The sequence below is a fragment of the Plecotus auritus genome, assembly GCF_963455305.1.
Source record: "Plecotus auritus genome assembly, chromosome: 9".
In the NCBI taxonomy this organism is placed as follows: domain Eukaryota; kingdom Metazoa; phylum Chordata; class Mammalia; order Chiroptera; family Vespertilionidae; genus Plecotus; species Plecotus auritus.
The window spans coordinates 153,872,138-153,938,033 of record NC_137783.1 but is presented as its reverse complement, the minus strand read 5'-3'; the positions used below and the strand labels follow the sequence as shown (position 1 = coordinate 153,938,033).

The window sequence follows — 65,896 nt, the reverse complement described above, 5'->3', positions numbered from 1 at the left end:
CCTCCCTCTGCCTCTGCCCTTCCGTCACCTTTGATTCTTCTCCTGCCAGCCTTCTCTTGGCAGCCTGCTCCAGGCGAAGGGCTCTGCTACTCCGGCCCCAGCATTTGACATCCCGAAGGCTTGGAAATGAGCAGGGCACCAGGGAGGGGTCTGATTTGTCCACCTCAGGTGTTGTGTCCAGCCCTGGACCAGTCATGTGGCAGGCATGGGGCACTATGATTGGCCCCACTTGGTCACAGGGCCCCTGCGCTGGATGGTGATTGACAGTTTCCTCCAGAACCACTGGCTGGAGCTGGGTGGAGCGGTCCCCAGAAGAGCAGAGGATGCTGTAGGACTCAGGGGTCGCCAACCTTTCGGCTTCAGGGACCACCAGTGGCCCGGACCGTAGGATGGCGACGGCGGCTGTGGGTGACAGAAGAATTTGTGGCTGCCCCTCCAACTCCGCCACCCCTCACAGCCGTGTTTTAGAAGAAGGTTGAATGCTATGAGAGCATTCTAATAGGACATTAGGAGAAAAGGACAGAATCCGAAACAGCAGGGTTACAAGTTCACAAAGCGCCTGGAAGACAGGGCCGCGCAGCAAAGCCAAGCAGAGCCCAGGGCTGTCTGGTCCGGGTTCAAGTCCCAGCTCTGACGCGTACATACCAGGCGCATAGTAGGGCCTCAATAAGTACAGTCCTGTGACCGGTCCTGTGACCTTAGGTCAGCTCACTCTGGACATCTGTTTTCTATTCTGTAATTCAGAGCTAAGAATATCTCCTCCCTCATTAGTCATCAGGGAAACGCAAATGAAGTCCACAATGAGCTCTCCCTCCACACCTGGGAGTGGCCTCCCGCAGACACAAACGCCAGCACGGGTCGGTGAGACGTGGAGCCCGTGCCGTTAGTGTGCGTGTCACGTGGTGCGGCCACTGTAGGAGACAATATGGCGATACCTCGGAAAGTGAAACACAGAATGTTTATAAGACCCCAGGCAACGCCACTTCTGGATTTTTATCCCAAAGAATTAAAATCAGGATCTGGAAGACAGCCGCACCGCGGAGCCGTTACCGCGTTGTTCACAACAGCCAACACGTGGAGACAAGCAAGCGCCCATCCACCGACGTGTGGGTGAAGGACCCGCGCACAGACGTCGATGGAGCAGTGCTCGGCCATGAGGAGGAGAGCCCCTGCCATCGGCAGCAGGCTGGGACCCGCGGGCTTACGCTAAGGGCGGTGAGCCAGTCCAGAGGTCTAACCCTATGAGCCCAGGTCCCTGAGGCGCCTTCCATCGTCAGGCTCACAGAAGCAGAGCGGGCCATGGTGGCTGTCAGGGTGAGGGGAAGGGGGGGGCTGCTATCCAACAGGTAGATTGCAGTAATGCGGGTTATGCAAGGTGAATGCGTCTAGGGGTCTGTTATGGAACACTGTGCCTATAGGTAACAATACTCCATTGTGCAGCTGAGTTTTGTTGAGTCCTGCCCAGTGTGGCTCCGTGGTCAGAGTGATGGCCTGCACGCTGACGGGTCACAGGTTCAATTCCCAGTCAGGAGGATGTCCCTGAGTTGAAGGTTCAATGCTGACCCCGGTCCAACATGTGCAGAAGGTAACCAATCGATGTTTCTCTCACATCAATGATTCTCGGACTCGCCCCCTCCCTTCCTCCCCCACTTCCACTCTCTCTAAAAATCAATGGAAAAAACATCCTCTGATGAGAATTAGAAAATTTATATTAAGAGGGTAGATCTCATGTTAAATGTTCTTACTGCGATAAAAAACAATCTATACTAATGAAAGAGAAATATGCAAATTGACTCTACATCCACGCTTACCATCAGCCAATCAGGAGTGAGTATGCAAATTAACTTAACAAATATGGTGGGTTAATCTGCATACGTAGGCATGGAGCAGAGGGCAGGACAGGGCGCCTGCTATGAGGGGAAGGGCGGAGAGCGGGGGCAGAGAAAGCTACAGGAGCAGCGCTCCAGCCGTGAGCGAGGACTTGCAGGCTCCCGGGTGGCCAGGAGTGAAGCCACGGGAAAGAAGGCCTATTCTCACAGGAATCTTCGTGCAACGGGCCTCTAGTTAATTAATAACAACAGTATCTTCTCTTGTAGTTGGGGCAAGGGCAGGGTTGGAAATGAAGGTTGGCTATTAATGTGTATGGCTTTGCTTTTTGGGGTATCAAAAATGTTCTCAAATTAAATCATGGGATGGCCGTACAGCTCCATGAATATCCTAAATCATACCGAACTACATGCCTGAAATGGTGGCTTTTATGAGGTGGGAAACACACCTCAATCAGGCTGTACCAATACTACACCTAAGAGAATGACAGGAAAAGCCAGTCCCACCTTCTCGGTCTGTGGGGAAGATTCCAGGCGTTAACCTACAGAAAGCCTTTGGGCAGTGTGTGTCCCTCCGCAGCATGAACTACTGCTAACGTCACACACACGGCAGAGAAAGACAACGTGTGTATGACAACAGTCAGACCCAGGAGCAGCACATGGGCGATCGCTCCTCTCATCTGATGCTTTTATTATTATTTTTCAGTGCCAGCTTTTAAGATCAGGAAAACGCCAAGCATCGTTCGCTAAAGGACAGAGGTGTCTGCCCAGGTGGGTGGCTAAGCGGCTGAGCACCCACCTAGGAACCCGGAGGTCATGGTTCGATTCCCCGTCAGGGCACATGCCTGGGTTGTGGGCTTGGCACCACTGGGGGGCGCGCAGGAGGCAGCCGATCAGTGATTCTCTCTCATCATTGTTGTGTCTATCTCTCTCTCCCTTCCTCTCTGAAATCAATTTAAACAACAACAAAAAAGTGTCACTAAAAGAACGGACAGTTTTCATGGACAAGACTCCCTTATCGGTTACCCTGGCAACTCCCATCCCCTCCTCCCGGCTCTCTCCTGGGCATCACTTCCTGGCCCTCCACCCCCAAGGAGCAGCGTGGTCCAGAGAGGGAATCTGTCGGGCAGACCTGGCTTCACCTCTCAGGCACTCAGTGGCCATATGACCTCATGGGAATTTAACACCCCCAGCCTCCGTTTGCTCATCTGTAAATTGGGGACATTCTCAACCCCATGGGGCTCCCATGCAAAGCACATGGGAACATGCATTCGGTGTCTGGGGCTCCTCAAATGAGTCATGGTCTGTGTCCGGGGACCAGCGTGGCCAGGGCAGACCGCACCGAGGAGGGGGCAGTGCAGAAGGACAGCTGAATATGAAGAAGGGCCAGCCGTGCAGAGCGCTGGGAGAAGAACATTCCAGACGGGCAACAGCGATTGCAAAGGCCCACGGTAACCAAGCCCAGGAAATGGCTACTTCTCCAGTCGTCCTTCCACCCCGGACGCACCGGGCATCAGGCCGCAGGCACCCTCACGGTGACCTCATCAGACACTTGGCGAGTGAGTTACCAGCAATGTGTCACCCCCTCCCAGAACAGCAGCTCCGTGCTGCGTGCAGCCTGAGGGCAGAGCAGGGCTCTCAACACAAGTAGTTCTCCTGGGCCGGCGCGCCGATAAGCTGGAGGCGCAGCCCCACCACGCCCGAGGCACAGTGACAGCGCACTGATGACTGGCCTCTTGCTCGCGCTCCTGGCGAAAGCCCGGCACCCGCAGGACCAGGGTGCTGTGCCCTCTCCCCGAGGGGTCCTGGGGCCCAGGAGTGGACGTTCCCGGGCAGAACCTGGTTCCTCTCTTCCTTCCCAACAGGTGGCCACGGGCATCAGCAGGAGCGCCTGACCCTGAGGCCGGACCTCAACCTGCCGTTAGCTGGGACCCAGGAGTTGCCCAGCCTTACCCAAGGTGTCCCAGCCCGCTCGCTCTCTCGCTCTCTCTAAAATCAAATATTTATTTCGGAGCAGGAGAAAGAGACAAACATCAATGATGAGAGAGAATCATTGACTGGCTGCCTCCGTGTTCCCTGATCGGGGATTGAACCGTGACCTCCTGGTTCATAGGTCTGCGCTCAGCCTGTCTCCAGATCAGGAGACTTGACTTGTTCCACACTGAGTGTCAGTGACGGCCAGACACCCGGTGGCCGGACCCTGACCGCCTGGCGCTGCCGCCCTGGAACGGGATGGGGTGGCAGACAGGTGCCGTGTAACTGCCATCATGAGCTGGAGAGCCCTGGGCCTGCCCCGTGGACAGCTGCACGTGATCCGGTGGGCTCGACAGGGTCTTCATACGGAGGGGCTATCAGTGGAGGGGGAGCTCTTCAATAGAAACCCGCACTGGGCCCGGCGTGGTGGCCCAGTGGTTGACCGTCGACCTGTGGACCAGGAGGTCACGGTCCGATTCCTGGTCAGGGCACATGCCCGGGGCGCACAGGCAGCAGCCAATTGATGACTCTCTCGCATCACTGATGTTTCTCTCTCTCTCTCTCTCTCTCTCCCCCTTCCTCTCTCAAATCAATAAAAGTATTTATTAAGCCAGTCAATGAAAGAAAAATACCAAATAATCTCACTCATTTGTGGATAATAAAAAACATTATAAACTGATGAACAAAAAGATAGATACAGAGGCAGTAAAGCATCAAACAGACTGTCAAATTACAGCGGGAAGGTTAGGGAGAGGTGGGGGAAATAAGAGATCAACCGAAGGACTTATATGCATGCATACTAGAGTAACCAACGGATGCAAAACATTGGGAGTTGAGGGCATGTATGGGAGTGGGGTGGGGGGGGCAATGGTAAGGTATGTACACATATAATACCTTAATAAAAATATCTTTAAAAATAAAAAAAAAATATTTATTAAAAGCAAAACCAAACCATGAAACCCGAGCTGGGTGAGGGATCGCCTCTCCTTACGGCGTGGATGCCAACACCAGGGCTCCGGTCCTGGGCCTGCAGGAAGGCGAGAGCCATGAGGCACGGTTTTCATGCTCCACTGACCTGCCGACCCCCTCCATGTCCAGCACAGGGTGCCCCAGCACAGGGTGCCAGAGGCGCGGTGGCACGGGGCACCGAGCTCCATCCTGCCCAGGCCTCTTCCCCACCCCGGGCCGGGGCCTGGCCGGCGGCCTTCTCTGTTACTCGGCTCTGCACCCCCTTCCCTTCCAAGGACCCGCGGCTCACTGCTTGGCGGCTGCTGCCCAGGCCTGTGCCTCCCCCTGCGGCAAAGCAGAGGCAGCCATTTCCCTCAGCGTTTCCTCATTCCTCCCACCTCCAGGCCCTGACGTGGCTCCCCACTTCTCCAGCTGGACCACGGCCCAGCCCTGGGGGTGGCGGGTCCGGTTCAGGAGGAGCGGGAAACGGGCAGGTGAGGCTCGCAGACTGGCCCTGGAGGCCGCCTCGTCCTCCGCTTGGGCCCCTCGGGGCATCGATACAGACAGACGCTCCAAATGACAGTGTTTAAGCCTCTTGTACCTTCCAACATAAGAGCTTTCAAAACAGAGTGTCACGAGGCTTTGTTTCATCATTCAGCATCAAACGGACAACGTTCTTCCTCTCCGCCCAGGCTGCCAGCGCCGGAGGCCGGGAGCCCCGCTGCCAGGGGCCGAGCTGGGTGTCAGCTGTGTCTCACATTGTGGGGGGCAGGGGCAGGCACCCTCGTGACCTCACCTCAACCGAGTCACCTCCCAGGGGCCCCGTCACCTGTTGCATCCTTTTGGGAGTGAGGCTCCAACATGACTTGGAGGGGGGACACCGTGCGATGCACAGCAGCTATGCACATCCCTTCTCTCTAACCCTCACTTCCAGGCCTTTACCCTTTCTTCGTTTTGCTGTGATAGTATCAGCAGAGGGCATCACTCCACAGAATACACAGGTGTCCGTCCAAGATGTAAGCTCATGCTTTGAATAGTGATAAAGGCAGTGTTTATTAAAGTGCATTTCATTTTCACAACGGAGCTGCCACCTGGTAACGCGTGTATACGTTTTGGGGGGGCACTCTGTATAGACCCACAATGCTCTTTTACCCCAAACAAAGTTAACAACTCCAGTCTCACCTAAGATCTAGTCTGTGCTGAAATCTTCCTGACTCTCTCAAAAAATGTCTTTGAACAGCTTATTTATTCAAATCAGGATCTAGAAAATGGACACACGTGTTGAAATGGCTGTTGTTTCTGAATATTTATAATAAGTAACAGCCCCCCCCCTTTTTGATGGCCTTTACTTGTTTGAAAGGTGGAGGGGGGTGGGGTTGTTGACCTGAAGAATGTCTCAAGGAATGGTTTTAAATGATTGCTTCCTTGTACCTTTATCTGTGTCAGCGATTTCAACCGGCGCAACAAGAACGTGTAAAATGTGAACCCCCCAATAAAGCACAGAACCTGACTAATACCATCATTTCGGGAGCACGGACGCCTTTTCCTAGATGGTCAGGTTACAAAATTACAGCAGCCAACAAAGCAGCCGTCGTTGTGGGCGAGTCAAAATCGTACCTATTTTTTATGTCAGATCAGCAAATGCATGTTTTCGGTGTTCCGCGGTGTGTTGGGAAGCAGTGTACGCGCCATGAGGACAGAGGGGCCGACCCCGCTGAGCTGTGGGGTTCCAGAAAACGGGCCGTGAGGCCAGGACGCGCGATGGAACCGTTTCTTTGGACTGCCTCTCGGTGGGGCCACACGTTTCCCGACGCAGGCGTCCAGAGGCACGGCCTCCCTGGCTGCGGCCCGACAGGTGCTGGGCGTGGGCTGCGGGTCCCGGTGCGGCCCGTTCACCCATTCACGACGAACTGCTAACCTGGGCTTTGGCTGCCAACCTGGGCTTAGCCCCCCGCTCCCCTAGGGGTGCAGGATGGGATCTCCCAAGGCTGCTGTGCCCTATAACCTCAAGTCCCCTGGCCCGGCGCCAGGGCAGGGGGCGTGGACTGAGGTTCTCCACACAAACCAGGGCGGGGGGTGTGCCTTGAGGTCACCTGACAAGCCCCGCCGGGTGGGGGACACAGCCTGAGGTTCCCTGTCAAGCTGCATGGGGGCTGGAGAGGGCATAGCCTCAGGTCCCCTGGCCTGGCACTGGGGCGGTGGGTGTGACTTGAGGTCCCCCAGCCTGATGTCAGGGTGAGAGGCTCGGCCTGAGGTCCCGTGAAGCCCTGCCAGGTGGGGGTGCGACCTGATGTCCCCTTTTTAGCCCCACAGGGGAGGGGGAGGGCGTAGCCTCAGATCCCTGGTGATTGCTCCTTAAGGCTCCTGATGGGAACTTGGCCTCAGCTGTGGGTGCAGCCATCTTTGTGACGGAGTGATGGTCACTTAGCATATTCCCTCTTTATTAGATAGGGTTATTTGATAGGATTAGCATGCTCTACCTCCGAGGGAGCACATGTCTCCCCACTCCTGTGAAGGTCATGTGGTTTGGGTTTGTCCTCCAGCCATTCCCCAAGGAAGAGATTACGATACAGATCTCTGTATTCCGAACTTTTTCTGAGTCTTTGCCCCGCCCGGCCGCCCAATCCGGAATGCTGATGGGAATCAAGATCTTATCAGGAGGTTTGTAGCGCTGATGGGAATCAAGATCTTATCGGGAGGATTGCAGTGTTTTATCGGGGCCATCAGCAGCCCTCCCAGTGGATCGTGAGCGAAGGTCAGAGCGTATATATCGGCAGCGCTGGCCCATCCCCGCACGCTCCAAACCTGAGCCTTCTAGAGGACTCGACGTGGGGAAGAACGCACGATGAGGTGGATCGTGTTCCTCAGCCTCCTGGCCCTCTCTGAGTGCCTGGTCACGTGAGTATGGGGACAGCTCCCTCCCGGCCTCTCTCTCATTGTCCCCTTATCCTTCGACCGCCCAGGGGTGGACAAGGGAACATGGTGATTCATCCGCGTCTCGCTGTATTTTTTTATTTTTATTTTTGTTAATCCTCACCGGAGGTATTTTCCCATTGAATTTTAGGGAGGGTGGAAGGGAAGGGAAGAGACAGAGAGAAACATCGATGTGAGAGACACACATTGATTGGTTGTCTCCTGCACGAGCCCTGACCAGGGCCTGGGCCAGGGAGGAGCCTGCAACCGAGGTACATGCCCTTGACCGGACTGGAACCCGGGACCCTACGGTCAGCAGGTGGACGCTCTATCCACTGAGCAACACTGACAGGGCCACTTCTCCATGCATTGATGAGTAGCTAGCCACGTGCACTGTGGGGCCAGGGGTCCAGGGACAGGTCTGCGGGTTCCACAACGCCAGGCTGCCATGTGGATGGTGCCCCCAGGATTGCTATGACACCACCTGAGCCGCTGTGTGGGTGGTCCCGTTGGGGACAGCATTTCTCTCCCATTTGCTGCTCACTCTCCTCCCCGCTCTCCCTCCTCTCCGTGTGCGCGTGTCTCTACCTGTATCTCTCTCTTCTATCTCTCGGTCTCTTCCGATGTCTCTGTAGGCGGAATTCCGTGGGTTTTTCATTCAGTTTAGATTCTTGCCTGCTCCCCTGTCCTCTGGTTTCCCTAATGTCTTCCCCATCTCCCGGCTCCCTCGCCCACCTCCAGCCTCCCCTCTGCCTGACCCTGGAGAAGGGCCCGGAGGGGTCCCCCGGGGCCCAGTTTTGCCTTAATGAGCAGGTGGCCACAGCCAGGTCACGAACCCCTGCCTTTCAGGTTCCTCCCTTTAAAAGTGGGTGATCACCACTGCGCTCCCTCCAGGGCTTCTTGGACAGGGAGCCGGTCAGATGACAATGGCGACAGCACTGGCTGTTCCCTCGGTCAGGGGCCTTCGGTCCATCCTCTCCCTCAAAGCCCCAGACACCCCGTGGGAGGCCTGTCCTCACCCCACTTCTTTACGATGGGGAAACGGAGGCTCCGCACGGGCATGTGGCTTCCCCGGGGCTGCAACAGGCCCTGCGCTCAGACCTGGGCCCACTGTCCGGCCTTTGCCTGCGTTTGCTGGGCGGCCTGCCCCGCATAAGATGGCCTGTGAACACCCTCGGGGAAGACGCGGTGCGGCTCCAACGCCAGGCTTGGCGGCCACACTGAGCCTCAGGGTGGGGAGCTGCTGTCTTATCTGTTGTCTTTCCCGGAAGCATCCCTCTGACGAAGGTCAAGTCCATGCGGGAGAGCCTGCACGAGAAGGACCTGCTGAAAGGCTACCTCCAGCGGCACCCCTACAGCCACGCCTACAAGTTCCTGAGCAGGGAGGGCGTCACTTTCGAACCCATGAGGAACTACCTGGACGTGAGTGTGGCGGGGCGCAGCCCGCAGCCTTCCCGAGGTGCTGGCCGAGCACTGGGGGTCTCCCAGGGGTGGGGGCCAGGAGGGGGGGCAGGGCTCCTGCAGGCAGCAAAGCTGGAGAGTAGGGGTCCCACCCCGGGGAGAACCACTCCCCCCTCGGCTCTTGGTCTGTGCTGACCGAGTCCAGCGCTGGTCAGGCGGCAGGCAGACATCCATCTGGGGCCAAGGACACGTCGCTGGGCCCTGCGGACCAGGTGCGGGTTGGGCAGATTCTGTTCCTTCTGAACAAGACGCACCGCTGCCTCCGCGGGGACTGCAGTTTGACACCCCAGGCAGAGGACGCTCAGCCTCCGCAGCCCCGAGAACGCCCCCAGCAAAGCGTCCCTGAGCCCCTGCAGTGTGGGAGGTAGAAAACGCCAGCAGTGTGGTTATGGCTGCCGACCACAGAGGGTCTGGCCTATTCTGCAAGAAGATAAACGCCAAATGAAAGGGCCGCCTGTGATAGTGACATCACCGGCGCTGAGCTGGGAGACAGTGGCCTGGGTGACCTGGGAGGGCTTCCCGGAGGAGGGAGCAGGCCAGCTGGGCCGTGAAGGCTGCGAGGATTTAGAGAGCGGCAGGGAAAGAGGGAAACTTTCAAATGAAGGCACCGCCTGAGCCGTGGCTGTGTGGTGGGGTGGTGGGAAAGCATTTCCAGGAGACAGGGATGCCCTAACCGCCCTCCCCGCCCGGCAGCTGTACTACGTTGGCACCATCAGCATTGGAACGCCCCCTCAGAAGTTCAAGGTCATGTTTGACACGGGCTCGGCTGACTTGTGGGTGCCCTCCATCTTCTGCTCCAGTCCCGCCTGTGGTGAGTGCCCGCACCCTCGCGGCCAACACCCCGGCCCCCGGCCCTGCCCAGGCTCTGGCAGTTGAAGAACACTCACTCTGAATCCGCAGTGACACACAAAACCTTCAAACCTTGGTGGTCGTCAACCTTCCAGAGCACATACCTGCAAATCGACATGCAGTACGGGTCCGGCAACGTGACAGGGTTACTGGGCTTCGACGACGTGCGGGTGAGTGGGAGCGGGGCTGCGGCCGGGCGGGGCCTGGCGACCTCTGCTCACTGCTCACGGCACCAGATCCAGGGTCAGCTGGACGCACCGTCTCCCCCAGAGTCCCCCAGCGGCTGGCCGTCTGCCTTGGGGAGACAGCGCCGTGCAGACAAGCCCCCGATTGGCCAGGCCAGCGAGCGGTCATGGCACGAGAGGCGGGCATTTCCAGCTCTTGCCCGTGGTGAGCTCGAGGCTGGTTTTGCTGGGAGCAGGAGAGGTGAGGGCCAATCCATTTTTATTTGTTTTTTAAATATACATTTTTATTAATTTCAGAGAGGAAGGGAGAGGGAGGGAGAATCACATCCATGATGAGAGAGAATCACTGACCGGCTAACTGCTGCAGGCCCCACTGGGGATCAGCCCACAACCCTGGCATGTGCCCTTGACCGGAATCGAACCGTGACCTCCTGGTTCGTAGGTCCTCGCTCAGCCACTGAGCCCCGCCAGCCGGGGGAAAACCCACTGTTACATTCCCAGATGGTGCCAGGCACGGTGCTGGGCACGTCCTGGTAACAATGGGTCCAATCCTGCAACACCCCCAGGGGGAGGCGCTACTGCTACCTGCATGCAGAGCAGGGACCCGAGGGAGAGGGGAGGGCCTGCCCACGGCCCACACCGGGAGCAGCACAGCGGGGGTGCGAGTCAGGGCTCGGCAGCTGTGGGGGATTTTCCGGGAGAGGGGAGAACGGATGGGGGTGTCGGGGCCTGCCGAGGGCTCCAGACACCAGGGCAGGGAAGCAGGGCCACGGGTGCAGGACGGCCTGAGTAAAAGCTCTTACTTTGGGGGCCTCTGAGAATCTAAGAAAAACTGGGCTTCCTGCCCAAAGTGCCTCACACACACACACACACACACACACACGCACGCACCCACATACATACAAATACATACACACGTGCACACATATACACACATACACAGGCACACATACACACACACACGTGTTTCCAAGGAAGCCTTTGTTTTCGTTGATCGCAGAGAGGAAGGGAGAGGAGAGGGAGAGAGAGAAACATCCATGATGAGGGAGAATCATTGATCAGCTGCCTCCTACACGCCCCTTACTGGGATCCAGCCCACAGCCCGTGAGTGGAATCGAACCCGGGACCCTTCAGTCCGCAGGCCAACACTGTATCCACTGAGCAAAGTGGGGAGGAACCCAGGCAGTCAGTCTTTTCACAAGAACTCGGCGGCCCTGTGTACGCCTGGGGTGCAGAACCCACAGGGAATCGCAGCGAATTCACTCAGTTTCTGCCACCAGATCCCGGGAACGCCAAACACTACACGCTCCGGCTCTCTGCTCATTGGGGCCTGCAAGGGGGAGCCGCTTGGCCCGCTCCCCAGTCGCCCCGCCGTGCAGGGGGAAGGGGGTGTTTTACTGCCTGGGGTGCTGCTAGCAGGAAGGAGGGCGAAGGTTGGGCTCCTCAGCAATGCACGGTGCGTGCTGCTCTGGCACCTCCAGTGCAGCCGCACCTCAGCTGATGCCTGGGGTGCTGGTGGCATCACTCCCCCTTCCCCCCCTGCCCCAGCCCCTGCTCAGCTTCCCAACCTTCGCATGAGACCACCCTCTCCCCCACAGATCGGGGACCTTGTGTGCAAATCCCAGGGATTTACCCTGAGCTTATGGGAGTCCAGCGTGTCCTTGGAATACGCGGTCTTCGACGGCATCCTGGGCCTGGGCTACCCCGACATTGCCTTCATGAACACCACCCCGGTCTTCGACAGCATGTGGAACCAAAGCCTCATATCTGAGAACCTCTTCGCCTTCTACCTGAGCAGGTAAGCCTGGCTGGGCACGCCCCTCCCCGGATGCCTTCAGGCGCCTCAGAAACGGTAGATGACCGCCCCCCGCTTCCTGAGGGCACTCTAGTCCAGGGTCAGCAAATAGTGGCCCCCGTCCACATGTGGCCGCCACCTGCTTTTATGAATGAAGTTTTACTGGAACACAGCCCTGCTCCTTCAGTCCCATCCTGTCTGCGGCTGCTTCTGTGATACAATGGAAGGGTCCGGGACCCTTCAGTCCGCAGGCCAATGCTGTGTACACTGAGCCAAACCAGCTAGGGCACAATCTAGCATTTTTTAAAGTTTGCCGACCCCTGTACTTCTAGTCCCTCCTTGGAAGAACGGGGAAACTGAGGAACTGAGGCTCAGAGAGGAGCTTTGCACAATATTACCCAGACACACACTGGTCGTGGTGGGACTCGAACTCGGCAGCGGGGCCGTCCCCTGTGGCGGGTGGTCAAGCCATCAGCAGGTCTCCAGTCCTGGGCCGGCACTGGAAAGGCTACCCTCCCTGACGGGCTGAGGGTGTAGAGCGGGTGGAGGGAGCACACAGGCCGGAGGGACCCGGCGGGCAGACCGTGTGCAGGATGCGGAGTGTGGGTGAGGCTGTGGGCTCTGTGGGGCCTGAGCTCCAGCCTCTGCAGCATGTGCTGAGCCTCTGGGGTGTTTGTACCGAGTCAAGGAGGTGAGCCGTTTAACAAATATCCATTGAGCTCCTACTATGCGCTGGGTACTGCTCTGTGCACTTGACACAGACAGCTGAGAGGGAAGAGAGGCCCACACGGAGCCAGAAAGTAGATAAGAGGAAACATCTCACATTCGGGTGGAGACTGGCTGTGGGAAAGCGGTAAAAAGCGGTGACAGAACCACAGAGGTGGGAGCGTGGTGTCCGACGGGCAGGGCTGGGACCTCTCTGCACGAGGCCTGGTGATGGGGGAGGAGGCCCAGGGGCAATAGAGGACCAGCAGGGCAGTGTGCCTGGAGCGGGGAGGGAGGGAGGGAAGGTAGGCCGAGGGCAGGCAGGGGCACGGCCGCCCAGGGCTTTGTTTTAGGTGGGAGTGGAGGCCTCTGGCAGCGGTCTAGGCAGGGAGCAGACCTGATCCCACCAATGTTTCTGAAAGCTCCCCCAGGTGCTGGCTGGAGAATGATGGATCAGAGAGGAGGCAGGGAGGCCAGGGACGAGGCTGCTCAGCCTCTTTGGAGAGAGAGAGCAGGAGCTGGACCAGGGAGGTGGGAAAGGGGGGAGCCGTGGAGGAGTCAGGACTCAGGGAGAAGGGAAAGGCCACGGGATGTGCTGACCGCTTCGACGCAGCCGGAGGGGGAGGTGGGCAGGGGTGTTTCCTTCCCCTCAGCCAGGTTTTCCCGAGCCCGGGACCGGAGGCTGCACCTCAAAACCAGTGCAAAACGAAAATGTGGGGCCTCTTGTTCAAAAAATTACGAGAGGTTTCAGGACGGGGAAGCAGGCCGTGGGGCCCCAGTGAGCGTGCGCGCCGTGTGTGGCATGTCCCAGGCCTGTGTGCCAGCCTGGGGGAGCCTGAGTGTCTGCCTGGGCCCCTGAGCCTCCGGCCGCGCCTCGAGGGCTTGAGTTGGGGGGGGGGGCGGGGACCTGACCGGCTTCAGAGAGGTCGGTGGCCAAAGCGCAGCCAGAATCTCAAGTTCAAACCTTGGCTTTGCTCCCCAGTAGCCAGGAGACTGACTTGGGCTGTGCTCACCCCCCTGCCCAGTTCCTATCAGTCTAGTGGAGGTCCCAGCAGTGCCTGCTCCGAGGGGCCCTGTGCTGTGTGGCTGGGTGGCCGCTGGTCAGTGCACCCCTCGCTCACTGAGGTGCAGAAACGCCACCCACCGTCCTCCCCTCAGAAGAGCACCTCCCCCACCTCCACCCCCAGCAACAAGAAGAACGGCAGCGTGGTGATGTTTGGCGGCGTGGACCACTCCTACTACCGGGGCGAGCTCCAGTGGGTGCCGGTGAGCGAGCAGGGCTACTGGCAGGTCACTGTGGACAGGTAAGCCCCCCCATGCCCTGTTGAGGGCCACGCCAGTGACAGCCGCACCTGCACATGCACACGCACATGCAGACACAGACACACGGACTCATACAGACACCGAGTAACGCACAGGCACGCTCACCAACATGGGCTCATAATCGCCCTGACCAGGGTCCTGACCAGAGAAACGGATCGGCCGCGTCACGGAGCAGCAGGAGAGGGACAGACCCGGGACCGAGCCGTCAGGGCGGTGGCTGGGGCAGCGAGGGGGGGCTGCACCCCCCAGACCGGGGCATGCGCAGTGAGAAGGGGTCAAGGAGAATTCCACCTTCTGAACAGGGACATCCCAGGTCGCCGGACCAGAGGGGTTCCCAGCACTCGGGGCGCCAGCGTGAAAACGGGAGCTGGGCAAGCGGGAGGCCGCTCCGCCTAGGAGAACCCCCCACACCCCCGGGCTGGAGACACATGGGCGCCATCCTAAGTCCTGAAAGCAAATCACACAGCGGGACCCCCTCCCACCCCAAGGGGGCCAATGGGCAGGAGATGTGACCGAGAGCACCGGAAAGCGGGGACCCGGGTGGCTGAGAACCGGGGACGATCACTGATGGGGGGCGTGTAAGACTGTCAGACAGAAGCTTAACTGTGCTTCGGGGCCCACGTCCCGCGCACTGGGCCGGCTCAGGCATCGCCTGGCCAGGAGCCTGGGGGGAGAGGGGGTGAGGCAGGGGGGGAATAACACTCCCTCCCACGTCTCCGAGTACGTGCTTCCCGGGAACCTACGTCTTTACCGTGTGGCCTTCATAACCGGTGGGACAGCAGGTCGTGTCTCGCGGTGACCTCATTCCTTCACGCGCCGTCATTCCCTCGGCAAACACTGTCGAGCATGTCTGTGCGCTGGGCATGGGCGCTGAAGGGGCAGAGGGCACAGCTTGCTCCCGCGACTAGGAGGGCAGACACCTGTGAGCGACCACATCACAGCAATCGGGGTTCCCACCCCGATGCACCCTGGAAACCAGGAAGGCTCTGCGGGTCTAGTCTGGGGGAGGAGAGGGGCCTGATCTAATCTGGGGGGAACAGTTCCCTGAAAAAGTGATGATTGATCTGGACCCTGGAGGTCAGGAGAGATCAGCCAGACAAAGGGGCAGGGGTGGGTCTAGGAAGGGTGACAGCGCGTGCAAAGGCCCTGGGGCACAAACAGCACAATGCATTCAGACCTGAGAGGAAGCCCAGGAAGGTCAGTGTGGCCGGAATACAGGGAGACAGAGGCCAGCGGGAGCTGCAGGCTGTTCTGCAGGCGGCGGGAGGGGCCACGGTGGGAGAGGCCACGAGTGACCCTGGCGCCTGCTCTGTCCCTCAGCATCTCCATGGACGGGAAGGTCGTGGCCTGTCCCAGCAGCTGCCAGGCCATTTTTGATACTGGGGCCTCGCTGGTGATTGGCCCAACCAACCCCATCCTCAACATTCTGAGGAACATCAGTGCCCAGGCCATCAGCACCGGCAAGGTGAGGGGTCACGGCCAGGGTCACCCCGAGCTCCCCACGCACAGAAGGACCCGCAGGGCCACCCTCCCTCTCCCTTTCTCTCTGACAGTACGTCGTTAGCTGCGATGCCATCCACAGCCTGCCTGACATCGTCTTCACCATCAATGGCGTCGCGTACCCAGTGCCAGCTAGCGCCTACATCCGGAGGGTGAGGGCCCGTCCTGGGGGCTGCTCTCAGATCTGGGACTGGAGGGACCTTGGGGCCATGGCTCGGAGAGGCCCCCTGGAGGCCAGGCCATGCCATTGCAGATGCTGCCAGGCAGCCCTGGCTGGGAGGGCACCTCCCACAGCACAGCCTCTTGATAGAATGGGGTCTGGCACCCATTGCCCTCGGAGAACTCCGAGCGGCCTTCCCTACTGGCTCGGGGCCGGGCTCCAGAGAGGGCGCGCTAATGGCCTCGCCCTTAGAGAGCGTCCGTTCAACCCGGGCACTCGGACCAATGGACAGGAAACGTAGGCAGTACCCCGGAGTCAGGCAAAGAGTAGGGACAGTGGGGTTGGCTGGGGACAGTCCCGGTGTCCCCCTTTAATCAGGCACTGTATTCCCTCCCATCTCCAAGTGGCCTGACTTGGGTGATAGATCATATGTTCACCCTAGTCCTAGGGTGCAAATGCCCCTGCTAGGCCCAGTTCCCTGTCTGAGAAATGGGGAGCAAGCCCCCCTTTGTGGGGTGGTGAGACGCTGACATGGACAAAGGTCCGCAGTGACCGGGCAGTGACTGGCACATAGTCGAGGCTCAAGAAGTGCCGGTTCCCCACGGTGTACCGAGGAGGGGTGGGGCAGCCCACGGAGAGAGCAACTGAAAATCTCTCAGCCCGAACCCTGCAGGGACTCGGGGAGCCATGCCAGGGGCACCCATAGGCCCGTGTGCGGAGGATGAAGACACAGGGAGCCCTGGGGAAGACTCCCCAAGCAGCGGCAGTGCCAAGGAGGGGGTATGGGCCGGGAAGGCTGTCCAGGCGCTGGGCTCAGTCTTGGAGGACGAGCGGGGTCAAGGGGAACAGGGGGGGAATCTCTCAGAGCAAAGAGCCGAGGGGAGGGCGCAGGGGAAGGTGGGATAAAGATGCCGCCAGGCCCGATGGGAGACGGCCTGCGAGGGCGGCTGAGGGCTGTGCTTCCTCCCCTGCAGAAGCGGACGGGCATGTGCTACCCCAACTTGGACATCCACACCCGGGACGGCTCCAGTCGCTGGATCCTGGGGGACGTGTTCCTGCGGCTCTATTTCACCGTCTTCAATCGGGCCAACAACACGATCGGCTTGGCTCCTGCGATGGCATAGACGTGGGCGCTGCTCCTGGAGGCCGCCGGCCCGCCCCAAGGACTCACACACTCCCTGTGTCCCCGCCCAGGGGACCCCGCTACAGCTGTGTCTGGGGCTTTGCCACGCCCGCTTCTCACTAGAAAAGGAAGGACCTCATTTGCGCCAGCGGTGTGGCTCAGTGGATTGAGCCTCGTCCCACGCACTCAGAGGTCACCGGGTCCATTCCTGGTCAGGGCACATGTCCATGAGGTTGCAGGCTCGATCCCCAGGAGGGGGCATGCAATAGGCAGTCCATCGATGTTTCTCTCTCATGATGTTTCTCTCTCCCTTTCTCTCCCTTTAAAAAATCATAAAAACATTGATTTTTTAAAAACATTGATTTTTAATAAACGGTGTCATTTTCAATGGTGCTCATAGGAATGGTGCCTCTGCTTGGGTCTGGGAAGTGCCTCAGAGGCAGGCAGGGCTCTGGAATCTCCTCTGGACCAACAGGGAGGGATCCCGACTCCCAGTGGCTTAATCGGAAAGGACCCAAACCGGGACGCCCAGGACCCAGAATGCGGAACCACAGCAGGTCCGCAGAGCGTGGTGGCTGCGCCCAAGAAATCAAAACCCACCAGCCCACTGTGTCTCCTCCCTCTGCCTCTGCCCTTCCGTCACCTTTGATTCTTCTCCTGCCAGCCTTCTCTTGGCAGCCTGCTCCAGGCGAAGGGCTCTGCCACCGGCTCCCCCCTCCAGCCTTTGACATCCCGAAGGCTTGGAAATGAGCAGGGCACCGGGAAGGGGTCTGATGGGTCCACCTCAGGTCATGTGTCCAGCCCTGGACCAGTCATGTGGCAGGCATGGGGCGCTATGATTGGCTCTACTTGGTCACAGCCCCCCCACCCGCCCCGCGCTGGATGGTGATTGACAGTTTCCTCCAGAACCACTGGCTGGAGCTGGGTGGGGCGGTCCCCAGAAGAGCAGAGGATGCTGTAGGACTCAGGGGTCGCCAACCTTTCGGCTTCAGGGACCACAAGTGGCCCGGACCGTAGGATGGCGACGGCGGCTGTGGGTGACAGGAGAATTTGTGGCTGCCCCTCCAACTCCGCCACCCCGCACAGCCGTGTTTTAGAAGAAGGTTGAATGCTATGAGAGCATTCTAATAGGACATTAGGAGAAAAGGACACAATCCGAAACAGCAGGGTTACAGGTTCACGAAGCGCCTGGAATACAGGGCCGCGCAGCACAGCCAAGCAGAGCCCAGGGCTCTCTGGTCCGGGTTCAAGTCCCAGCTCTGACGCGTACATACCAGGCGCATAGTAGGGCCCCAATAAGTACAGTCCTGTGACCGGTCCTGTGACCTTAGGTCAGCTCACTCTGGACGACTGTTTTCTATTCTGTAATTCAGAGCTAAGAATAGCTCCTCCCTCATTAGTCATCAGGGAAACACAAATGAAATCCACAATGAGCTCTCCCTCCACACCTGGGAGTGGCCTCCCGCAGACACAAACGCCAGCACGGGTCGGTGAGACGTGGAGCCCGTGCCGTTAGTGTGCGTGTCACCTGGTGCGGCCACTGTAGGAGACAATATGGCGATGCCTCGGAAAGTGAAACACAGAATTTTTATGAGACCCCAAGCAACGCCACTTCTGGATTTTTATCCCAAAGAATTAAAATCAGGATCTGGAAGACAGCCGCACTGCGGAGCCGTTACCGCGTTGTTCACAACAGCCAACACGTGGAAACAGGCAAGCGCCCATCCACCGACGTGTGGGTGAAGGACCCGCGCACAGACGTCGATGGAGCAGTGCTCGGCCATGAGGAGGAGAGCCCCTGCCATCGGCAGCAGGCTGGGACCCGCGGGCTTACGCTAAGGGCGGTGAGCCAGTCCAGAGGGTGAACCCTATGAGCCCAGGTCCCTGAGGCGCCTTCCATCGTCAGGCTCACAGAAGCAGAGCGGGCCATGGTGGCTGTCAGGGTGAGGGGAAGGGGGGGGCTGCTATCCAACAGGTAGATTGCAGTAATGCGGGTTATGCAAGGTGAATGCGTCTAGGGGTCTGTTATGGAACACTGTGCCTATAGGTAACAATACTCCATTGTGCAGCTGAGTTTTGTTGAGTCCTGCCCAGTGTGGCTCCGTGGTCAGAGTGTTGGCCTGCACGCTGACGGGTCACAGGTTCAATTCCCAGTCAGGAGGATGTCCCTGAGTTGCAGTTTCAATGCTGACCCCGGTCCAGCATGTGCGGGAGGCAACCAATCGATGTTTCTCTCACATCAATGCTTCTCCGACTCAACCCTCCCTTCTTCTGCCACTTCCACTCTCTCTAAAATTCAATGGAAAAAACATCCTCTGATGAGAATAAGAAAATTTATATTAAGTGGATAGATCTCATGTTAAATGTTCTTATTGCAATAAAAAACAATCTATACTATTGAAAGAGAAATATGCAAATTGACTCTACATCCACGCTTACCATCAGCCAATCAGGAGTGAGTATGCAAATTCACTTAACAAATATGGTGCGTTAATCTGCATACGTAGGCACGGAGCAGAGGGCAGGACAGGGCGCCTGCTATGAGCGGAAGGGCGGAGAGCGGGGGCAGAGAAAGCTACAGGAGCCGCACTCCAGCCGTGAGCGAGGACTTGCAGGCTCTCGGGTGGCCAGGAGTGAAGCCACGGGAAGGAAGGCCTATTCTCACAGGAATCTTCGTGCAACGGGCCTCTAGTTAATTAATAACAACAGTATCTTCTCTTGTAGTTGGGGCAAGGGCAGGGTTGGAAATGAAGGTTGGCTATTAATGTGTATGGCTTTGCTTTTTGGGGTATCAAAAATGTTCTCAAATTAAATCATGGGATGGCCGTACAGCTCCATGAGTATCCTAAATCATACCGAACTACATGCCTGAAATGGTGGCTTTTATGAGGTGGGAAACACACCTCAATCAGGCTGTACCAATACTACACCTAAGAGAATGACAGGAAAAGCCAGTCCCACCTTCTCGGTCTGTGGGGAAGATTCCAGGCGTTAACCTACAGAAAACCTTTGGGCAGTGTGTGTCCCTCCGCAGCATGAACTACTGCTAACGTCACACACACGGCAGAGAAAGACAACGTGTGTATGACAACAGTCAGACCCAGGAGCAGCACGTGGGCGATCGCTCCTCTCATCTGATGCTTTTATTATTATTTTTTCAGTGCCAGCTTTTAAGATCAGGAAAACGCCAAGCATCGTTCGCTAAAGGACAGAGGTGTCTGCCCAGGTGAGTGGCTCAGGGGCTGAGCACCCACCTAGGAACCCGGAGGTCAGGGCACATGCCTGGGTTGTGGGCTTGGCACCACTGGGGGGCGCGCAGGAGGCAGCCGATCAGTGATTCTCTCTCATCATTGATGTGTGTGTCTCTCTCTCTCCCTTCGTCTCTGAAATCAATTTAAACAACAACAAAAAAGTGTCACTAAAAGAACGGACAGTTTTCATGGATGAGACTCGCTTATCTGTTACCCTGGCAACTCCCATCCCCTCCTCCCGGCTCTCTCCTGGGCATCACTTCCTGGCCCTCCACCCCCAAGCAGCAGCGTGGTCCAGAGAGGGAATCTGTCGGGCAGACCTGGGTTCACCTCTCAGGCACTCACTGGCCATATGACCTCATGGGAATTTAACTCCCCCAGCCTCCGTTTGCTCATCTGTAAATTGGGGACATTCTCAACCCCATGGGGCTCCCATGCAAAGCACATGGGAACAGGCATTCGGTGTCTGGGGCTCCTCAAATGAGTCATGGTCTGTGCCCGGGGACCAGCGTGGCCAGGGCAGACCGCACCGAGGAGGGGGCAGTGCAGAAGGACAGCTGAATATGAAGAAGGGCCAGCCGTGCAGAGCGCTGGGAGAAGAACATTCCAGACGGGCAACAGCGATTGCAAAGGCCCACGGTAACCAAGCCCAGGAAATGGCTACTTCTCCAGTTGTCCTTCCACACTGGACGCACCGGGCATCAGGCCGCAGGCACCCTCACGGTGACCTCATCAGACACTTGGCGAGTGAGTTACCAGCAATGCGTCACCCCCTCCCAGAACAGCAGCTCCGTGCTGCGTGCAGCCTGAGGGCAGAGCAGGGCTATCAACACAAGGAGTTCTCCTGGGCCGGCGCGCCGATAAGCTGGAGGCGCAGCCCCACCACGCCCGAGGCACAGTGACAGCGCACTGATGACTGGCCTCTTGCTCGCGCTCCTGGCGAAAGCCCGGCACCCGCAGGACCAGGGGTGCTGTGCGCTCTCCCCGAGGGGTCCTGGGGCCCAGGAGTGGCCGTTCCCGGGCAGAACCTGGTTCCTCTCTTCCTTCCCAACAGGTGGCCACGGGCATCAGCAGGAGCGCCTGACCCTGAGGCCGGACCTCTACCTGCCGTTAGCTGGGACCCAGGTGATGCCCAGCCTTGCCCAAGGTGCCCCAGCCCGCTCGCTCTCTCTCTCTCTGAAATCAAATATTTATTTCAGAGCAGGAGAAAGAGACAGAAACCTCAATGATGAGAGAGAATCATTGATTGGCTGCCTCCTGCATGTACCCAGATCGGGGATTGAACCTTGACCTCCTGGTTCATAGGTCGGCGCTCAGCCTGTCTCCAGGTCAGGAGACTGGACTTGTTCCACACTGAGTGTCAGTGACGGCCAGACACCCGGTGGCCGGACCCTGAGCGCCTGGCGCTGCCGCCCTGGAGCGGGATGGGGTGGCAGACAGGTGCCGTGTAACTGCCATCATGAGCTGGAGAGCCCTGGGCCTGCCCCGTGGACAGCTGCCACGTGATCCGGTGGGCTCGACAGGGTCGTCATACGGAGGGGCTACCAATTGAAGGGGAGCTCTACAATAGAAACCCGCGCTGGGCCCGGCGTGGTGGCCCAGTAGTTGACCAGGAGGTCACATTCCGATTCCTGGTCAGGGCACATGCCCGGGGTGTGCAGGAAGCACCAATTGATAACTCTCTCTCATCACTGATATTTCTATATCTCTCTCTCCCTCTCCCTTCCTCTCTCAAATCAATAAAAATATTTACTAAAAACAAAACCAAACCATGAAACCCGAGCTGGGTGAGGGATCGCCTCTCCTAACGGTGTGGATGCCAACACCAGGGCTCCGGTCCCGGGCCTGCAGGAAGGCGAGAGCCATGAGGCACGGTTTTAATGCTCCACTGACCTGCCGACCCCCTCCATGTCCAGCACAGGGTGCCCCAGCACAGGGTGCCAGAGGCGCAGTGGCACGGGGCGCCAAGCTCCATCCTGCCCAGGCCTCTTCCCCACCCCGGGCCGGGGCCTGGCCGGCGGCCTTCTCTGTTACTCGGCTCTGCACCCCCTTCCCTTCCAAGGACCCGCGGCTCACTGCTTGGCGGCTGCTGCCCAGGCCTGTGCCTCCCCCTGCGGCAGAGCAGAGGCAGCCATTTCCCTCAGCGTTTCCTCATTCCTCCCACCTCCAGGCGCTGACGTGGCTCCCCACTTCTCCAGCTGGACCATGGCCCAGCCCCAGGGGTGGTGGGTCCGGTTCAGGAGGAGCGGGAAACGGGCAGGTGAGGCTCGAGGACTGGCCCTGGAGGCCGCCTCGTCCTCCGCTTGGGCCCCTCGGGGCATCGATACAGACAGACGCTCCAAATGACAGTGTTTAAGCCTCTTGTCCCTTCCAACATAAGAGCTTTCAAAACAGAGTGTCACGAGGCTTTGTTTCATCATTCAGCATCAAACGGACAACGTTCTTCCTCTCCGCCCAGGCTGCCAGCGCCGGAGGCCGGGAGCCCCGCTGCCAGGGGCCGAGCTTGGTGTCAGCTGTGTCTCACATCACGGGGGGCAGGGGCAGGGGCAGGCACCCTCGTGACCCCACCTCAACCGAGTCACCCCCAGGGGCCCTGTCACCTGTTGCATCCTTTTGGGAGTGAGGCTCCAACATGACTTGGAGGGGGGACACCGCGCGATGCACAGCAGCTATGCACATCCCTTCTCTCTAGACCCTCACTTCCAGGCCTTTACCCTTTATTCGTTTTGCTGTGATAGTATCAGCAGAGGGCATCACTCCACAGAATACACAGGTGTCCGTCCAAGATGTAAGCTCATGCTTTGAATAATGATAAAGGCAGTGTTTATTAAAGTGCATTTCATTTTCACAACGGAGCTACCAGCTGGTAACATGGGCATATATTTTTGGGGGGCACTCTGTATAGGCCCACAATGCTTTTTCACCTCAAACAAAATTAACAACTCCAATCTCACCTAAGATCTAGTCTGTGCTGAAATCTTTTTGACCCTCTCAAAAAATGTCTTTGAACAGCTTATTTATTCAAATCAGGGTCAGAAAATGGACACATATGTTGAAACTAGTGGTCCGGTGCATGAAATTCGTGCACATTAAAAGGGGATTAATTAGAGGAAATAATTTAATATTGCTATTTGCCCTTTCTCTATAATAGAGGTGTCAAAGATGAAAGAAAATTAGTAAAATGTATATGAATACCTTCCTCCTGTCAGAGTCTGGGTCTTACCACAGGACCCAGAGTCAAGTCCTTTCCCATCCACATGCACCTCAAAATTGCCTGAGATCCAGACCCTGCTGCCCCCCTCCCTGGCTCATTGGGCTAGATCCAGACCACACTTGTCAAGGGTGCATAGCCTCAGGTCCCCTGGCCCAGCACCAGTACGGAGGGCGTGGCCTGAGACCACCAGCCCAGACCGGGGCATAGGGCATGCCTTGAGGTCCTCCGTCAAGCCCCGCCAGGTGGGGGACACAGCCTGATATCCCATCAAGCCCTGCTTGGTGGAGGGCATGGACTGAGGTCCCCAGTCAAGCACCACCTGGCGGTGGGGTGCAGCTTCAGGTCCACGAGCCCAGCACCAGGAGGGGAGCGCAGCCTCAGGTCCCCCATCAAGTCCCACTGAGCGGGGGCGTGGCCTGAGTTCCCCTAACCCAGCACTGGGGGTGCACCTTGAGGTCCCCCATCAAGCCCCGCTGGGAGTGGCCCGGCATGAGGTCCCCTGTCAAGCCCAGCCAGGCAGGGGTGCGCAGCCTCAGGTTCCCTGGCCCACTGCTGGTGCACGGAGGGCAGCCTGAGGTCCCGTCAAGCCCCACCGGGTGGGGGGCGCGGCCTAAGGTCCCCCAGCCTGGCGCTGGGGAGGAGGGAGCAGTCTGAGGTCCCCTAGCCCAGCACCAGGACAGAAAGCGCACCTTGAGGTCCCCCCGTCAAGCCCTGCAGAGTTGGGGGCGCAGCCTGAGGTCCCCCGGCCTGGTGCTGGGGCACAGGGAGCAGCCTGAGATCCCCGAGCCCAGCACCAGGACGGGGAGCACACCTTGAGGATCCCCGTCAAGGCCTGTTGGGTGGGGGGTGCAGTCTGAGGTCCCCTGTCAAGCCCCATGGGGGCGGGGGAGAGCATAGCCTCAGATCCCTGGTGATTGCTTGTTAAGGCTCCTTATGGGAACTTGGCCTCAGCTGTGGGTGCAGCCATCTTTGTGACAGAGTGATGATCAATTAGCACATTCCTCTTTATTAGATAGGATTAGCATGCTCTACCTCCGAGGGATCACACATCTCCCCACTCCTGCGGAGGTCATGTGGTTTGGGTTTGTACCCCAGCCATTCCCCAAGAAAGAGATTACTATACAGATCTCTGTATTCTGAACTTTTTCTAAGTCTTTGCCCACCCCCCAATCCGGAATGCTGATGGGAATAAAGATCTTGTCAGGAGGTTTGTAGCGCTGATGGGAATCCAGATCTTATCGGGAGGATTGCAGTGTTTTATCGGGGCCATCAGCAGCCCTCCCAGCGGATCATGAGTGCAGGTCAGAGCGTATATATCGGCAGTGCTGACCCATCCCCGCACGCTCCAAACCTGAGCCTTCTAGAGGACTCGACGTGGGGAAGAACGCACAATGAGGTGGATCGTGTTCCTCAGCCTTGTGGCCCTCTCTGAGTGCCTGGTCACGTGAGTATGGGGACAGCTCTCTCCCGGCCTCTCTCTCATTGTCCCCTTATCCTTCCATTGCCCAGGGATCGAGAAGGGAACGCCATGATTCCCTGTCCTAAAGTCCGCGTCTCCCTGTATTTTTTTATTTTTATTTTTGTTAATCCTCACCGGAGGTATTGTCCCATTGATTTTTAGGGAGAGTGGAAGGGAAGGGAAGAGACAGAGAGAAACATCGATGTGAGGGAGACACATCAATTGGTTGCCTCCTGCACGAGCCCTGACCAGGGCCTGGGCCAGGGAGGAGCCTGCAACCAAGGTACATGCCCTTGACCGGACTGGAATCCAGGACCCTTCGGTCCGCAGGTGGACGCTCTATCCACTGAGCAACACTGTCCAGGGCCACTTCTCCATGCATTGATGAGTAGCTAGCCACGTGCACTGTGGGGCCAGGGGTCCGGGGAAGGTCTAGGGGTTCCACAACCCCAGGCTGCCCCTGTGTGGATGGTGCCCCGAGGATTGCTATGACACCACCTGAGGAGCAGTGTCGGTGCTCCCGTTGGGGACAGAAATTCTCTCCCATTTGCTGCTCACTCTCCTCCCCGCTCTCCCTCCTCTCCGTGTGCGCGTGTCTCCACCTGTATCTCTATCTTCTGTCTCTCCGTCTCTTCCGATGTCTCTGTAGGCGTTGAACTCCTTGAGTTTTTCGTTCAGTTTAGATTCTTGCCTGCTCCCCTGTCCTCTGGCTTTCCCTAATGTCTTCTCCATCTCCCGCTCCCTCGCCCACCTCCAGCCTCCCCTCTGCTTTACACTGAAGAAGGGCCCGGAGGGGTCCCCTGGGGCCCAGTTTTGCCCCTGTAAAAGTGGGTGATCACCACTCCGCTCCCTGCAGGGCTTCTTGGACAGGGAGCTGGTCAGATGACCATGGTGACAACACTGGCTCAGGGTCAAGGTCCCTCGGTCAGGGGCCTTCGGTCCATCCTCTCCCTCAAAGCCCCAGACGCCCCGCAGGAGGCCTGTCCTCACCCCACTTCTTTACGATGGGGAAACGGAGGATCCGCACGGGCATGTGGCTTCCCCAGGGCTGCAACAGGCCCTGCGCTCAGACCTGGGCCCACTGTCCGGCCTTTGCCTGCGTTTGCTGGGCGGCCTGCCCCGCATAAGATGGCCTGTGAACACCCTCGGGGAAGACGCGGTGCGACTCCAACGCCAGGCCTGGTGGCCACACTGAGCCACGGGGTGGGGAGCTGCTGTCTTATCTGTGGTCTTTCCCGCGGAAGCATCCCTCTGACGAAGGTCAAGTCCATGCGGGAGAGCCTGCGGGAGAAGGACCTGCTGAAAGGCTACCTCCAGCGGCACCCCTACAGCCACGCCTACAAGTTCCTGAGCAGGGAGGGCGTCACTTTCGAACCCATGAGGAACTACCTGGACGTGAGTGTGGCGGGGCGCAGCCCGCAGCCTTCCCGAGGTGCTGGCCGAGCACTGGGGGTCCCCCAGGGGTGGGAGCCAGGAGGGGGGGGCCGGGCTCCTGCAGGCAGTAAAGCTGGGGAGCAGGGGTCCCTCCCTGGGGGAGAAGGCACTCCCCCCTCGGCTCTTGGTCTGTGCTGACCGAGTCCAGCGCTGGTCAGGCGGCAGGCAGACATCCATCTGGGGCCAAGGACACGTCGCTGGGCCCTGCGGACCAGGTGCGGGTTGGGCAGATTCTGTTCCTTCTGAACAAGACGCACCGCTACCTCCGCGGGGACTGCAGTTTGACACCCCAGGCAGAGGACGCTCAGCCTCCGCAGCCCCGAGAACGCCCCCAGCAAAGCGTCCCTGAGCCCCTGCAGTGTGGGAGGTAGAAAACGCCAGCAGTGTGGTTATGGCTGCCGACCACAGAGGGTCTGGCCTATTCTGCAAGAAGATAAACGCCAAATGAAAGGGCCGCCTGTGACAGTGACATCACCCGCGCTGAGCTGGGAGACAGTGGCCTGGGTGACCTGGGAGGGCTTCCCGGAGGAGGGAGCAGGCCAGCTGGGCCATGAAGGCTGCGAGGATTTAGATAGGGGAAGGGGAAAGAGGGAAACTTTCAATGAAGGCACCGCCTGAGTCGTGGCTGTGCGGTGGGTGGTGGGAAAGCATTTCCGGGAGACATGGACGCCCTAACCGCCCTCCCCGCCCGGCAGCTGTACTACTTTGGCACCATCAGCATTGGAACGCCCCCTCAGGAGTTCAAGGTCATGTTTGACACGGGCTCGGCTGACTTGTGGGTGCCCTCCATCAACTGCTCCAGTCCCGCCTGTGGTGAGTGCCCGTGCCCCGTCGAGGCCCCCGGCCCTGCCCCGGCCCTGCCCCGGCTCTGGCAGCTGAAGGACGCTAGCTCTCTATCCGCAGTGACACACAAAGCCTTTGACCCTCGGGGGTCGTCCACCTTCCAGAGTACGGCCTACAACTTTGACCTGCTATACGGGTCCGCCAGGGTGTACGCGCTGCTGGGCTACGACGATGTGCGGGTGAGTGGGAGTGGGACTGCGGCCGGGTGGGGCCTGGCGACCTCTGCTCACTGCTCACGGCACCAGATGCAGGGTCGGCTGGACCACCGTTTCCCCCAAAGTCCCCCAGCGGCTGGCCGTCTGCCTTGGGGAGATAGCGCCCTGCGGACAAGCCCCCGAGTGGCCAGGCCAGCGAGCGGTCATGGCACGAGAGGCGGGCATTTGCAGCTCTTGCCCCTGGTGAGCTCGAGGCTGGTTTTGCTGGGAGCAGGAGAGGTGAGGGCCAACCCATTTTTATTTGTTTTTAAATATATATATTTTTATTAATTTCAGAGAGGAAGGGAGAGGGAGGGAGAATCACATCCATGATGAGAGAGAATCACTGACCGGCTAACTGCTGCAGGCCCCACTGGGGATCGAGCCCACAACCCTGGCATGTGCCCTTGACCGGAATCGAACCGTGACCTCCTGCTTCGTAGGTCCTCGCTCAGCCACTGAGCCCCGCCAGCCGGGGGAAAACCCACTGTTACATTCCCAGATGGTGCCAGGCACGGTGCTGGGCACGTCCTGGTAACAATGGGTCCAATCCTGGAACACCCCCAGGGGGAGGCGCCACTGCTACCTGCATGCAGAGCAGGGACCCGAGGGAGAGGGGGAGGGCCTGCCCACGGCCCACACCGGGAGCAGCACAGCGGGGGTGCGAGTCAGGGCTCGGCAGCTGTGGGGGATTTTCCGGGAGAGGGGAGAACGGATGTGGGTGTCGGGGCCTGCCGAGGGCTCCAGACACCAGGGCAGGGAAGCAGGGCCACGGGTGCAGGACGGCCTGAGTAAAAGCTCTTACTTTGGGGGCCTCTGAGAATCTAAGAAAAACTGGGCTTCCTGCCCAAAGTGCCACACACACACACACACACACACGCACACACATGAACACATGTGCACACACACACATTTCTCAGGAAACCTGTTTTTACATTGATACAGAAAGGAAGGGAGAGGAGAGGGAGAGAGAGAAACATCCATGATGAGGGAGAATCATTGATCAGCTGCCTCCTACACGCCCCTTACTGGGATCCAGCCCACAACCCGTGAGTGGAATTGAACCCGGGACCCGTCAGTCCTCAGGCCAACACTGTATCCACTGAGCAAAGCGGGAAGGACCCCAGGCAGTCAGTCTTTTCACAAGAACTCGGCGGCCCTGTGTACGCCTGCGGTGCAGAACCCACAGGGAATCGCAGCGAATTCACTCGGTTTCTGCCACCAGATCCCGGGAACGCCAAACACTACACGCTCCGGCTCTCTGCTCATTGGGGCCTGCAAGGTGGAGCCGCTTGGCCCGCTCCCCAGTCGCCCCGCCGTGCAGGGGGAAGGGGGTGTTTTACTGCCTGGGGTGCTGCTAGCAGGAAGGAGGGCGATGGTTGGGCTCCTCAGCAATGCACAGTGCGTGCTGCTCCGGCACCTCCCGTGCAGCCGCACCTCAGCTGATGCCTGGGGTGCTGGTGGCATAAACCCTCATCCCCCCCTGTCCCTGCCCCTGCTCAGCTTCCCAACCTTCGCATGAGACCACCCTCTCCCCCACAGATCGGGGACCTTGTGTGCAAATCCCAGGCATTTGCCCTGAGCTTGGAGTCCAGCAAGTCCTTGCAATTCGCGGCCTTCGACGGCATCCTGGGCCTGGCCTACCCCTCCCTCGCCATCAGAGACACCACCCCGGTCTTCGACAGCATGTGGAAGCAAGGCCTCATATCTGAGAACCTCTTCGCCTTCTACCTGAGCAGGTAAGCCTGGCTGGGCACGCCCCTCCCCGGATGCCTTCAGGCGCCTCAGAAACGATAGACGACCGGCCCCCGTTTCATGAGGGCACTCTAGTCCAGGGTCAGCAAATAGTGGCCCCCGTCCACATGTGGCCGCCACCTGCTTTTATGAATGAAGTTTTACTGGAACACAGCCCTGCTCCTTCAGTCACATCCTGTCTGCGGCTGCTTCTGTGATACAATGGCGGCATCATGCATTTTCGATAGAGATCCTGCAGCCGGCGGAGCCCAAAATATTGACAATCTAGCATTTTTACTTTGTTTTATTTTTTGTTAATCCTCACCCGAAGATTTTTCCCATTGATTTTTGGAGAGAGTGGAAGGCAGGAGGAGAGACACAGAGAGAAACATTGATGCAATAGAGACACATCGATTGGTGGCCTCTTACATGCGCCCGGCCAGGGCCACGGGTCGGGTCCGGGACCCTTCAGTCCGCAGGCCAATGCTGTGTACACTGAGCCAAACCAGCTAGGGCACAAAATAGCATTTTTTAAAGTTTGCCGACCCCTGTACTTCCAGTCCCTCCTTGGAAGAACAGGGAAACTGAGGAACTGAGGCTCAGAGAGGAGCTTTGCACAATATTACCCAGACACACACTGGTCGTGGTGAAACTCGAACTCGGCCGCAGGGCCGTCCCCTCTGGCGGGTGGTCAAGCCATCAGCAGGTCTCCAGTCCTGGGCCGGCACTGGAAAAGCTACCCTCCCTGACGGGCTGAGGGTGTGGAGCGGGTGGAGGGAGCACACAGGCCGGAGGGACCCGGCGGGCAGACCGTGTGCAGGATGCGGAGTGTGGGTGAGGCTGTGGGCTCTGTGGGGGCCTGAGCTCCAGCCTCTGCAGCATGTGCTGAGCCTCTGGGGTGTTTGTACCGAGTCTAGGAGGTGAGCCGTTTAACAAATATCCACTGAGCTCCTACTATGCGCTGGGTACTGCTCTGTGCACGTGACGCAGACAGGTGAGAGGGAGGAGAGGCCCACACGGAGCGAGGAAGTAGATAAGAGGAAACATCTCACATGCGGGTGGAGACTGGCTGTGGGAAAGCGGTAAAACGCGGTGACAGAACCACAGAGGTGGGAGCGTGGTGTCCGACGGGCAGGGCAGGGACCTCTCTGCACGAGGCCTGGCAATGGGGGAGGAGGCCCAGGGGCAACAGAGGACCAGCAGGGCAGTGTGGCTGGAGGGCAGGGAGGGAGGGAGGGCAGGCCTGGGGCGGGCAGGGAGTGTGAGGGGCAGGCAGGGACACGGCCGCCCAGGGCTTTGTTTTAGGTGGGAGTGGAGGCCTCTGGCAGCGGCCTAGGCAGGGAGCAGACCTGATCCCACCAATGTTTCTGAAAGCTCCCCAGGCGCTGGCTGGAGAATGATGGACCAGAGAGGAGGCAGGGAGGCCAGGGACGAGGCTGCTCAGCCTCTTTGGAGAGAGAGCAGGAGCTGGACCAGGGAGGCGGGAAAGGGGGGAGCCATGGAGGAGTCAGGACTCAGGGGGAAGGGAAAGGCCATGGGATGTGCTGATCGCTTCGATGCAGCCGGAGGGAGAGGTGGGCAGGGGTGTTTCCTTCCCCTCAGCCAGGTTTTCCCGGGACCGAGACCGGCGGCTGCACTACAGGAACCAGTGCAAAACGAAAATGTGGGGCCTCTTGTTCAAAAACTACGAGGGATTTCAGGACGGGGCAGCGGGCCGTGGGGCCGCAGTGAGCGTGGGCGCCGTGGGTGGTGTGTCACCGGCCTGTGAGCCTGCCTGGGGGGACCTGAGCACCTGCCCAGGCCCCTCTGCACAGAGCCTCCAGCCGCGCCTCGAGCGCTGGGGCTGCGGGGGTTGGGGGGTACCTGACCGGCTTCAGAGAGGTCGGTGGCCAAAGCGGGGCCAGAATCTCAAGTTCAAACCTTGGCTTTGCTCCCCAGTAGCCAGGGGACTGACTTGGGCTGTGCTCAGCCCCACTGCCAAGTTCCTATCGGTACAGTGGGGATCCCGGCCGTGTCTGCTCCGAGTGGCCCTGTGCTGTGTGGCTGGGTGGCCGCTGGTCAGTGCACCCCTCAGTCACTGAGCTGGAGAAACGCCGCCCACCGTCCTCCCCTCACAAGAGACTCCCCCACCCCCACAGCAACGAGAAGAACGGCAGCGTGGTGATGTTTGGCGGCGTGGACCACTCCTACTACCGGGGCGAGCTCCGGTGGGTGCCGGTGAGCAGGCAGGGCCACTGGCAGGTCACTGTGGACAGGTAAGCCCCCCCACGCCCCGCTGAGGGCCACGCCAGTGACAGCCGCACCGGAACAGGCACATGCACAGGCACACGCAGACACACAGACTCAGACAGGGACACGCACAGGCACACTCACCAACATGGGTGCATAACCGCGCTGACCAGGGACCTGACCAGAGAAACGGGATTGGCCCGTGTCACGTCAGGGAGCATCAGGAGGGGACAGACCCAGGACCAGGGCTGAGCCGTCAGAGCGGCGGTTGGCGCAGTGTTGGAGGGCTGGACCCCCCAGACTGGGGCAAGCACAGTGAGAAGGGGTGAAGGAGATTTCCACCGTCTGAACAGGGACATCCCAGGTCGCTGGACTGGAGGGGTTCCCTGCACACGGGGCGCCAGCATGAAAACTGGGGAGCCGGCCAAGCGGGAGGCCGCTCCGCCTAGGAGAACCCCCCACACCCCCGGGCTGGAGACACATGGGCGCCATCCTAAGTCCTGAAAACAAATCACACAGCGGGACCCCAACCCACCCGACTGGGAGCCAAGGGGCAGGGGATGGGACCGAGCGCACCGGAAAGCGGGGACCCGGGTGGCTGAGAACCAGGGGTGATCACTGAGGGGGGGCGTGTAAGACTGTCAGACAGAAGCATAAACTGGGCTTCGGGGCCCACGTCCCGAGCCCTGGCCGGCTCACGCGTCGCATGGCCAGGAGCCTGGGGGGAGAGGGGTCCAGGCGGGGGGAACAACACTCCCTCCCACCTCTCCGAGCACCTGATTCCCGGGAACCTCCGTCTTTACCGTGTGGCCTTCATAACCGGTCGGACAGCAGGTCGTGTCTCCCGGTGACCTCATTCCTCCACTCGCCCTGTCATTCCCTCGGCAAACACTGTCGAGCATGTCTGTGCGCTGGGCATGGGCGCTGAAGGGGCAGAGGGCACAGCTTGCTCCCCAGACTAGGGGGGCAGACACGCGTGAGCAACCACATCACAGCAATCGGGGTTCCCACCCCGATGCACCCTGGAAACTAGAAAGGCTCTGCGGGTCTAGTCTGGGGGAGGAGAGGGGCCTGATCTAATCTGGGGGGAACACTTCCCTGAAAAAGTGATGATTGATCTGGACCCTGGAGGTCAGGAGAGATCAGCCAGACAAAGGGGCAGGGGTGGGTCTAGGAAGGGTGACAGCGCGTGCAAAGGCCCTGGGGCACAAACAGCACAATGCATTCAGACCTGAGAGGAAGCCCGGGAAGGTCAGTGTGGCCGGAATACAGGGAGACAGAGGCCGGCGGGAGCTGCAGGCTGTTCTGCAGGCGGCGGGGGGGGGGGGGGGGGGGGGGGGTTGGGGGGGCGGTGGAAGAGGCCATGATTGACCCTGGCGCCTGCTCTGTCCCTCAGCATCTCCATGGACGGGAAGGTCGTAGCCTGTTCCGACAGCTGCCAGGCCATTTTGGATACTGGGACCTCGCTGGTGATTGGCCCAGCCAACCCCATCCTCAACATTCTGAGGAACATCAGTGCCCAGGCCATCAGAACCGGCAAGGTGAGGGGTCACGGCCAGGGTCACCCAGGGCTCCCCACGCACAGAAGGACCCGCAGGGCCAACCTCCCTCTCCCTCTCTCTCTGACAGTACATCATCAGCTGTGAGGCCATCCAGAGCCTGCCTGACATCGTCTTCACCATCAATGGCGTCGCGTACCCAGTGCCAGCCAGCGCCTACATCAGGAGGGTGAGGGCCCGTCCTGGGTTCTGGCTCTCAGATCTGGGACTGGAGGGACCTTGGGGCCATGGCTCGGAGCGGCCCCCCGGAGGCCAGGCCGTGCCAGTGCAGATGCTGCCAGGCAGCCCTGGCTGGGAGGGCACCTCCCACAGCACAGCCTCTTGATAGAAGAGGGAATGGGACCCATCGCCCTCGGAGAACTCCCAGCGGCCTCCCCTGCTGGCTCGGGGCCGGGCTCCAGGAGAGGGCGCGCTAATAGCCTCGCCCTCAGAGAGCGTCCGTTCAACCCGGGCACTCGGACCGATGGACAGGAAACGTAGGCAGTAACCCCGGAGATAGGCAAAGAGTAGGGACAGTGGGGCTGGCTGGGGACACTCCCCGTGTCCCCCCATAATCAGACACTGTATTCCCTCCCATCTCCAAGTGGCCTGACTTGGGTGATAGATCATAAGGTCACCCTAGTCCTAGGGTGCAAATGCTCCCAGCCTGGCCCCAATTCCCTGTCTGAGAAATGGGGACCTAGTGCCCCTTTGTGTGGTGGTGAGACGCTGACATGGACAAAGCTGCGCAGTGACCGGGCAGTGCCTGGCACATAGTCGGGTCTCAAAAACTGCCGGTTCCCCACGGTGTACCGAGGAGGCGTTGGGCAGCCCACGGAGAGAACAACTGAAAATCTCTCAGCCCGAACCCTGAAGACACCCCGGGAGCCATGCCAGGGGCACCCCGTTGGTCTGTGTGCGGAGGCTGAAGACACAGAGAGCCCCGGGGAAGCCTCCCCACTCAGCCGGCTGTGCCAAGGAGGGGGTATGGGCCGGGAAGGCTGCCCAGGCGCTGGGCTCGGACTTGGAGGACGAGTGGGGTAAAGGGGAGCAGGCGGGGATTCTCTCAGAGCAAAGAGCCGAGGGGAGGGCGCAGGGGAAGGCGGGATAAAGCTGCCACCAGGCCCGATGGGAGACGGGCAGCGAGGGCGGCTGAGGGCTGTGCCTCCTCCCCTGCAGGAACAGACGGGCATCTGCTACCCCAACTTGTACCCCTCAAAAAGAGCCAGACGCTGGGTTCTGGGGGACGTGTTCCTGCGGCTCTATTTCACCGTCTTCAATCGGGCCAACAACACGATCGGCTTGGCTCCTGCGATGGCATAGACGTGGGCGCTGCTCCTGGAGGCCACCGGCCCACACCAAGGGCTCACACATCCCTGCGCCCCCGCCCAGGGGACCCCGCTACAGCTGCGTCTGCGGCTTTGCCACGCCCGCTTCTCAGTGGAAAAGGAAGGACCTCATTTGTACCCAACGGTGTGGCTCAGTGGATTGAGCCACGTCCCACGCACTCAGAGGTCACCGGTTCGATTCCTGATCAGACCACATGCCCCGGGGGTTGCGGGCTCGATCCCCAGGAGGGGGCATGCAGTAGGCAGTCCATCGGTGTTTCTCTCTCATCGATGTATCTCTCTCCCTTTCTCTCCCTCTAAAAAATCATAAAAACATTGATTTTTTAAAAACCTATTGATTTTTAATAAACGGTGTCATTTTCAATGGTGCTCATAGGAATGGTGCCTCTGCTTGGGTCTGGGAAGTGCGTCAGAGGCAGGCAGGGCTCTGGAATCTCCTCTGGACCAACAGGGAGGGATCCCGACTCCAAGGGGCTTAATCGGAAAGGACCCGAACAGGGACGCCCAGGACCCAGGATACGGAACCACAGCAGGTCCGCAGAGCGTGGTGACTGCACCCAAGAAATCAAAACCCACCAGCCCACTGTGTCTCCTCCCTCTGCCTCTGCCCTTCCGTCACCTTTGATTCTTCTCCTGCCAGCCTTCTCTTGGCAGCCTGCTCCAGGCGAAGGGCTCTGCCACCGGCTCCCCCTCCAGCCTTTGACATCCCGAAGGCTTGGAAATGAGCAGGGCACCAGGGAAGGGTCTGATTGGTCCACCTCAGGTCATGTGTCCAGCCCTGGACCAATCATGTGGCAGGCATGGGGCGCTATGATTGGCTCCACTTGGTCACAGACCGCCCCCCCCACACCCCGCCGCACTGGATGGTGATTGACAGTTTCCTCCAGAACCACTGGCTGGAGCTGGGTGGGGCGGTCCCCAGAAGAGCAGAGGATGCTGTAGGACTCAGGGGTCGCCAACCTTTCGGCTTCAGGGACCACCAGTGGCCCGGACCGTAGGATGGCGACTGCGGCTGTGGGTGACAGAAGAATTTGTGGCTGCCCCTCCAACTCCGCCACCCCGCACAGCCGTGTTTTACAAGAAGGTTGAATGCTATGAGAGCATTCTAATAGGACATTAGGAGAAAAGAGCAGAATCCGAAATAGCAGGGTTACAGGTTCACGAAGCGCCTGGAATACAGGGCCGCGCAAGGCAGGCAAGCACAGCCCAGGGCTCTCTGGACCGGGTTCAAGTCCCAGCTCTGACGCGTACATACCAGGCGCATAGTAGGGCCTCAATAAGTACAGTCCTGTGACCGGTCCTGTGACCTTAGGTCAGCTCACTCTGGACATCTGTTTTCTATTCTGTAATTCAGAGGTAAGAATAGCTCCTCCCTCATTAGTCATCAGGGAAACGCAAATGAAATCCACAATGAGCTCTCCCTCCACACCTGGGAGTGGCCTCCCGCAGACACAAATGCCAGCACGGGTCGGTGAGACGTGGAGCCCGTGCCGTTAGTGTGCGTGTCACGTGGTGCGGCCACTGTAGCAGACAATATGGCGATGCCTCGGAAAGTTAAACACAGAATGTTTATGAGACCCCAAGCAACGCCACTTCTGGATTTTTGTCCCAAAGAATTAAAATCAGGATCTGGAAGACAGCCGCACCGCGGAGCCGTTACCGCGTTGTTCACAACAGCCAACACGTGGAAACAGGCAAGCGCCCATCCACCGACGCGTGGGTGAAGGACCCGCGCACAGACGTCGATGGAGCAGTGCTCGGCCATGAGGAGGAGAGCCCCTGCCATCGGCAGCAGGCTGGGACCCGCGGGCTTACGCTAAGGGCGGTGAGCCAGTCCAGAGGGTGAACCCTATGAGCCCAGGTCCCTGAGGCGCCTTCCATCGTCAGGCTCACAGAAGCAGAGCGGGCCATGGTGGCTGTCAGGGTGAGGGGAAGGGGGGGGCTGCTATCCAACAGGTAGATTGCAGTAATGCGGGTTATGCAAGGTGAATGCGTCTAGGGGTCTGTTATGGAACACTGTGCCTATAGGTAACAATACTCCATTGTGCAGCTGAGTTTTGTTGAGTCCTGCCCAGTGTGGCTCCGTGGTCAGAGTGTTGGCCTGCACGCTGACGGGTCACAGGTTCAATTCCCAGTCAGGAGGATGTCCCTGAGTTGCAGTTTCAATGCTGACCCCGGTCCAGCATGTGCGGGAGGCAACCAATCGATGTTTCTCTCACATCAATGCTTCTCCGACTCAACCCTCCCTTCTTCTGCCACTTCCACTCTCTCTAAAATTCAATGGAAAAAACATCCTCTGATGAGAATAAGAAAATTTATATTAAGTGGATAGATCTCATGTTAAATGTTCTTATTGCAATAAAAAACAATCTATACTATTGAAAGAGAAATATGCAAATTGACTCTACATCCACGCTTACCATCAGCCAATCAGGAGTGAGTATGCAAATTCACTTAACAAATATGGTGCGTTAATCTGCATACGTAGGCACGGAGCAGAGGGCAGGACAGGGCGCCTGCTATGAGCGGAAGGGCGGAGAGCGGGGGCAGAGAAAGCTACAGGAGCCGCACTCCAGCCGTGAGCGAGGACTTGCAGGCTCCCGGGTGGCCAGGAGTGAAGCCACGGGAAGGAAGGCCTATTCTCACAGGAATCTTCGTGCAACGGGCCTCTAGTTAATTAATAACAACAGTATCTTCTCTTGTAGTTGGGGCAAGGGCAGGGTTGGAAATGAAGGTTGGCTATTAATGTGTATGGCTTTGCTTTTTGGGGTATCAAAAATGTTCTCAAATTAAATCATGGGATGGCCGTACAGCTCCATGAATATCCTAAATCATACCGAACTACATGCCTGAAATGGTGGCTTTTATGAGGTGGGAAACACACCTCAATCAGGCTGTACCAATACTACACCTAAGAGAATGACAGGAAAAGCCAGTCCCACCTTCTCGGTCTGTGGGGAAGATTCCAGGCGTTAACCTACAGAAAGCCTTTGGGCAGTGTGTGTCCCTCCGCAGCATGAACTACTGCTAACGTCACACACACGGCAGAGAAAGACAACGTGTGTATGACAACAGTCAGACCCAGGAGCAGCAAATGGGCGATCGCTCCTCTCATCTGATGCTTTTATTATTATTTTTTCAGTGCCAGCTTTTAAGATCAGGAAAATGCCAAGCATCGTTTGCTAAAGGACAGAGGTGTCTGCCCAGGTGAGTGGCTCAGCGGCTGAGCACCCACCTAGGAACCCGGAGGTCATGGTTCGATAACCCGACAGGGCACATGCCTGGGTTGTGGGCTTGGCACCACTGGGGGGCGCGCAGGAGGCAGCCGATCAGTGATTCTCTCTCATCATTGATGTGTCTATCTCTCTCTCCCTTCCTCTCTGAAATCAATTTAAACAACAACAACAAAGTGTCACTAAAAGAACGGACAGTTTTCATGGATGAGACTCCCTTATTGGTTACCCTGGCAACTCCCATCCCCTCCTCCCGGCTCTCTCCTGGGCATCACTTCCTGGCCCTCCACCCCCAAGGAGCAGCGTGGTCCAGAGAGGGAATCTGTCGGGCAGACCTGGGTTCACCTCTCAGGCACTCACTGGCCATATGTCCTCATGGGAATTTAACTCCCCCAGCCTCCGTTTGCTCATCTGTAAATTGGGGACATTCTCAACCCCATGCGGCTCCCATGCAAAGCACATGGGAACAGGCATTCGGTGTCTGGGGCTCCTCAAATGAGTCATGGTCTGTGCCCGGGGACCAGCGTGGCCAGGGCAGACCGCACCGAGGAGAGGGCAGTGCAGAAGGACAGCTGATTATGAAGAAGGGCCAGCCGTGCAGAGCGCTGGGAGAAGAACATTCCAGACGGGCAACAGCGATTGCAAAGGCCCACGGTAACCAAGCCCAGGAAATGGCTACTTCTCCAGTCGTCCTTCCACCCCGGACGCACCGGGCATCAGGCCGCAGGCACCCTCACGGTGACCTCATCAGACACTTGGCGAGTGAGTTACCAGCAATGCGTCACCCCCTCCCAGAACAGCAGCTCCGTGCTGCGTGCAGCCTGAGGGCAGAGCAGGGCTCTCAACACAAGGAGTTCTCCTGGGCCGGCGCGCCGATAAGCTGGAGGCGCAGCCCCACCACGCCCGAGACACAGTGACAGCGCACTAAGGACTGGCCTCTTGCTCGCGCTCCTGGCGAAAGCCCGGCACCCGCAGGACCAGGGTGCTGTGCCCTCTCCCCGAGGGGTCCTGGGGCCCAGGAGTGGCCGTTCCCGGGCAGAACCTGGTTCCTCTCTTCCTTCCCAACAGGTGGCCACGGGCATCAGCAGGAGCGCCTGACCCTGAGGCCGGACCTCTACCTGCCGTTAGCTGGGACCCAGGTGATGCCCAGCCTTGCCCAAGGTGTCCCAGCCCGCTCGCTCTCTCGCTCTGAAATCATTCATTCATTCATTCATTCATTCATTCATTCATTTATTTATTTATTTATTTATTTCAGAGAAGGAGAAAGAGACAGAAACCTCAATGATGAGAGAGAATCATTGACTGGCTGCCTCCTGCATGTACCCTGATCGGGGATTGAACCGTGACCTCCTGGTTCATAGGTCGGCGCTCAGCCTGTCTCCAGGTCAGGAGACTGGACTTGTTCCACACTGAGTGTCAGTGACGGCCAGACACCCGGTGGCCGGACCCTGACCGCCTGGCGCTGCCACCCTGGAGCGGGATGGGGTGGCAGACAGGTGCCGTGCAACTGCCATCATGAGCTGGAGAGCCCTGGGCCTGCCCCGTGGACAGCTGCCACGTGATCCGGTGGGCTCGACAGGGTCTTCATATGGAGGGGCTATCAGTGGAGGGGGGGCTCTTCAATAGAAACCCGCGCTGGGCCCGGCGTGGTGGCCCAGTGGTTGACCGTCGACCTGTGGACCAGGAGGTCACGGTCCGATTCCTGGTCAGGGCACATGCCCGGGGCGCACAGGCAGCAGCCAATTGATGACTCTCTCGCATCACTGATGTTTCTCTCTCTCCCCCTTCCTCTCTCAAATCAATAAAAGTATTTATTAAGCCAGTCAATGAAAGAAAAATACCACATGATCTCACTCATTTGTGGATAATAAAAAACATTATAAACTGATGAACAAAAAGATAGATACAGAGGCAGTAAAGCATCAAACAGACTGTCAAATTACAGCGGGAAGGTTAGGGAGAGGTGGGGGAAATAAGAGATCAACCGAAGGACTTATATGCATGCATACAAGAGTAACCAACAGATGCAAAACATTGGGAGTTGAGGGCATGTATGGGAGTGGGGTGGGGGGGCAATGGTAAGGTATGTACACATATATTACCTTAATAAAAATATCTTTAAAAATAAAAAATATATTTATTAAAAACAAAACCAAACCATGAAACCCGAGCTGGGTGAGGGATCGCCTCTCCTAACGGTGTGGATGCCAACACCAGGGCTCCGGTCCCGGGCCTGCAGGAAGGCGAGAGCCATGAGGCACGGTTTTAATGCTCCACTGACCTGCCGACCCCCTCCATGTCCAGCACAGGGTGCCCCAGCACAGGGTGCCAGAGGCGCCGTGGCACGGGGCACCGAGCTCCATCCTGCCCAGGCCTCTTCCCCACCCCGGGCCGGGGCCTGGCCGGCGGCCTTCTCTGTTACTCGGCTCTGCACCCCCTTCCCTTCCAAGGACCCGCGGCTCACTGCTTGGCGGCTGCTGCCCAGGCCTGTGCCTCCCCCTGCGGCAAAGCAGAGGCAGCCATTTCCCTCAGCGTTTCCTCATTCCTCCCACCTCCAGGCCCTGACGTGGCTCCCCACTTCTCCAGCTGGACCACGGCCCAGCCCTGGGGGTGGCGGGTCCGGTTCAGGAGGAGCGGGAAACGGGCAGGTGAGTCTCGCGGACTGGCCCTGGAGGCCGCCTTGTCCTCTGCTTGGGCCCCTCGGGGCATCGATCCAGACAGAAGATCCAAATGACAGTGTTTAAGCCTCTTGTCCCTTCCAACATAAGAGCTTTCAAAACAGAGTGTCACGAGGCTTTGTTTCATCATTCAGCATCAAACGGACAACGTTCTTCCTCTCCGCCCAGGCTGCCAGCGCCGGAGGCCGGGAGCCCCGCTGCCAGGGGCCGAGCTGGGTGTCAGCTGTGTCTCACATCACGGGGGGCAGGGGCAGGGGCAGGCACCCTCGTGACCTCACCTCAACCAAGTCACCTCCCAGCGGCCCCATCGCCATGTAGCATCCTATTGGTAGTGAGGCTACAACATGACTTGGAGGGGGGACACCGTGCGATGCACAGCAGCTATGCACATCCCTTCTCTCTAGACCCTCACTTCAGGCCTTTACCCTTTCTTCGTTTTGCTGTGATAGTATCAGCAGAGGGCATCACTCCACAGAATACACAGGTGTCCGTCCAAGATGTAAGCTCATGCTTTGAATAGTGATAAAGGCAGTGTTTATTAAAGTGCATTTCATTTTCACAACGGAGCTGCCACCTGGTAACGCGTGTATACGTTTTGGGGGGTCACTCTGTATAGACCCACAATGCTCTTTTACCCCAAACAAAGTTAACAACTCCAGTCTCACCTAAGATCTAGTCTGTGCTGAAATCTTCCTGACTCTCTCAAAAAATGTCTTTGAACAGCATATTTATTCAAATCAGGATCTAGAAAATGGACACACGTGTTGAAATGGCTGTTGTTTCTGAATATTTATAATAAGTAACAGCCCCCCCCCTTTTTGATGGCCTTTACTTGTTTGAAAGGTGGAGGGGGGTGGGGTTGTTGACCTGAAGAATGTCTCAAGGAATGGTTTTAAATGATTGCTTCCTTGTACCTTTATCTGTGTCAGCGATTTCAACCGGCGCAACAAGAACGTGTAAAATGTGAACCCCCCAATAAAGCACAGAACCTGACTAATACCATCATTTCGGGAGCACGGACGCCTTTTCCTAGATGGTCAGGTTACAAAATTACAGCAGCCAACAAAGCAGCCGTAGTTGTGGGCGAGTCAAAATCGTACCTATTTTTCATGTCAGATCAGCAAATGCATGTTTTCGGTGTTCCGCGGTGTGTTGGGAAGCAGTGTACGCGCCATGAGGACAGAGGGGCCGACCCCGCTGAGCTGTGGGGTTCCAGAAAACGGGCCGTGAGGCCAGGACGCGCGATGGAACCGTTTCTTTGGACTGCCTCTCGGTGGGGCCACACGTTTCCCGCTGCAGGCGTCCAGAGGCACGGCCTCCCTGGCTGCGGCCCGACAGGTGCTGGGCGTGGGCTGCGGGTCCCGGTGCGGCCCGTTCACCCATTCATGACGAACTGCCAACCTGGGCTTTGGCTGCCAACCTGGGCTTAGCCCCCCGCTCCCCTAGGGGTGCAGGATGGGATCTCCCAAGGCTGCTGTGCCCTATAACCTCAGGTCCCCTGGCCCGGCGCCAGGGCAGGGGGCGTGGACTGAGGTTCTCCACACAAACCAGGGCGGGGGGTGTGCCTTGAGGTCACCTGACAAGCCCCGCCGGGTAGGGGACACGGCCTGAGGTTCCCTGTAAAGCGCCACCTGGTGGGGGGTGAGGCTTAAGGTCTCCCGGCCTGGCACTAGGGCGGGGGGAGCAGCATGAGGTCCCCTAGCCGAGCACCAGGATGGGACATGCACCTTGAGTTTCCCCGTCAAGCCCTGCCGGGTGGGGGACACAGCCTGAGGTTCCCTGTCAAGCTGCATGGGGGCTGGAGAGGGCATAGCCTCAGGTCCCCTGGCCTGGCACTGGGGCGGTGGGTGTGACTTGAGGTCCCCCAGCCTGATGTCAGGGTGAGAGGCTCGGCCTGAGGTCCCGTGAAGCCCTGCCAGGTGGGGGTGCGACCTGATGTCCCCTTTTTAGCCCCACAGGGGTGGGGGAGGGCGTAGCCTCAGATCCCTGGTGATTGCTCCTTAAGGCTCCTGATGGGAACTTGGCCTCAGCTGTGGGTGCAGCCATCTTTGTGACGGAGTGATGGTCACTTAGCATATTCCCTCTTTATTAGATAGGGTTATTTGATAGGATTAGCATGCTCTACCTCCGAGGGAGCACATGTCTCCCCACTCCTGTGAAGGTCATGTGGTTTGGGTTTGTCCTCCAGCCATTCCCCAAGGAAGAGATTACGATACAGATCTCTGTATTCCGAACTTTTTCTGAGTCTTTGACCCGCCCGGCCGCCCAATCCGGAATGCTGATGGGAATCAAGATCTTATCGGGAGGTTTGTAGCTCTGATGGGAATCAAGATCTTATCGGGACGATTGCAGTGTTTTATCGGGGCCATCAGCAGCCCTCCCAGTGGATCGTGAGCGAAGGTCAGAGCGTATATATCGGCAGCGCTGGCCCATCCCCGCACGCTCCAAACCTGAGCCTTCTGGAGGACTCGACGTGGGGAAGAACGCACGATGAGGTGGATCGTGTTCCTCAGCCTCCTGGCCCTCTCTGAGTGCCTGGTCACGTGAGTATGGGGACAGCTCCCTCCCGGCCTCTCTCTCATTGTCCCCTTATCCTTCGACCGCCCATGGGTGGACAAGGGAACATGGTGATTCATCCCCGTCTCGCTGTATTTTTTTATTTTTATTTTTGTTAATCCTCACCGGAGGTATTGTCCCATTGATTTTTAGGGAGAGTGGAAGGGAAGGGAAGAGACAGAGAGAAACATCGATGTGAGAGAGACACATCAATTGGTTGCCTCCTGCACGAGCCCTGACCAGGGCCTGGGCCAGGGAGGAGCCTGCAACCGAGGTACATGCCCTTGACCGGACTGGAACCCGGGACCCTTCGGTCAGCAGGTGGACGCTCTATCCACTGAGCAACACTGACAGGGCCACTTCTCCATGCATTGATGAGTAGCTAGCCACGTGCACTGTGGGGCCAGGGGTCCGGGGACAGGTCTGCGGGTTCCACAACGCCAGGCTGCCCCTGTGTGGATGGTGCCCCCAGGATTGCTCATGACACCACCTGAGCCGCTGTGTGGGTGGTCCCACTGGGGACAGCATTTCTCTCCCATTTGCTGCTCGCTCTCCTCCCCCCTCTCCCTCATCTACGTGTGCACCTGTCTCCACCTGTATCTCTCTCTTCTATCTCTCCGTCTCTTCCGATGTCTCTGTAGGCGGAATTCCGTGAGTTTTTCGTTCAGTTTAGATTCTTGCCTGCTCCCCTGTCCTCTGGTTTCCCTAATGTCTTCTCCATCTCCCGGCTCCTTCGCCCACCTCCAGCCTCCCCTCTGCCTGACCCTGAAGAAGCGCCCGGAGGGGTCCCCCGGGTCCCAGTTTTGCCTTAATGAGCAGGTGGCCACAGGCAGGTCACGAAGCCCTGCCTTTCAGGTTCCTCCAGTAACAGTGGGTGATCCCCACTGCGCTCCCTCCAGGGCTTCTTGGACAGGGAGCCGGTCAGATGACAATGGCGACAGCACTGGCTGTTCCCTTGGTCAGGGGCCTTCGGTCCATCCTCTCCCTCAAAACCCGAGACGCCCTGCAGCAGGCCTGTCCTCACCCCACTTCTTTACGATGGGGAAACGGAGGCTCCGCACGGGCATGTGGCTTCCCCGGGGCTGCAACAGGCCCTGCGCTCAGACCTGCGCCCACTGTCCGGCCTTTGCCTGCGTTTGCTGCGCGGCCTGCCCCGCATAAGATGGCCTGTGAACACCCTCAGGGAAGACGCGGTGCGACTCCAATGCCAGGCCTGGCGGCCACACTGAGCCTCAGGGTGGGGAGCTGCTGTCTTATCTGTTGTCTTTCCCGGAAGCATCCCTCTGACAAAGGTCAAGTCCATGCAGGAGAGCCTGCGCGAGAAGGACCTGCTGAAAGGCTACCTCCAGCGGCACCCCTACAGCCACGCCTACAAGTTCCTGAGCAGGAAGGGCGTCACTTTCCAACCCATGAGGAACTACCTGGACGTGAGTGTGGCAGGGCGCAGCCCGCAGCCTTCCCGAGGTGCTGGCCGAGCACTGGGGGTCTCCCAGGGGTGGGGGCCAGGAGGGGGGGCAGGGCTCCTGCAGGCAGCAAAGCTGGGGAGCAGGGGTCCCTCCCCAAAGAGAAGGCACTCCCCCCCTCCGTTCTTGGTCTGTGCTGACCGAGTCCAGCGCTGGTCAGGCGGCAGGCAGACATCCATCTGGGGCCAAGGACACGTCGCTGGGCCCTGCGGACCAGGTGCGGGTTGGGCAGAATCTGTTCCTTCTGAACAAGACGCACCGCTGCCTCCGCGGGGACTGCAGTTTGACACCCCAGGCAGAGGACGCTCAGCCTCCGCAGCCCCGAGAACGCCCCCAGCAAAGCGTCCCTGAGCCCCTGCAGTGTGGGAGGTAGAAAACGCCAGCAGTGTGGTTATGGCTGCCAACCACAGAGGGTCTGGCCTATTCTGCAGGAAGATAAACGCCAAATGAAAGGGCCGCCTGTGATAGTGACATAACCCGCGCTGAGCTGGGAGACAGTGGCCTGGGTGACCTGGGAGGGCTTCCCGGAGGAGGGAGCAGGCCAGCTGGGCCATGAAGGCTGCGAGGATTTAGAGAGCGGCAGGGAAAGAGGGAAACTTTCAATGAAGGCACCGCCTGAGCCGTGGCTGTGCGGTGGGTGGTGGGAAAGCATTTCCAGGAGACAGGGACGCCCTAACCGCCCTCCCCGCCCGGCAGCTGTACTACTTTGGCACCATCAGCATTGGAACGCCCCCTCAGAAGTTCAAGGTCATGTTTGACACGGGCTCAGCTGACTTGTGGGTGCCCTCCATCTACTGCTCCAGTCCTGCCTGTGGTGAGTGCCCGCACCCTCGCGGCACCCACCCCGGCCCTGGCCCGGCTCTGGCAGCTGAAGGACACTCGATCTGTATCCGCAGTGACACACAAAAACTTCATCCCTTGGTGGTCGTCCACCTTCCAGAGAACAGACCTGGAATTCGACATCGAGTACGAGTCCAGCAACGTGACCGGGTTACTGGGCTTCGACGACGTGCAGGTGAGTGGGAGCGGGAATGCGGCCGGGCGGGGCCTGGCGACCTCTGCTCACTGCTCACGGCACCAGATGCAGGGTCAGCTGGACCACCGTTTCCCCCAAAGTCCCCCAGCGGCTGGCCGTCTGCCTTGGGGAGACAGCGCCGTGCAGACAAGCCCCCGAGTGGCCAGGCCAGCGAGCGGTCATGGCACGAGAGGCGGGCATTTGCAGCTCTTGCCCGTGGTGAGCTCGAGGCTGGTTTTGCTGGGAGCAGGCGAGGTGAGGGCAAACCCATTTTTATTTGTTTTTTAAATATATATATTTTTATTAATTTCAGAGAGGAAGGGAGAGGGAGGGAGAATCATATCCATGATGAGAGAGAATCACTGACCAGCTACTTGCTGCAGGCCCCACTGGGGATCGAGCCCACAAGCCTGGCATGTGCCCTTGACCGGAATCGAACCGTGACCTCCTGGTTCGTAGGTCCTCGCTCAGCCACTGAGCCCCGCCAGCCGGGGGAAAACCCACTGTTACATTCCCAGATGGTGCCAGGCACGGTGCTGGGCACGTCCTGGTAACAATGGGTCCAATCCTGCAACACCCCCAGGGGCAGGCACTACTGCTACCTGCATGCAGAGCAGGGACCCGAGGGAGAGGGGGAGGGCCTGCCCACGGCCCACACCGGGAGCAGCACAGCGGGGGTGCGAGTCAGGGCTCGGCAGCTGTGGGGGATTTTCCGGGAGAGGGGAGAACGGATGGGGGTGTCCGGGGCCTGCCGAGGGCTCCAGACACCAGGGCAGGGAAGCAGGGCCACGGGTGCAGGACGGCCTGAGTAAAAGCTCTTACTTTGGGGGCCTCTGAGAATCTAAGAAAAACTGGGCTTCCTGCCCAAAGTGCCACACACACACACACACACACACACACACACACACACAGGTGCACACACACACACAGGTGCACACACACAAATATGTACGCACCCACATATATACAAATACATAAACACGCGCACACATATACACACACACAGGCACACATAGACACACACACGTGTTTCCCAGGAAGCCTTTGTTTTCGTTGATCGCAGAGAGGAAGGGAGAGGAGAGAGAGAGAGAGAAACATCCATGATGAGGGAGAATCATTGATCAGCTGCCTCCTACACGCCCCTTACTGGGATCCAGCCCACAACCCGTGAGTGGAATCGAACCCGGGACCCTTCAGTCTGCAGGCCAACACTGTATCCACTGAGCAAAGCGGGGAGGACCCCAGGCAGTCAGTCTTTTCACAAGAACTCGGCGGCCCTGTGTACGCCTGGGGTGTAGAACCCACAGGGAATCGCAGCGAATTCACTCGGTTTCCGCCACCAGATCCCGGGAACGCCAAACACTACACGCTCCGGCTCTCTGCTCATTGGGGCCTGCAAGGGGGAGCCGCTTGGCCCGCTCCCCAGTCGCCCCGCCGTACAGGGGGAAGGGGGTGTTTTACTGCCTGGGGTGCTGCTAGCAGGAAGGAGGGCGAAGGTTGGGCTCCTCAGCAATGCACAGTGCGTGCTGCTCCGGCACCTCCAGTGCAGCCGCACCTCAGCTGATGCCTGGGGTGCTGGTGGCATCACTCCCCCTTCCCCCCCTGGCCCAGCCCCAGTTCCGCTTCCCAACCTTCGCATGAGACCACCCTCTCCCCACAGATCGGGGACCTTGTGTGCAAATCCCAGGGATTTGCCCTGAGCTTGGAGTCCAGCGTGTCCTTGGAATACGAGGTCTTCGACGGCATCCTGGGCCTGGGCTACCCCGACATTGCCTTCATGAACACCACCCCGGTCTTCGACAGCATGTGGAACCAAAGCCTCATATCTGAGAACCTCTTCGCCTTCTACCTGAGCAGGTAAGCCTGGCTGGGCCCGCCCCTCCGCACACGCCTTCAGGCGCCTCAGAAACGGTAGATGACCGGTCCCCCGTTTCCTGAGGGCACTCTAGTCCAGGGTCAGCAAATAGTGGCCCCCGTCCACATGTGGCCGCCACCTGCTTTTATGAATGAAGTTTTACTGGAACACAGCCCTGCTCCTTCAGTCACATCCTGCCTGCGGCTGCTTCTGTGATACAATGGCAGCATCATGCATTTTCGATAGAGATCCTGCAGTCGGCGGAGCCCAAAATATTGACAATCTAGCATTTTTACTTTGTTTTATTTTTTGTTAATCGTCACCCGAAAGAGAGACACATCGATTGGTGGCCTCTGACATGCGCCCGGCCAGGGCCAGGGGTCGAGTCCGGGACCCTTCAGTCCGCAGGCCAATGCTGTGTACACTGAGCCAAACCAGCTAGGGCACAATCTAGCATTTTTTAAAGTTTACCGACCCCTGTACTTCTAGTCCCTCCTTGGACGGACGGGGAAACTGAGGAACTGAGGCTCAGAGAGGAGCTTTGCACAATATTGCCCAGCCACACACTGGTCGTGGTGGCACTCGAACTCGGCCGCAGGGCCGTCCCCTGTGGCGGGTGGTCAAGCCATCAGCAGGTCTCTAGTCCTGGGCCGGCACTGGAAAGGCTACCCTCCATGACGGGCTGAGGGTCTGGAGCGGGTGGAGGGAGCACACAGGCCGGAGGGACCCGGCGGGCAGACCGTGTGCAGGATGCGGAGTGTGGGTGAGGCTGTGGGCTCTGTGGGGGCCTGAGCTCCAGCCTCTGCAGCATGTGCTGAGTCTCTGGGGTGTTTGTACCGAGTCTAGGAGGTGAGCCGTTTAACAAATATCCACTGAGCTCCTACTATGCGCTGGGTACTGCTCTGTGCACTAGACGCAGACAGGTGAGAGGGAGGAGTGGCCGACAGTGAGCGAGGAAGTAGATAAGAGGAAACATCCCACATGCGGGTGGAAACTGGCTGTGGGAAAGCGGTAAAACGCGGTGACAGAACCACAGAGGTGGGAGCGTGGTGTCCGACGGGCAGGGCTGGGACCTCTCTGCACGAGGCCTGGCGATGGGGGAGGAGGCCCAGGGGCAATAGAGGACCAGCAGGGCAGTGTGGCTGGAGCGGGGAGGGAGGGAGGGAGGGCAGGCCAAGGGCGGAGGGGAGAGTGAGGGGCAGGCAGGGGCACGGCCGCCCAGGGCTTTGTTTTAGGTGGGAGTGGAGGCCTCTGGCAGCGGCCTAGGCAGGGAGCAGACCTGATCCCACCAATGTTTCTGAAAGCTCCCCAGGCGCTGGCTGGAGAATGATGGACCGGAGAGGAGGCAGGGAGGCCAGGGACGAGGCTGCTCAGCCTCTTTGGAGAGAGAGAGCCGGAGCTGGACCAGGGAGGCGGGAAAGGGGGGAGCCGTGGAGGAGTCAGGACTCAGGGGGAAGGGAAAGGCCTCGGGATGTGCTGATCGCTTCGATGCAGCCGGAGGGGGAGGTGGGCAGGGGTGTTTCCTTCCCCTCAGCCAGGTTTTCCCGAGCCTGGGACCGGCGGCTGCACTGCAGGAACCAGTGCAAAACGAAAATGTGGGGCCTCTTGTTCAAAAACTACGAGGGATTTCAGGACGGGGCAGCGGGCCGTGGGGCCACAGTGAGGTGGGCGCCGTGGGTGGCGTGTCGCAGGCCTGTGAGCCAGCCTGGGGGAGCCTGAGTGTCTGCCTGGGCCCCTGAGCCTCCGGCCACGCCTCGAGGGCTTGGGGTGGGGGGGCGGCCAGGATCTGGCCGGCTTCAGAGAGGTCGGTGGCCAAAGCCCAGACAGAATCTCAAGTTCAAACCTTGGCTTTGCTCCCCAGTAGCCATGGGACTGACTTGGGCTGTGCTCAGCCCTCCAGTCCAGTTCCTATCGGTACAGTGGGGGTCCCAGCAGTGGCTGCTCCGCGGGGCCCAGTGCTGTGTGGCTGGGTGGCCGCTGGTCAGTGCACCCCTCGCTCACTGAGCTGGAGAAACGCCACCCACCGTCCTCCCCTCATAAAAGCACCTCCCCCACCCACCCCCAGCAACAAGAAGAACGGCAGCGTGGTGATGTTTGGCGGTGTGGACCACTCCTACTACCGGGGCGAGCTCCAGTGGGTGCCGGTGAGCGAGCAGGGCTACTGGCAGATCACTGTGGACAGGTAAGCCCCCCCATGCCCTGCTGAGGGCCACGCCAGTGACAGCCGCACCTGCACATGCACACGCACATGCAGACACAGATACACAGACTCATACAGACACAGAGAAACGCACAGGCACGCTCACCAACATGGGCTCATAACCGCCCTGACCAGGGTCCTGACCAGAGAAACGGATCGGCCGCGTCACGGAGCAGCAGGAGAGGGACAGACCCGGGACCGAGCCGTCAGGGCGGTGGCTGGGGCAGCGAGGGGGGGCTGCACCCCGCAGACCGGGGCAAGCGCAGTGAGAAAGGGTCAAGGAGAATTCCACCTTCTGAACACGGACATCCCAGGAGCCTGGGGGGAGAGGGGGTGAGGCGGGGGGGGAATAACACCCCCTCCCACGTCTCCGAGCACCTGCTTCCCGGGAACCTCCGTCTTTACCGTGTGGCCTTCATAACCAGTCGCACAGCAGGTCGTGTCTCCCGGTGACCGCATTCCTTCACGCGCCCTGTCATTCCCTCGGCAAACACCATCGAGCATGTCTGTGCGCTGGGCATGGGCGCTAAAGGGGCAGAGGGCACAGCTTGCTCTCCCGACTAGGAGGGCAGACACGCATGAGCCACCACATCAAACCAATCAGGGTTCCCACCCCGATGCACCCTGGAAACCAGGAAGGCTCTGCGGGTCTAGTCTGGGGGAGGAGAGGGGCCTGATCTAATCTGGGGGGAACACTTCCCTGAAAAAGTGATGACTGATCTGGACCCTGGAGGTCAGGAGAGATCAGCCAGACAAAGGGGCTGGGGTGGGTCTAGGAAGGGTGACAGCGCGTGCAAAGGCCCTGGGGCACAAACAGCACAATGCATTCAGACCTGAGAGGAAGCCCGGGAAGGTCAGTGTGGCCGGAATACAGGGAGACATAGGCCAGCGGGAGCTGCAGGCTGTTCTGCAGGCGGCCAGAGTGGAGGGGGGGGCCGCGGTGGGAGATGCCACAAGTGACCCTGGCGCCTGCTCTGTCCCTCAGCATCTCCATGGACGGGAAGGTCGTGGCCTGTCCCAACAGCTGCCAGGCCATTTTGGATACTGGGACCTCGCTGGTGATTGGCCCAGCCAACGCCATCCTCAACATTCTGAGGAACATCAGCGCCAATACCACCAGATCCGGCGAGGTGAGGGGTCACGCCCAGGGTCACCCCGGGCTCCCCACGCACAGAAGGACCTGCAGGGCCACCCTCCCTCTCCCTCTCTCTCTGACAGTACATCGTCAGCTGCGATGCCATCCAGAGCCTGCCTGACATCATCTTCACCATCAATGGCGTCGTGTACCCGGTGCCAGCCAGCGCCTACATCCGGAGGGTGAGGGGCCCGTCCTGGGGGCTGCTCTCAGATCTGGGACTGGAGGGACCTTGGGGCCTTGGCTCGGAGCGGCCCCCTGGAGGCCAGGCCGTGCCAGTGCAGATGCTGCCAGGCAGCCCTGGCTAGGAGGGCACCTCCCACAGCACAGCCTCTTGACAGAAGGGGGTCTGGCACCCATCGCCCTCCGAGAACTTCGAGCGGCCTCCCCTGCTGGCTCGGGGCCGGGCTCCAGGAGAGGGCGCGCTAATGGCCTCGCCCTCAGAGAGCGTCCGTTCAACCCAGGCACTCGGACCGATGGACAGGAAACGTAGGCAGTAACCCCGGAGTCAGGCAAAGAGTAGGGATAGTGGGGCTGGCTGTGGACAGTCCCCGTGTCGCCCCTTAATCAGGCACTGTATTCCCTCCCATCTCCAAGTGTCCTGACTTGGGTGATAGATCATATGTTCACCCTAGTCCTAGGGTGCAAATGCCCCTGCTAGGCCCAGTTCCCTGTCTGAGAAATGGGGAGCAAGCCCCCCTTTGTGGGGTTGGGAGACGCTCACATGGACAAAGGTGTGCAGTGACCGGGCAGTGCCTGGCACATAGTCGAGGCTCAAGAAGTGCCAGTTCCGCTCGGTGTACCGAGGAGGCGTGGGGTAGCCCACGGAGAGAGCAACTGAAAATCTCTCAGCCCGAACCCTGCAGGGACCCCGGGAGTCATGCCAGGAGAACCCCGTTGGTCTGTGTGCGGAGGCTGAAGACACAGGGAGCCCCGGGGAAGCCTCCCCACCCAGCCGGCAGTGCCAAGGAGGGGGCATGGGCCGGGAATGCTGCCGATGCGCTGGGCTCAGTCTTGGAGGACGAGCGGGGTCAAGGGGAGCAGGCGGGGATTCTCTCAGAGCAAAGAGCCGAGGGGAGGGCGCAGGGGAAGGTGGGATAAAGCTGCCGCCAGGCCCGATGGGAGACGGCCCGCGAGGGCGGCTGAGGGCTGTGCTTCCTCCCCTGCAGAAGCGGACGGGCATCTGCTACCCCAACTTGGACATGGACAGCCCGGACGGCTCCAGTCGATGGATCCTGGGGGACGTGTTCCTACGGCTCTATTTCACCGTCTTCAATCGGGCCAACAACACGATCGGCTTGGCTCCTGCGAAGGCATAGACGTGGGCGCTGCTCCTGGAGTCGGCCGGCCCGCCCCAAGGACTCACACACTCCCTGTGTCCCGCCCAGGGGAACCCACTACAGCTGTGTCTGGGGCTTTGCAAGCCATATTCTCAGTGGAAAAGGAAGGACCTCATTTGCGCTCAGCGGTGTGGCTCAGTGGATTGAGCCTCGTCCCACGCACTCAGAGGTCACCGGGTCCATTCCTGGTCAGGGCACATGTCCATGAGGTTGCGGGCTCGATCCCCAGGAGGGGGCATGCAGTAGGCAGTCCATCGATGTTTCTCTCTCATCGATGTATCTCTCTCCCTTTCTCTCCCTCTAAAAAATCATATAAACATTGATTTAAAAAAAATATTGACTTTTAATAAACGGTGTCATTTTCAATGGTGCTCATAGGAATGGTGCCTCTGCTTGGGTCTGGGAAGTGCGTCAGAGGCAGGCAGGGCTCTCGAATATCGTCTGGACCAACAGGGAGGGATCCCGACTCCAAGGGGCTTAATCGGAAAGGACCCGAACAGGGATGCCCGGGACCCAGGATGCGGAACCACAGCAGGTCCGCAGAGCGTGGTGGCTGCGCCCAAGAAATCAAAACCCACCAGCCCACTGTGTCTCCTCCCTCTGCCTCTGCCCTTCCGTCACCTTTGATTCTTCTCCTGCCAGCCTTCTCTTGGCAGCCTGCTCCAGGCAAAGGGCTCTGCCACCGGCTCCCCCCTCCAGCCTTTGACATCCCGAAGGCTTGGAAATGAGCAGGGCACCGGGAAGGGGTCTGATTGGTCCACCTCAGGTCATGTGTCCAGCCCTGGACCAGTCATGTGGCAGGCATGGGGCGCTATGATTGGCCCCACTTGGTCACAGGGCCTCTGCGCTGGATGGTGATTGACAGTTTCCTCCAGAACCACTGGCTGGAGCTGGGTGGGGCGGTCCCCAGAAGAGCAGAGGATGCTGTAGGACTCAGGGGTCGCCAACCTTTCGGCTTCAGGGACCACCAGTGGCCCGGACCGTAGGATGGCGACGTTGGCTGTGGGTGACAGAAGAATTTGTGGCTGCCCCTCCAACTCCGCCACCCCTCACAGCCGTGTTTTAGAAGAAGGTTGAATGCTATGAGAGCATTCTAATAGGACATTAGGAGAAAAGGACACAATCCGAAACAGCAGGGTTACAGGTTCACGAAGCGCCTGGAAGACAGGGCCGCGCAGCACAGCCAAGCAGAGCCCAGGGCTGTCTGGTCCGGGTTCAAGTCCCAGCTCTGACGCGTACATACCAGGCGCATAGTAGGGCCTCAATAAGTACAGTCCTGTGACCGGTCCTGTGACCTTAGGTCAGCTCACTCTGGACATCTGTTTTCTATTCTGTAATTCAGAGCTAAGAATAGCTCCTCCCTCATTAGTCATCAGGGAAACGCAAATGAAATCCACAATGAGCTCTCCCTCCACACCTGGGAGTGGCCTCCCGCAGACACAAACGCCAGCACGGGTCGGTGAGACGTGGAGCCCGTGCCCTTAGTGTGCATGTCAGATGGTACAGCCACTGTAGGAGACAATATGGCGATGCCTCGGAAAGTGAAACACAGAATGTTTATAAGACCCCAAGCAACCCCACTTCTGGATTTTTGTCCCAAAGAATTAAAATCAGGATCTGGAAGACAGCCGCACCGCGGAGCCGTTACCGCGTTGTTCACAACAGCCAACACGTGGAAACAGGCAAGCGCCCATCCACCGACGCGTGGGTGAAGGACCCGCGCACAGACGTCGATGGAGCAGTGCTCGGCCATGAGGAGGAGAGCCCCTGCCATCGGCAGCAGGCTGGGACCCGCGGGCTTACGCTAAGGGCGGTGAGCCAGTCCAGAGGGTGAACCCTATGAGCCCAGGTCCCTGAGGCGCCTTCCATCGTCAGGCTCACAGAAGCAGAGCGGGCCATGGTGGCTGTCAGGGTGAGGGGAAGGGGGGGGCTGCTATCCAACAGGTAGATTGCAGTAATGCGGGCTATGCAAGGTGAATGCGTCTAGGGGTCTGTTATGGAACACTGTGCCTATAGGTAACAATACTCCATTGTGCAGCTGAGTTTTGTTGAGTCCTGCCCAGTGTGGCTCCGTGGTCAGAGTGTTGGCCTGCACGCTGACGGGTCACAGGTTCAATTCCCAGTCAGGAGGATGTCCCTCAGTTGCAGGTTCAATGCTGACCCCGGTCCAGCATGTGCAGAAGGTAACCAATCGATGTTTCTCTCACATCAATGATTCTCTGACTCGCCCCCTCCCTTCTTCCCCCACTTCCACTCTCTCTAAAAATCAATGGAAAAAACATCCTCTGATGAGAATTAGAAAATTTATATCAAGAGGGTAGCTTTCATGTTAAATGTTCTTACTGCAATAAAAAACAATCTATACTAATGAAAGAGAAATATGCAAATTGACTCTACATCCACGCTTACCATCAGCCAATCAGGAGTAAGTATGCAAATTAACTTAACAAATATGGTGGGTTAATCTGCATACGTAGGCATGGAGCAGAGGGCAGGACAGGGCGCCTGCTATGAGGGGAAGGGCGGAGAGCGGGGGCAGAGAAAGCTACAGGAGCCGCACTCCAGCCGTGAGCGAGGACTTGCAGGCTCCCGGGTGGCCAGGAGTGAAGCCACGGGAAGGAAGGCCTATTCTCACAGGAATCTTCGTGCAACGGGCCTCTAGTTAATTAATAACAACAGTATCTTCTCTTGTAGTTGGGGCAAGGGCAGGGTTGGAAATGAAGGTTGGCTATTAATGTGTATGGCTTTGCTTTTTGGGGTATCAAAAATGTTCTCAAATTAAATCATGGGATGGCCGTACAGCTCCATGAGTATCCTAAATCATACCGAACTACATGCCTGAAATGGTGGCTTTTATGAGGTGGGAAACACACCTCAATCAGGCTGCACCAATACAACACCTAAGAGAATGACAGGAAAAGCCAGTCCCACCTTCTCGGTCTGTGGGGAAGATTCCAGGCGTTAACCTACAGAAAGCCTTTGGGCAGTGTGTGTCCCTCCGCAGCATGAACTACTGCTAACGTCACACACACGGCAGAGAAAGACAACGTGTGTATGACAACAGTCAGACCCAGGAGCAGCACGTGGGCGATCGCTCCTCTCATCTGATGCTTTTATTATTATTTTTTCAGTGCCAGCTTTTAAGATCAGGAAAATGTCAAGCATCGTTCCCTAAAGGACAGAGGTGTCTGCCCAGGTGAGTGGCTCAGCGGCTGAGCACCCACCTAGGAACCCGGAGGTCATGGTTCGATTCCCCGTCAGGGCACATGCCTGGGTTGTGGGCTTGGCACCACTGGGGGGCGCGCAGGAGGCAGCCGATCAGTGATTCTCTCTCATCATTGCTGTGTGTGTCTCTCTGTCTCCCTTCCTCTCTGAAATCAATTTAAACAACAAAAAAAAAAGTGTCCACTAAAAGAACGGACAGTTTTCATGGATGAGACTCGCTTATCGGTTACCCTGGCAACTCCCAGCCCCTCCTCCCGGCTCTCTCCTGGGCATCACTTCCTGGCCCTCCACCCCCAAGGAGAAGCGTGGTCCAGAGAGGGAATCTGTCGGGCAGACCTGGGTTCACCTCTCAGGCACTCACTGGCCATATGACCTCATGGGAATTTAACTCCCCCAGCCTCCGTTTGCTCATCTGTAAATTGGGGACATTCTCAACCCCATGGGGCTCCCATGCAAAGCACATGGGAACATGCATTCGGTGTCTGGGGCTCCTCAAATGAGTCATGGTCTGTGCCCGGGGACCAGCGTGGCCAGGGCAGACCGCACCGAGGAGGGGGCAGTGCAGAAGGACAGCTGATTATGAAGAAGGGCCAGCCGTGCAGAGCGCTGGGAGAAGAACATTCCAGACGGGCAACAGCGATTGCAAAGGCCCACGGTAACCAAGCCCAGGAAATGGCTACTTCTCCAGTCGTCCTTCCACCCCGGACGCACCGGGTATCAGGCCGCAGGCACCCTCACGGTGACCTCATCAGACACTTGGCGAGTGAGTTACCAGCAATGCGTCACCCCCTCCCAGAACAGCAGCTCCGTGCTGCGTGCAACCTGAGGGCAGAGCAGGGCTATCAACACAAGGAGTTCTCCACCACGCCCGAGGCACAGTGACAGCGCACTGATGACTGGCCTCTTGCTCGCGCTCCTGGCGAAAGCCCGGCACCCGCAGGACCAGGGGTGCTGTGCGCTCTCCCCTAGGGGTCCTGGGGCCCAGGAGTGGCCGTTCCCGGGCAGAACCTGGTTCCTCTCTTCCTTCCCAACAGGTGGCCACGGGCATCAGCAGGAGCGCCTGACCCTGAGGCCGGACCTCTACCTGCCGTTAGCTGGGACCCAGGTGATGCCCAGCCTTGCCCAAGGTGCCCCAGCCCGCTCGCTCTCTCGCTCTGAAATCATTTATTTATTTATTTATTTATTTATTTATTTATTTATTTATTTATTTCGGAGCAGGAGAAAGAGACAAACATCAATGATGAGAGAGAATCATTGACTGGCTGCCTCCTACGTGTGCCCTGATCGGGGATTGAACCGTGACCTCCTGGTTCATAGGTCGGCGCTCAGCCTGTCTCCACGTCAGGAGACTGGACTTGTTCCACACTGAGTGTCAGTGACGGCCAGACACCCGGTGGCCGGACCCTGACCTCCTGGCACTGCCGCCCTGGAGCGGGATGGGGTGGCAGACAGGTGCCGTTTAACTGCCATCATGAGCTGGAGAGCCCTGGGCCTGCCCCGTGGACAGCTGCCACGCAACTCGGTGGGCTCGACAGGATCGTCAAACGGAGGGGCTATCAATGGAGGGGGGGCTCTCCAATAGAAACCTGCGCTGGGCCCGGCGTGGTGGCCTAGTGGTTGACCAGGAGGTCACAGTCCGATTCCTGGTCAGGGCACATGCCGGGGTGCACAGGCAGCAGCCAATTGATGACTCTCTCTCATCACTGAGGTTTCTCTCTCTCTCTCTCCCTCTGCCTTCCTCTCTGAAATTAATAAAAATATTTACTAAAAACAAAACAAAACCATGAAACCCAAGCTGGGTGAGAGATCGCCTCTCCTAACGGCGTGGATGCCAACACCAGGGCTCCGGTCCGGGGCCTGCAGGAAGGCGAGAGCCATGAGGCACGGTTTTCATGCTCCACTGACCTGCCGACCCCCTCCATGTCCAGCACAGGGTCCCCCAGCACAGGGTGCCAGAGGCGCAGTGGCACGGGGCACCGAGCTCCATCCTGCCCAGGCCTCTTCCCCACCCCGGGCCGGGGCCTGGCCGGCGGCCTTCTCTGTTACTCGGCTCTGCACCCCCTTCCCTTCCAAGGACCCGCGGCTCACTGCTTGGCGGCTGCTGCCCAGGCCTGTGCCTCCCCCTGCGGCAAAGCAGAGGCAGCGATTTCCCTCAGCGTTTCCTCATTCCTCCCACCTCCAGGCCCTGACGTGGCTCCCCACTTCTCCAGCTGGACCACGGCCCAGCCCCAGGGGTGGCGGGTCCGGTTCAGGAGGAGCGGGAAACGGGCAGGTGAGGCTCGCGGACTGGCCCTGAAGGCTGCCTTGTCCTCCGCTTGGGCCCCTCGGGGCATCGATACAGACAGACGCTCCAAATGACAGTGTTTAAGCCTTTTGTCCCTTCCAACATAAGAGCTTTCAAAACAGAGTGTCACGAGGCTTTGTTTCATCATTCAGCATCAAACGGACAACGTTCTTCCTCTCCGCCCAGGCTGCCAGCGCCGGAGGCCGGGAGCCCCGCTGCCAGGGGCCGAGCTGGGTGTCAGCTGTGTCTCACATCACGGGGGGCAGGGGCAGGCACCCTCGTGACCCCACCTCAACCAAGTCACCTCCCAGGGGCCCCGTCACCTGTTGCATCCTTTTGGGAGTGAGGCTCCAACATGACTTGGAGGGGGGACACCGTGCGATGCACAGCAGCTATGCACATCCCTTCTCTCTAGACCCTCACTTCCAGGCCTTTACCCTTTCTTCGTTTTGCTGTGATAGTATCAGCAGAGGGCATCACTGCACAGAATACACAGGTGTCCGTCCAAGATGTAAGCTCATGCTTTGAATAGTGATAAAGGCAGTGTTTATTAAAGTGCATTTCATTTTCACAATGGAGCTACCAGCTGGTAACATGGGCATATATTTTTGGGGGGCACTCTGTATAGGCCCACAATGCTTTTTAACCCCAAACAAAATTAACAACTCCAATCTCACCTAAGATGTAGTCTGTGCCGAAATCTTTTTGACTCTCTCAAAAAATGTCTTTGAACAGCTTATTTATTCAAATCAGGATCTAGAAAATGGACGCATATGTTGAAACTAGTGACCCGGTGCAAAACATTCGTGCACATTAAAAGCGGATTAATTAGAGGAAATAATTTAATATTGCTATTTGCCCTTTCTCTATAATAGAGGTGTCAGAGATGAAAGAAAATTAGTAAAATGTATATGAATACCTTCCTCCTGTCAGAGTCTGGGGCTCACCACAGGACCCAGAGTCAAGACTCTGCCCATCCACATGCACCTCAAAATTGCATGAGATCCAGACCATGCCGCCGCCCCCCCGGCCCCGCCACATTGGGCTAGATCCAGACCCGGCCAGTCCACACTTGTCAAGGGTGCATAGCCTCAGGTCCCCTGGCCCAGCGCCCGGACGGAGGGCGTGGCCTGAGACCACCTGCCCAGACCAGGGCATAGGGCATGCCTTGAGGTCCTCTGTCAAGCCCCGCCAGGTGGGGGACACAGCCTGAGATCCCATCAAGCCCTGCTTGGTGGAGGGCATGGACTGAGGTCCCGGTCAAGCCCCACCTGGCGGTGGGGTGCAGCTTCAGGTCCACAAGCCCAGCACCAGGAGGGGAGCGCAGCCTCAGGTCCCCTGTCAAGTCCCGCTGAGCGGGGGCGTGGCCTGAGTTCCCCTAACCCAGCACTGGGGGTGCACCTTGAGGTCCCCCATCAAGCCCCGCTGGGAGTGGCCCGGCATGAGGTCCCCTGTCAAGCCCAGCCAGGCAGGGGTGCACAGCCTCAAGTTCCCTGGCCCAGTGCTGGGGCAGGGAGGGCACCGTGAGGTCCCCTGTCAAGCCGCACCTGGTGGGGGGCGCGGCCTACGGTCCCCCAGCCTGGCGCTGGGGCAGAGGGAGCAGTCTGAGGTCCCCTAGCCCAGCACCAGGACAGAAAGCGCACCTTGAGGTCCCCCCGTCAAGCCCTGCTGAGTTGGGGGCGCGGCCTGAGGTCCCCGGTCCTGGTGGTGGGGCACAGGGAGCAGCCTGAGATCCCCTAGCCCAGCACCAGGACGGGGAGCACACCTTGAGGATCCCCGTCAAGGCCTGTTGGGTGGGGGGTGCAGTCTGAGGTCCCCTGTCAAGCCCCATGGGGGCGGGGGAGAGCATAGCCTCAGATCCCTGGTGATTGCTTGTTAAGGCTCCTTATGGGAACTTGGCCTCAGCTGTGGGTGCAGCCATCTTTGTGACAGAGTGATGATCAATTAGCACATTCCTCTTTATTAGATAGGATTAGCATGCTCTACCTCCGAGGGATCACACATCTCCCCACTCCTGCGGAGGTCATGTGGTTTGGGTTTGTACCCCAGCCATTCCCCAAGGAAGAGATTACAATACAAATCTCTGTATTCTGAACTTTTTCTAAGTCTTTGCCCACCCCCCAATCCGGAATGCTGATGGGAATAAAGATCTTGTCAGGAGGTTTGTAGCGCTGATGGGAATCCAGATCTTATCGGAAGGATTGCAGTGTTTTATCGGGGCCATCAGCAGCCCTCTCAGCGGATCATGAGTGCAGGTCAGAGCGTATATATCGGCAGTGCTGACCCATCCCCGCACGCTCCAAACCTGAGCCTTCTAGAGGACTCGACGTGGGGAAGAACGCACAATGAGGTGGATCGTGTTCCTCAGCCTCGTGGCCCTCTCTGAGTGCCTGGTCACGTGAGTATGGGGACAGCTCTCTCCCGGCCTCTCTCTCATTGTCCCCTTATCCTTCCATTGCCCAGGGGTCGAGAAGGGAACGCAATCATTCCCTGTCCTAAAGTCCGCGTCTCCGTGTATTTTTTTATCTTTATTTTTGTTAATCCTCACCGGAGGTATTTTCCCATTGATTTTTAGGGAGAGTGGAAGGGAAGGGAAGAGACAGAGAGAAACATCGATGTGAGGGAGACACAATGATATGTTGCCTCCTGCACGAGCCCTGACCAGGGCCTGGGCCAGGGAGGATCCTGCAACCGAGGTACATGCCCTTGACCAGACTGGAACCCGGGACCCTTCGGTCCGCAGGTGGACGCTCTATCCACTGAGACACACTGGCCAGAGCCACTTCTCCATGCATTGATGAGTAGCTAGCCATGTGCACTGTGGGGCCAGGAGTCCGGGGAGGTCTAGGAGTTCCACAACGCCAGGCTGCCCCTGTGTGGATGGTGCCCCCAGGATTGCTCATGACACCACCTGAGGAGCAGTGTCGGTGGTCCCGTTGGGGACAGCAATTCTCTCCCATTTGCTGTTCACTCTCCTCCCCGCTCTCCCTCCTCTCCGTGTGCACGTGTGTCCACCTGTGTCTCTATCTTCTGTCTCTCCGTCTCTTCCGATGTCTCTGTAGGCGTGGAACTCCTTGAGTTTTTCGTTCAGTTTAGATTCTTGCCTACTCCTCTGTCCTCTGGCTTTCCCTAATGTCTTCTCCATCTCCTGGTTTCCTTGCCCACCTCCAGCCTCCCCTCTGCTTGACACTGAAGAAGGGCCCGGAGGGGTCCCCTGGGGCCCCGTATTGCCTTAATGAGCAGGTGGCCACAGCCAGGTCACGAAGCCCTGCCTTTCAGGTTCTTCTCTTTAAAAGTGGGTGATCACCACTCCGCTCCCTCCAGGGCTTCTTGGACAGGGAGCTGGTCAGATTACAATGGCGACAGCACTGGCTCAGGGTCAAGGTCCCTCGGTCAGGGGCCTTCGGTCCATCCTCTCCCTCAAAGCCCCAGACGCCCCACGGGAGGCCTGTCCTCACCCCACTTCTTTACGATGGGGAAACGGAGGCTCCGCACGGGCATGTGGCTTCCCCGGGGCTGCAACAGGCCCTGCGCTCAGACCTGGGCCCACTGTCCGGCCTTTGCCTGCGTTTGCTGCGCGGCCTGCCCCGGATAAGATGGCCTGTGAACACCCTCGGGGAAGACGCGGTGCGGCTCCAACGCCAGGCCTGGTGGCCACACTGAGCCTCAGGGTGGGGAGCTGCTGTCTTATCTGTGGTCTTTCCCGGAAGCATCCCTCTGACGAAGGTCAAGTCCATGCGGCAGAGCCTGCGCGAGGACCTGCTGAAAGACTACCTCCAGCGGCACCCCTACAGCCACGCCTACAAGTTCCTGAGCAGGGAGGGCGCCACTTTCCAACCCATGAGGAACTACCTGGACGTGAGTGTGGCGGGGCGCAGCCCGCAGCCTTCCCAAGGTGCTGGCCGAGCACTGGGGGTCCCCCAGGGGTGGGGGCCAGGAGGGAGGTCAGGGCTCCTGCAGGCAGCAAAGCTGGGGAGCAGGGGTCCCTCCCCGGGGAGAAGGCACTCCCCCCTCGGCTCTTGGTCTGTGGTGACCGAGTCCAGCGCTGGTCAGGCGGCAGGCAGACATCCATCTGGGGCCAAGGACACGTCGCTGGGCCCTGCGGACCAGGTGCGGGTTGGGCAGAATCTGTTCCTTCTGAACAAGACGCACCGCTGCCTCCGCGGGGACTGCAGTTTGACACCCCAGGCAGAGGACGCTCAGCCTCCGCAGCCCCGAGAACGCCCCCAGCAAAGCGTCCCTGAGCCCCTGCAGTGTGGGAGGTAGAAAACGCCAGCAGTGTGGTTATGGCTGCCGACCACAGAGGGTCTGGCCTATTCTGCAGGAAGATAAACGCCAAATGAAAGGGCCGCCTGTGATAGTGACATAACCAACGCTGAGCTGGGAGACAGTGGCCTGGGTGACCTGGGAGGGCTTCCCGGAGGAGGGAGCAGGCCAGCTGGGCCATGAAGGCTGCGAGGATTTAGAGAGCGGCAGGGAAAGAGGGAAACTTTCAATGAAGGCACCGCCTGAGCCGTGGCTGTGCGGTGGGTGGTGGGAAAGCATTTCCAGGAGACAGGGACGCCCTACCGCCCTCCCCGCCCGGCAGCTGTACTACTTTGGCACCATCAGCATTGGAACGCCCCCTCAGGAGTTCAAGGTCATCTTTGACACGGGCTCGGCTGACTTGTGGGTGCCCTCCATCAACTGCTCCAGTCTGGCTTGTGGTGAGTGCCCATGCCCCGTCGAGGCCCCTGCCCCGGCCCCGGCCCTGCCCTGGCTCTGGCAGCTGACAGACACTCGCTCTCTATCCGCAGTGACACACAAAGCCTTTGACCCTCAGGGGTCGTCCACCTTCCAGAGTACGGCCTACCCCTTCGACCGGCTGTACGGGTCCGCCAGGGTGTACGGGCTGCTGGGCTACGACGATGTGCGGGTGAGTGGGAGCGGGGCTGCGGCCGGGCGGGGCCTGGCGACCTCTGCTCACTGCTCACGGCACCAGATGCAGGGTCAGCAGGACGCACCGTCTCCCCAAAGTCCCCCAGCGGCTGGCCGTCTGCCTTGGGGAGACAGCGCCCTGCGGACAAGCCCCCGAGTGGCCAGGCCAGCGAGCGGTCATGGCACGAGAGGCGGGCATTTGCAGCTCTTGCCCGTGGTGAGCTCGAGGCTGGTTTTGCTGGGAGCAGGCGAGGTGAGGGTAAACCCATTTTTATTTGTTTTTAAATATATATATTTTTATTAATTTCAGAGAGGAAGGGAGAGGGAGGGAGAATCATATCCATGATGAGAGAGAATCACTGACCAGCTACCTGCTGCAGGCCCCACTGGGGATCAGCCCACAACCCTGGCATGTGCCCTTGACCGGAATCGAACCGTGACCTCCTGGTTCGTAGGTCCTCGCTCAGCCACTGAGCCCCGCCAGCCGGGGGGAAACCCACTGTTACATTCCCAGATGGTGCCAGGCACGGTGCTGGGCACGTCCTGGTAACAATGGGTCCAATCCTGGAACAACCCCAGGGGCAGGCGCTACTGCTACCTGCATGCAGAGCAGGGACCCGAGGGAGAGGGGGAGGGCCTGCCCACGGCCCACACCGGGAGCAGCACAGCTGGGGTGCGAGTCAGGGCTCGGCAGCTGTGGGGGATTTTCCGGGAGAGGGGACAACGGACCTGGGTGTCCGGGGGCTGCCGAGGGCTCCAGACACCAGGGCAGGGGAAGCAGGGCCACGGGTGCAGGACGGCCTGAGTAAAAGCTCTTACTTTGGGGGCCTCTGAGAATCTAAGAAAAACTGGGCTTCCTGCCCAAAGTGCCTCACACACACACACACACACACACACACGCACACACGTACACACAGACACATGCATGCACACACATACATACACACACATACATGCACACACACGTTTCTCAGGAAACCTTTTTTTTTCATTGATACAGAGAGGAAGGGAGAGGAGAGGGAGAGAGAGAAACATCCATGATGAGGGAGAATCATTGATCAGCTGCCTCCTACACACCCCTTACTAAGATCCAGCCCACAACCCGTGAGTGGAATCGAACCCGGGACCCTTCAGTCCGCAGGTCAACACTGTATCCACTGAGCAAAGCGGGGAGGACCCCAGGCAGTCAGTCTTTTCACAAGAACTCGGCGGCCCTGTGTACGCCTGGGGTGCAGAACCCACAGGGAATCGCAGCAAATTCACTCCGTTTCTGCCACCAGATCCCGGGAACGCCAAAAACTACACGCTCCGGCTCTCTGCTCATTGGGGCCTGCAAGGGGGAGCCGCTTGGCCCGCTCCCCAGTCGCCCCGCCGTGCAGGGGGAAGGGGGTGTTTTACTGCCTGGGGTGCTGCTAGCAGGAAGGAGGGCGAAGGTTGGGCTCCTCAGCAATGCACGGTGCGTGCTGCTCCGGCACCTCCAGTGCAGCCGCACCTCAGCTGATGCCTGGGGTGCTGGTGGCATCACTCCCCCTTCCCCCCCTGGCCCAGCCCCAGCTCCGCTTCCCAACCTTCGCATGAGACCACCCTCTCCCCCACAGATCGGGGACCTTGTGTGCAAATCCCAGGCATTTGGCCTGAGCTTGCAGTCCAGCCTGTCCTTGGAATACGTGGCCTTCGACGGCATCCTGGGCCTGGCCTACCCCTCCCTCGCCGTGGGAGACACCACCCCGCTCTTCGACAGCATGTGGAAGCAAGGCCTCATATCTGAGAACCTCTTCGCCTTCTACCTGAGCAGGTAAGCCTGGCTGGGCACGCCCCTCCCCGGATGCCTTCAGGCGCCTCAGAAACGGTAGACGACCGGCCCCCCGTTTCCTGAGGGCACTCTAGTCCAGGGTCAGCAAAATATGGACCCGTCCACATGTGGCCGCCACCTGCTTTTATGAATGAAGTTTTACTGGAGCACAGCCCTGCTCCTTCAGTCACATCCTGTCTGCGGCTGCTTCTGCGCTACAATGGCAGCATTGAGCACTTGTCATATGAGATCACGCAGCCAGCGGAGCCCAAAATATTGACATTCTAGCATTTTTACTTTATTATACTTTTTGTTAATCCTCACCCGAGGATTTTCCCCATTGATTTTTGGAGAGAGTGGAAGGCAGGAGGAGAGACACAGAGAGAAACATTGATGCAAGAGAGACACATCGATTGGTTGCCTCTCACATGCGCCCGGCCAGGGCCAGGGGTCGAGTCCGGGACCCTTCAGTCCGCAGGCCAATGCTGTGTACACTGAGCCAAAAAAGCTAGGGCACAATCTAGCATTTTTTTAAAGTTTGCCGACCCCTGTACTTCTAGTCCCTCCTTGGATGGACGGGGAAACTGAGGAACTGAGACTCAGAGAGGAGCTTTGCACAATATTACCCAGACACACACTGGTCGTGGTGGGACTCGAACCCGGCAGCGGGGCTGTCCCCTCTGGCAGGTGGTCAAGCCATCAGCAGGTCTCCAGTCCTGGGCCGGCACTGGAAAAGCTACCCTCCCTGACGGGCTGAGGTTCTGGAGCGGGTGGAGGGAGCACACAGGCCGGAGGGACCCGGCGGGCAGACCGTGTGCAGGATGCGGAGTGTGGGTGAGGCTGTGGGCTCTGTGGGGCCTGAGCTCCAGCCTCTGCAGCATGTGCTGAGCCTCTGGGGTGTTTGTACCGAGTCTAGGAGGTGAGCCGTTTAACAAATATCCACTGAGCACCTACTATGCGCTGGGTACAGCTCTGTGCACGTGACGCAGACAGCTGAGAGGGAGAAGAGGCCGACGGGGAGCGAGGAAGTAGATAAGAGGAAACATCTCACATGCGGGTGGAGACTGGCTGTGGGAAAGCGGTAAAACGCGGTGACAGAACCACAGAGGTGGGAGCGTGGTGTACGACGGGCAGGGCTGGGACCTCTCTGCACGAGGCCTGGCGATGGGGGAGGAGGACCAGGGGCAATAGAGGACCAGCAGGGCAGTGTGGCTGGAGCGCAGGGAGGGAGGGAGGGAGGGGCAGGCCAAGGGCTGGCGGGGAGTGTGAGGGGCAGGCAGGGGCACGGCCGCCCAGGGCTTTGTTTTAGGTGCGAGTGGAGGCCTCTGGCAGGGGCCTAGGCAGGGAGCAGACCTGATCCCACCAATGTTTCTGAAAGCTCCCCAGGCGCTGGCTGGAGAATGATGGACCGGAGAGGAGGCAGGGAGGCCAGGGACGAGGCTGCTCAGCCTCTTTGGAGAGAGAGAGCAGGAGCTGGACCAGGGAGGCAGGAAAGGGGGGAGCCGTAGAGGAGTCAGGACTCAGGGGGAAGGGAAAGGCCACGGGATGTGCTGATCGCTTCGATGCAGCCGGAGGGGGAGTTGGGCAGTGGTGTTTCCTTCCCCTCAGCCCGGTTTTCCAGAGCCCGGGACCGGAGGCTGCACTGCAGGAACCAGTGCAAAACGAAAATGTGGGGCCTCTTGTTCAAAAACTACGAGAAATTTCAGGACAGGGCAGCTGGTCGTGCGGCCACAGTGAGCGTGGGCGCCGTGGGTGGTGTGTCACCGGCCTGTGAGCCTGCCTGGGGGGACCTGAGCACCTGCCCAGGCCCCTCCGCACAGAAACTCCAGCTGCGCCTCGAAGGCTGGGGCTGCGGGGGGCTGGGGGGGTACCTGACCGGCTTCAGAGAGGTGGGTGGCCAAAGCGCAGCCAGAATCTCAAGGTCAAACCTTGACTTTGCTCCCCAGTAGCCAGGGGACTGACTTGGGCTGTGCTCAGCCCCCCTGCCCCGTTCCTATCGGTACAGTGGGGGTCCCAGCCGTGCCTGCTCCGAGTGGCCCTGTGCTGTGTGGCTGGGTGGCCGCTGGTCAGTGCACCCCTCAGTCACTGACCTGGAGAAACGCCGCCCACCATCTTCCCCTCACAAGAGACTCCCCCACCCCCACAGCAACGAGAAGAACGGCAGCGTGGTGATGTTTGGCGGCGTGGACCACTCCT

General features: G+C 58.9%; 4 protein-coding genes across 4 annotated transcripts in view; all 4 read left to right on the top strand.

Annotated features, from left to right (window-relative positions):
• Positions 1 to 7,593: 7,593 nt before the first annotated feature.
• On the top strand, positions 7,594 to 16,763 carry LOC308234429 (pepsin F-like; the record flags this gene model as incomplete). The annotated part of the gene is made up of 9 exons (XM_080642087.1): positions 7,594 to 7,646; positions 8,933 to 9,083; positions 9,816 to 9,933; positions 10,023 to 10,141; positions 11,755 to 11,954; positions 13,844 to 13,960; positions 15,300 to 15,444; positions 15,533 to 15,631; positions 16,614 to 16,763. 9 exons carry the CDS (start codon positions 7,594 to 7,596, stop codon positions 16,761 to 16,763), a joined length of 1,152 nt encoding a protein of 383 aa, XP_080498213.1.
• A 7,855-nt stretch (positions 16,764 to 24,618) lies between these two features.
• LOC308234120 (pepsin F-like) lies at positions 24,619 to 33,981 on the top strand (the record flags this gene model as incomplete). The annotated part of the gene is made up of 9 exons (XM_080641352.1): positions 24,619 to 24,671; positions 25,931 to 26,081; positions 26,816 to 26,933; positions 27,024 to 27,142; positions 28,700 to 28,896; positions 31,030 to 31,146; positions 32,517 to 32,661; positions 32,750 to 32,848; positions 33,838 to 33,981. 9 exons carry the CDS (start codon positions 24,619 to 24,621, stop codon positions 33,979 to 33,981), a joined length of 1,143 nt encoding a protein of 380 aa, XP_080497478.1.
• Positions 33,982 to 42,408: 8,427 nt separating this feature from the next.
• LOC308233804 (pepsin F-like) lies at positions 42,409 to 51,461 on the top strand (the record flags this gene model as incomplete). The annotated part of the gene is made up of 9 exons (XM_080640757.1): positions 42,409 to 42,461; positions 43,751 to 43,901; positions 44,634 to 44,751; positions 44,834 to 44,952; positions 46,613 to 46,809; positions 48,873 to 48,989; positions 49,993 to 50,137; positions 50,226 to 50,324; positions 51,312 to 51,461. 9 exons carry the CDS (start codon positions 42,409 to 42,411, stop codon positions 51,459 to 51,461), a joined length of 1,149 nt encoding a protein of 382 aa, XP_080496883.1.
• Positions 51,462 to 59,336: 7,875 nt separating this feature from the next.
• LOC308233883 (pepsin F-like) overlaps positions 59,337 to 65,896 on the top strand; it is a gene marked incomplete at both ends in the record, with an annotated part of 9,462 nt that continues 2,902 nt past the window's right edge. Inside the window, 6 exons of the mRNA XM_080640855.1 lie at positions 59,337 to 59,389; positions 60,702 to 60,849; positions 61,580 to 61,697; positions 61,788 to 61,906; positions 63,507 to 63,703; positions 65,847 to 65,896. The exon at positions 65,847 to 65,896 is cut by the window's right edge and continues 67 nt beyond it. Of these exons, the coding sequence (XP_080496981.1) occupies positions 59,337 to 59,389; positions 60,702 to 60,849; positions 61,580 to 61,697; positions 61,788 to 61,906; positions 63,507 to 63,703; positions 65,847 to 65,896 (685 nt within the window). The remainder of the gene's footprint in view (positions 59,390 to 60,701; positions 60,850 to 61,579; positions 61,698 to 61,787; positions 61,907 to 63,506; positions 63,704 to 65,846) is intronic.